Source organism: Xenopus tropicalis, chromosome 4 (genome assembly GCF_000004195.4).
Source record: "Xenopus tropicalis strain Nigerian chromosome 4, UCB_Xtro_10.0, whole genome shotgun sequence".
Classification (NCBI taxonomy): Eukaryota; Metazoa; Chordata; class Amphibia; order Anura; family Pipidae; genus Xenopus; species Xenopus tropicalis.
Window position 1 is genome coordinate 42,094,926 of NC_030680.2, and position 72,089 is coordinate 42,167,014.

The following is a 72,089-nucleotide window of genomic DNA, read 5'->3' on the forward strand; positions in this document are numbered from 1 at the left end:
GGGAACCACTGTGGTCATGTTATGGCTTTGTGTAAGTATACAGAGACATCTTTTCCAAATTAATTTGAGTGGTGGTAAAAGTCATGTAAATTTGTGAAGTGTTTGTGAATACTTTTACAGTGAGCATTACTGTGAAAATTAAATTGCAGCTCTGTAGCACATTTCATTTACTTTAACAAGGCCAGTTTTGCACAATTGGAACATGTATATAAAATAATATATCAAATAAAAAAAATGTAAAATATAACAAAATAAGATAGTAGCAATCGTGACATTTTATTTTAAAAATGTAGATATCAAGATGATTTGCTGACCTGTGTGCTGACATTAAAACAACAACATTGCTTTAAGTTAAACCAACTGAATGTGTTTTTTTTCAGTCATGATTTGTGAATGAAACTGCTGCTTTTGATTCATCAAATAGAGCCACACTCCATCAATCAGATACACAATGATTACTGCTTGCTTTGGTTTGATGAGTGAAGAAGCGGTCAATCTTGATTTCTCCAAACATTCAATGTTTGCACTTAGCAGAGGCCTAAGAAAGCCTTGTCTTATAGCAAGATAAGAAAATGTGACACAAAGGACGCTAAAGAAATTGGCCGTCTGTCAAAACAAGGGGCTACTTCATCTTATAGGGGGCTACTTCATCTTACATTTTACACAGTCAGCCAATGGTGTATTTTTAGTTCTCCCAGGATGATATGCAGAAGGCAGATACAGGATACATTCTCTGAGAACAAAGCATATCTTATGGAGGGAAATTAATCAAAATGGAACAAATTATATCAGGTGGATGAGAATCAATGAATGTCAATGGGAACATACTGCAGCTGATAAAAGGTTCCTACAGGTCCTACTGTCTTCTAGGAATTATTTAATGATATTTTCAGGAATTTGTTGGGGCAGTCAATGGTTATCTACCTGAATGACATTCTAGTACTTTTTACAGACTTGTCTAATCATCTTCATGTCCAAGAAGCACTTACTGTATGCCAAGGTTGCAAAATGTGTCTTTGCAATAACTTAAATTGATTTGCAGGGCTATATAATATCATAAATGAACAAAAGATGCACTCCTTGCATAATACTAAATTACAAATTTTTAATTAAGAAGTTATTCACTTCAGCATGCTTCTCAGCTCACAGAGGGATGAAGGTAAGAAAAGTAACTCTGTTTTATAAAGCAAACATGTTATTACTCAGTTTAGTCATAATTAGCAAAGACAAAATTTGTGTATATATTTACATATACAAATATTTTATATTATGTCCCTTTGCAAAAAAGATACAAAGGACTTCTGTGTGTCTCCTGCAACCCTTGCCTTTTCATCCTTAAACCAACATTGCTATTTCTAATCCACCACATTACCCTGGCAATATTGTTACTATTCACGTCACCAAAATGGCCCCCATTTTTCTAACTATGCAAACTCCAGATACCTATTGAATTTTCCCAGCTGTTCATCCAACTCATTAACTTTCTCCATGCATTACACCTTGATGTTTTCTCTTACAGAAAGAACTAGCTTGTTGATTTAATTTTTTCATAATTTACATTAACATCAAAGGTAAAGTCACGATTTTTTGTTGTTGCAACAATTAAGTGCAACAATTTTTTCTTATATGGCCAACTTTTTTCTTACTTCAAATACATTAAAAGTCAATGGGTGTATTTTTTGTATTCAATTTTATGAAAAAATTCACCAATGGCAAAATACTGAATTTCGCCATTAATCCATGCCTGGCGAAATAATTCATTCATCACTACCCACTGTCATAGGATGCTTTTTATTAATCTGATTATAGTAGACCTTCAAAAGATAATTGCTAATTGGTAGGTAGGATTTAATGCACTGCACAAAATAAAATTATTTTTCCGTTAGATGTTTTATCTAATGCCAATTCTACATTTTAAACATTTTATAGAACAGATGTATACATATTATGAGAAAGTCCTTAATATTTATGATCAAGGGGAGAAACCATTGTTTCATTACTCTTTAGCAATGAAAACGCAAGATAGAATAATCTTCCAATTCTATAACTTTTACAGAATTTTCCAGCATTAAATGGATTTACTCCTTGACACCTCACTTCCTCACTGCACTGAATGAGTGTAAGAGCCAAAGTGAATTTTATCTGTAAATTGCATTAGCGAGACTCACATTTGTCCAACTGCTTTTCAAATTGTTTTAGTTCCTTTGCCCAAGTTCCTTCTGCAGATTAAAAGCAAAGAGACTCTGCTCTCCTGAGCAAAACTAACAGCATTATCATTGATCCTGGAATCAGCTAAGTACTAAATTAGCAGCTACATGTGCAGAAAAGAGGTTGACATGTCAGGAGATATTAAAACTGCTCATTTAATGTAAAAACTCAGATAATACATGAGTTAAAGTGAGAGAATGAGAGAAAGCTTTTAAGCATTCCCCCAAGATTGATGGCAGAATAATATTATTGAACACACAATTGGTTTATTCAGGATGCTGTTAGGTAGCACACTATAAAATCATTATAGTAAAAAGCATATACTAGAGCTGAAGAGAGATAGGAGAAACATATAATGAATTATCAATAGAAATCTAGAGATTCAAATTACATCCCACACGGACAAAATGCTTCCTGGTCTTGGCAGTTTGGCAGATAGATGAATATTTAATGCTATCTTCCGGGACGGGCAATTTCTCATCATTTGATCAGTCTAAAAATGTTTGAGAAGCCTCAGACATGGCTGGTGTTGTGGTTTGTGTTGGAGACAAATTGAAATTAAAACTCTCAGTTTACAAAATGGTTCATGCTATGTTGTTAGATGCAAAGAGAGAGCTTACAGTACAATGATGGTTGCATAGGGAGTGGTCTGACTTTAGTAGGATTTAGAATTTTTCACTTAAATGGTGCAAGTTGGAATCTTTGCTTTATAAAATTAAACAATGTGGTGTTGTAAATTTTGCAACATGTAACTTTTGCAATGCCGTTTGCAAATTGAGAATACTCAACAATGCAGATACTTTCTAATCTATAGCACTAGTTATATGCTAGTTAACTTTCTTTTCTCGTTCTTGCCAAAACAATGACAAGCTAATTACAGAGATAGCATACTGTTAAAGTAATAAGTGTTACAGTATTTTTTAATTTTGTATTTTTTCACTTAGGGGCAAATTTATCAAAATGTGAGTTTAGAGCTCAATACATAAAAACTTGCCCACATTCTATTCATTCCTACAGGATTTTAGAAGCATATTTATCAATTGGTGAAAGTTAAAGTTCACCTATTGATAAAGGTTGTTAAAGGGATACTGACACCTAAAATTAAACTGTTTTTACTTACAAAAGCAAACCTATTCATAAAATACAATCAACATGATCTATAGGTAACTTTTCTGGGAGAAGGAATCTTGAAATGTATATTCCTGGTGGATAACCAAACTTTGTCCTTGAATGTTTACTTAGGGGAAAATGTGCACTTCCTATTGGCATGGCTCTTTTTTAAAAGAACTTTTTTCCAGATTTGCTTTAGTAGAACTCCAGATTTGCCAAATGGCCATGGCTGATGGAACATCAGAACGGAGGAAGTCCTGGGGATGCTGGCCATAAACAAAGAGAAAAGGAAACCTTCCAGAAGAAGCATGAGAAACATTACTATGAGCAAAGGGGACCACAAGGTAAGGAGTGGCTAGGCTTGTAAGAGGCACAGATGGTACAAGAAGCAAAATATCTTTGATGTCTTCCTGCATCAATGCTCACTATACTACATGATTTAACAGATCCATGGCCTTTTTTTACTCCTGGTCAACCACCTTGTTTGGAACTGTGAGTCTGTTGAAGAAAATTACATTGTGAAAAAAGTGCCCAACAAGCCTGCCGAGGATTCAGTCTTTTGAGAGCCTGAATGTATTCCAGTCATTAAAGATGGGGATGGGAAGAGGTCTAACCTCGAGAAGATGTTGCCACTCCTCTAAAGCTTACTTAACAGTTAATAAATGTTGTAGTTCTGCTCAGAAAATGTCTTAGGAAAATGGGGACATGAATGTAGCTTCCCATCAGACGTTTGCATTTAAGACCAAATGGATCAAGCTCCAGTGTTGGACACATCAACTTCAATAAATGAGGGCTGAAGAGGGTCAGAATATCTGATGACCAGAGCTAAAGCAAAAGACTTTTTCAAAGATTTAAAAGTTTCAAAGGCTTTTGAAGATGATAGCCAGGATAGAAACTATGCAGGAAGAGAATCTCCTGATAAACTGCTTGTACATAGTTACAAGTTAGTCACATAGTTACATAGCAGGGGTGGGCAAACTTTTTGGCTCACGGGCCACATTTACTCACCCCCGGGCCGGACCGGGCCAGGGCGGGCCCCCTTCTCTCTTTAATTCCGGCACGCCAATGACACCAAGTCTCGCGTGATGAGACTTGACGTCGTCGGCGGGCCGGATTAAAAAGGCAAAGGGGCCGGATGTGGCCCGCGGGCCGTAGTTTGCCCACCCCTGTTACATAGGGTTGAAAAAAGACCAGAGTCCATCAAGTTCAACCCTTCCAAGTAAGCCCAGCACACACAACCTATACTTACCAATCTATAATATCACATACAGTATTCAACCACTAATACCAACTGTAGATATTAGTATCAATATTATATAAAATATAAAATTAATAGCCTTGGATACTATGCTTGTTCAAGAACTCATCCAGACCCCTCTTAAAGGCATTAAGAGAATCTGCCATTACCACATCACTTGAAAGGGCATTCCACAACCTCACTGCCCTCACTGTAAAAAAACACCTATGCTGCTTCAAATGGAAGCTCCGTTCCTCTAATCCAGTGCTGTCCAACTTCTACGGTGCCGAGGGCCGGAATTTCTCTAGCATACATGGTGGAGGGCCGCTAATGGAAGCCAGTTTTGACCACTCCCCTTTTTGAAACCACACCCACTTCAAACCACACCTATTTTATCACAATGGTGGTAGCACAGCAAAATCCCAAATGCTTGGTCCTTACTGTGAGGATATCAACCATCATTCATATGTGAAAGAATTATGTCATATTAAGATATACCCTTAAATTCCATATGCCTCCTCCTCCCCTGTGGATAGCACAGCAACCCCCAGTACATAATTACACACCTTAGGGACCATTTAATGGCTATTTCCAACTGCTAACAAACTCCCACAACAAACCCCTGCCAGGTTCACCTCCCACAAGCAGCATAGGGCAAGCAGAGTATGGCACACACAGGCAGCACTCTGTCTGTCCTATGCTGTCTGTGTGTGCCATACTCTGCCTGTCCTACCCTGCCTGTGTGTGCCATACTCTGCCTTCCCTATGCTGCCTCTGTTGGCCATACTCTGCCTTCCCTATGCTGCCTCTGTGTGCCATACTCTGCCTGTGTGTGCCATACTCTGCCTGCCCTACCCTGACTGTGTGTGCCATACTCTGCCTGCCCTACCCTTCCTGTGTGTGCCATACCCTCCCTGACCTATGCTGCCTGTGTGTGCCATACTCTGCCTACAGTACCTATGTCTGAGGTGTGAAGAAGTTAACAATGGGAGTGATTACAGTCTGAGCCTGAGGTGTGAACACTGCAGGGGGTGAACAATGCAGGTATTAAAAGGTGTGAAAAACACAGGGGATTACATTTTTAAACAATACAGAGGGATTACAGCCTGAATCTAAGGTGAGAACCATGCAGGGGGCCAGTTAATCTCAGTACTGATACCATTTAAAGCTTACTCAAAGGTAAGCCATCAAAGCAGCCAGACAGGTGGGGGGCCACACAGAGGGGGGTCGCGGGCTGCATGCGGCCCGCGGGCCGCCAGTTGGACAGCACTGCTCTAATCTAAAGGAGTGGCCTCTGGTGTGTTGATTGCTTTTATGGGAAAACACAACACCCCCTATCTGCCTATAATCCCCTCTAATGTACTAGTACAGAGTAATCATGTCCCCTCGCAAGCGCCTTTTCCAGAGAAAACAACCCCAACCTCAACAGTCTCACCTCATAGCTTAAATCTTCCATCCCCTTAACCAGTTTAGTTGCATGTCTCTGCCTCCAGCTCATTAATATCCTTCTTAAGGACTGGAGCCCAAAACTGCACTGCATACTCAAGGTGAGGCCTTACCAGGGACCTATATGTTCTCATCCCTTGAGTCAATGCCCTTTTTTATACAAGACAGCACTTTATTTGCTTTAGTAGCCACAGAATGACACTGCCTGGAATTAGACAACTTGTGATCTACAAAAACCCCTAGATCCTTCTCCATTAAGGATACCACCAACACACTACCATTCAGTAGATAGTTTGCGTTTATATTATTTCTACCAAAGTGCATAACTTTGCACTTGCCCACATTGAACCACATTTTCCAGTTTGCTGCCCAGTTTCCCAATTTTGTCAAATCGCTCTTCAAAGCGGCAGCATCCTGCATTGAACTTATAATTTTGCACAATTTAGTGTCGTCAGAAAAAAATAGAAACAGTACTGTCTATGCCCACCTCCAGGTCATTAATAAACAAGTTAAAAAGCAAAGGACCAAGGACTGGCCCCTGTGGTACTCCACTAAAAACACTGGTCCAATTAGAACACTGGTAACTGGTAGGAAGGGGCCAATCCTGGATTGCAGATATTTTGTCAGGGTCCATTTCATACCCTGCCTATGAGATGATATAGCCAAGGAAAGGTATCTATCACTATCAGAGAGAATTTTTCCTCAGTCAAGAGAGCACTTCCTGCACCTGGGCTCTGTGGCTGATTATGTCCTTGACAAAAACAAGAACATTGTCTAACTAGATTTCCACTGATTGTACTAGAAGATCCCTGAAAATGTTGTTGACAAACTCTTAGAAGACAGCAGGAGTGTTATAGAGCCCAAAGGGCATAATCAGGTACTCATAATGCCCATCTCTGGTGTTATAGGCTGCCTTTCACTCATCCTCCTCTCATATCTAAATTAAGTTGTAGGTCCTACAGAGACATAGTTTAGTGAAAACCTTAACCCCCTTCAGTTGGTCAAAAAGCCCATAAATGATGGCTAAAGGATAACAGTTCTTTATAGTTATCTTGTTGAGGCCCCTGTAATCGATACAAGGACAAAAACCTCAATTTTTCTTTTCTACAAAGAAGAATCCAGCCCCAGCAGGAGAGGTAGATGGCCATATGAACCCATATTAAATATTGTCTTGAATGTACTCCTTCATTGCTTGGGTTTCAGCTGGAGACAGTGGATAAGTATGGCTTCTAAAGGATATGGATTCAGAAGAAGATCGATGGGGAAGTCATCATTCAAATTGTATGAGGCACTGGCTCATAAAGTCCGTACAGGCCTGAGGATCCCCATTGTGGCGTGAAGGTGGTGAAATTCTGGATTCCTTGGCTGTTGTCATGGGAGATGAAGAAACCACTGTGGCAAGGAGACTACCAGAATCCGAAGAAGCTGTTGCCCTGTGTGAGCCTGCTGAGCTTCACGTGAGTCAACAAGTTACAGAAGTTTTTGTCCAGCTCAGAGGTTGCTTTCTTATTGCAGTCCAAGGCTTGAACATACTGTCAGGGCCTGATGGCCTTTACTGGGATTGAAGACAGGACCAATGAGGAAGCTAAGTTCAGAAAATCATGTACATGGTATCCAAGGGGTTAAGCAAGTCTCTTATTTGAATTCAGACAAAAAATCATGGCAGGTGGCAATTAATGTAGTCAGGAACAAAGCAGAAAGTCAGGAACTGGTAGATCAAGCTAAAATAGTAATTTTTGCACAACCAGAAACTTCACAGTGAAAGGCCTATTTTTGAGCGTTGAACCCAGGTGTTTGGCATATATATTTTTTTTTATTTTCTTGCCAAGCACGCCATGATGACGTCAGACATTTACACACTGACAGCACCACGTTGGCTCTGTGTTGGTCATGGGCACTGCCATCTTGGACATTAGTGTAGGCCTGGTGGTAAATATACATGCACAGTAGTGTGTCAAATAGTGCCTAATGGTGTAATTAAGCCGGGGGGGGGGGGCTTAAGCACAGGGGTCCCAGGGTCTTAAAGGAAACAAATGATTTTTTCGCCAGACATGGACTCCAAGCGAAATTCTGCATTTCACCATCAGCATTTTCAAAACTGCTGCACAAATTCGCCAAGACAAAATTGTAATAAAGACAAAAGGACTTTAATGCATTTGAAGTGATAAAAAAATGCCCATTGACTTTAATGCAGTTGGAGTAAGAAAAAAAGTTGCTCGTAAAAAATGTCGCCTGCCTAAGAAAGTCACCTATTGACTTCAATGTGATTGGGAATTTTTCAGCAATTTAATGCATTTTTCAGTGAAGCAAAATGGGACAGATTCTCTCATCACATTTCATAATAAGTGACCTATTAAAGTATGTTACCAAAGTGGAATATATATATATATATTCCACTTTGGTAAATATTGTAATACAGTAAATATTGCCCTTCTACATCTTTTACCTTGAGTTATCATTTAGTGATGGGCTGTGTGTTCCCTCAGAGATCACCTGACCAGAAATAATGCAGCTTTAACTGTAACAGGGAGACCTGAGGGAGTATAAGGCAGAAAAAGGCCAATGTCTATTCATTGGCTAATGTGACCTATCATGTATGTGTACCTTGGTTTGTTTGTGTGCACTGGGAATCATATGATCCCAAAAGATGGCCTTTAATTTTCAAAATGGCAATTTTATATTTAGAATTACCCAATGGCAATTTAATGAAAATGATTTATTTAGATGATGCAGGGTTTTACATATAAGCCTACATTGTTTTCCTTTGATGGGCCCCTGCTTTACCAGGTCTCAAAGAGCCTTACCAGGGTCAGGCCCCAAAATAGCTGTCAGAACTGGAGGGTATATTAAAATATGTGCACAGCAAGCCAAAGCAGTAAAAATAGATAGTTATCTTCCCTCTGTACACGAACCTGTGCCAGTCTCACACATCATAGAAAAGCATTTTGTAGCTCAAGATTAACGTTGCACTTCTGGAAAAAGTCCAGTCACGCTGTGCAGCAAACATTGTACAAATGTACAAAGCGCAAAATTAACCAATGACAACTGCTTCATGTTCCTTCTGCTTCTCATGTTTGTTAGAACACTTTTTTAATTACCCAACGTGCAGAATCGGGTGGATCAGTAAAGATTTAACAGGTCAGATACAACAGCAACTGCAGTTGCACTTTTTGCCCTGCCTCCTCCTCCTCCTCCCAATTGAGTGCAGTGGAACCCTGGGCCTACTGCTATCTGTGAAGTTGGTGGTAACTCCAGGGTTCCCACAGCAAACTGTGTCACTTTCTGCAGTGCATTAGCACCAAAACAATCAGGTGCAAATGTAATTTTGTAGCCAAATGTGACACCAACTGGACTTAGAAAATTGTGCCAAGTGCAGTTTACTTATGTGTCAACAAACTCAGAATACATAAATACTAGTGACAAGTCATAGCCAACCCATAAAAATGTTTTTCTGTACTTTTCACAAAAAAGAACAATTTAGCAGGACAAAAAATCCTCCAACAACGCAATGTCAAAAAGCTTGCAGTCTCTGCACAATGTGCTTTAGAAATCCAATACTCTTTCTACCAGAGGAACAGATCCAGCAAGATTTTATGTGATGAAGTAACCCATTTGATATAAAGTTTCAGTACTGAACATTGCACCAAATAAATAACAGTATATTTATGAAGAAAATTTCATTGGGGTGAGAGAATCATCTTAAGGCTGAGAATGTGGTAAGCTGAGCATTTATTTTTAGACTATTTAAATACAAATACTATTTAAGATACCCACTCATACACACATGCAACTGTTAAGGTTTTCATTTAATTTTTAAATGTTCCCTCATCCCCTTTCAGAACAAGCTCTATTGTTTCCAAGTCTTGACTGTTTAGGAAACATATCTAATTTGTAACAACTGTAGGACTGTCAGGAACATATTATTTGGATTCAGACTTTCACAATGGCAATAGGCTAACTATCCTTGAATTTCAACCCTTTGTGATACATCAATGAGCTTACAATGTGCTGAATTAGAGGCATATTAATGGCCAGATGCATTGCAAGTCCATTCATTCGGGGGTAAATCTTCTTATGCAAATATCCCATGAATCGAGTTCAAAGAGTAGGGTTTTAAATTGAGCTTCAGCATACACTAAGACAAGTCCTCACTGCTTTTCAGCAGAAGCAGCAGGGCTTAGATCGAAAGTGACATGAGAAAACTTTGGAAACTTGTTTTGATAACTGAACATGATCTTGTTATCATAATCTGTTGCTGGTAACTTGAACAGAATTTGAAACCTCAGAGAGAGAGATAATCTTACCCATTGTAGTTGTATGTAGTGAATTCTTGGCTTGGTGAAAGCTATCATTGAGTACAACAGTCTGAGGCTTTTCAAACACATCTTTTCATGCTAAGATCTTTTTATCCAATGGTAATTACTGAAACCATTATTGCAAAGCATGAAGTGTTGTTACATTCTGAAAAATGGTTCTACAAAAAATATCAAGGGAGAACTAGTAAACGGTGTCCTTTTATTAAATAGAAGTGATGATAAAGGAGCAGCTGAAATAATTTGTGGGATCGGATATACAACTTACATTGGGGATGATAGATGCCATGGCTCACTTTGAAAAGACATGCAGATTTTTTGTTTAAAATGTGAGCTGGAATGAGAAAACTGCTTGCACTGGAAGGGATACCATAGTCTTTTAGAAGTCAAATATTTAACTAAACATTTATTTATTTAAGCAGAATTAATTATTTATGGGAATCTAGGAGGAGTCATAAGGAGTAAAATGTTCAAATATGTAAATATTTTATGGGTCAGTCATGAAGAGGCGTATAGCGCAGGCAATTTTATTATATTACGCAAGAAACAGGTACTCAAATTCAAGTGAAGTGTAATAAAACCATATACATTACACTTCTGTATAGATAAAAGGTAACATTATTTACATTACTTATTTTCTCATATTTTCATTACATTAGGACCTGATATAATTAATAATGAATTTGTTACACAAGGGGCCATTTACAGTTTCCTTAGATGCAAGTGCAAGAGCTCTAAGGGGTAAAAGACTGCTGTAGGGCAGGCAGTAAGGGCAGGGTCCTGTTGCAGTCTGTGCCTTGTACCACTCCCTAATTTACACATATGAATGACACGCAAGTCAGGTGAAGTGTAGCATTTTGAAAAGCTATAATATTGTTAGGATGGAATGCTTTACTCATTACCATCCAAGACAGGAACAACTAAAAGGGCTTAATAATGCATAAAGAATCTTTATGTACCTATAGTTTATAAACTAATTTTGTCTTTACCTCAGTACAGGTATAGGACCCATTATCCAGAACGCTTGGGACAAAGGGTATTGCGCATAAGGGGTCTTTCTGTAATTTGGATCTCCAATCTTTAAGTCTACTAAAAAATCAATAAAACATTAAGTAAACCCAATAGGCTTGTTTTGCATCTAATAAGGATTCATTATATCTTAGTAGGGATCAAGTACAAAGTAGTGTTTTATTACTACAGAGAAAAATTCAATCAATTTTAAAATTCGTAATTATTTAATTAAAATGGAGTCTATGGGAGACAGGCTTTCCATAATTTGGAGATTTCTGGATAACCGGTTTCCGGATAACGGATCCCATACCTGTACTGCAAAAAACACAAATATATTGAATCCTGGATTTACGTATTTGGCCATTTGGCAGATTTAGCTGATGGCAGTTTAGGCGAATGATCTTTAACTAGTGATGAGCAAATCTGTTGCATTTGTCTTCAATGAAAAATTTGCAAAACTGTTGAAATTTGTGAGATGGCAAACAATTTGAGAAACATGGCTTTTATGAGGCGAAAGCCTTTTTTTGATGCAACTGTGACTTTTTTTTGACAAAATCATTGCAGCTTATTTGCCACAACTTTTTTTTACATCACTGCAACTTTTTCCTCACTTGCAAATTTTTGTGGCAGTTTTGCTCAAAAAGTTCACCGATTGCAAAATGAAAAATTTAGCTGCAAATCCATGCTTGTCAAAAAAAACAAAAACGCTCATCACTATTTTTAACAAAGTGAAAACTGTTTTTCTCACAGATCAGATTTAGAGATTTAAGCCAGTTACAGTTATTGTGAAATATAATGGGTTAATTCTAAAATTATAAATTCTGTTTGCCCAATTGTCATAAAAGGAATCAATACCTCACATGTAGTACATATGTTCCTAATTTTGTGTACATTAGGCTTAAAGTTTTGTAACAACGTGAATATTTCCAGACATCACCATTGCTGCAAGACAGTGCACAATGAAGGAATACATTGGTACATAGCCAGCCTTTAAAAAAACAATTGTTCTTTGACACCCTGCATTCAAATATTGGTTCCCTTAAAGTGTCTCTTCAGTTATAGTAATTTAGAGAGTGTGTACATGTAATGATATTTCAATCTTAACTATAAATAGTGTGTGTCTAGACTAGACAAAATATTGTTGTAGTGCTCCAGAAACTGGAATCTGAGTTTTGTCTGTTTTATCGTATATTCCAGATCTTTGTTAAAAAATGAGGGGAGATTAAAAACATGCCATCAGTAAATGCTGATTAAGGCGGAATGGCTATGCTGGCTACAGATATTAAACCATTTTTTTTTAGCTTTCACTTTGTATTTATCAGAACATCTAAAAAATGATGGCATTGCAGGGATGCACCTTGTTTTCACACTCATGTCTTTTATTGTTCATATTTAATTTACCCTTTATGTGTTCTCCTAGCGCCATTTGGACAGTCTGGTAACTGGCAGGATAAATTACTATGGGGATGGCCTAGGGGTCAAAGAGCAAAGTCATCACTGGGGCAGGACCAACTGAAAGTGGGTCAGCAATAACAAAGATTTGGGCATAGAAACAAGTAGAGAAAGCAGATGTCTTGGCTTATAAATTCACTGACTTCAGGTTCTGCTTTTTGTAAAATATGGAATCTTTATATGGAATATGGAATCTTTATGCAATATTATCATATTTTATTTAAAAAAAATGTAATTTGTTTAAAATTATTTTGCAACAGCAATACTGCCCTGATAATTGAGAATTAAAAAAAATAATGCATAACATCAGAGCAGCCTTGCAATCATTTCAAAATGCACATCATTTCTAAACTGACACACCCCTCATTGTACCAAAAGCCACTCCTTACTTAGTGCAATGTGCCTGCCAGCAGTGTCCATGCTTGAGAAGTACAGGCTTGAACACTAATTTCATAGGGTAATTACCTGATGATAAGCATGATTATTGGTAATAGAAGGGCAAACAGGTGCAAACTGACACGTTCAATCATTTCCAATAGTGCCATTTTAACACATGAATCCTATTAATCTTATTGAAAGAATAATAATTAAATCATGATTGATCCTGGTGATCCTATTTGAGGCATAATTTAAATGGACAGGGCTCGCCTTTTTTGTCCAGCATTGCCTGGGTGCTAAGGAACAAGCACTTAATAAATTGAATAACACCCATCAGGACTTCAGCAATAGTACAATATGTATTATTGAATAATACAATCGTTAATAATCTGAGTGCTGAAGATGAATAATAGATACATGATAATAATTATATATATATATATATATATATATATATATATATACAAGAAAATGGGAAAGTTGTGCTCAACCACTAAATTGTAAACCATTAGGCGGGGGTGCAATGAGGCTGTGACCACAAAATACGGTTTGCGGTTGTTTATATATTTATATATATATATATATATATTTATATATATAATATGATATAATATATCATATATCTATGATTCTTCCAGCACACAAAAGTCACTCCTTGCTCTTTACTGTGGCGACAAAATGTATTCTGAAAAAGAGCATGTCTCTTCCATGCAGCAGTATATGCTTACATTTGTACTTAATTTTTTAGTTATCATATTAATACTAGATTTATACTGCTAATATACATTTGTAACAGGAATGTCCCATTGCTGTTATAAGATATAGAATGCTGGAAGTTTAAGATACTGATGCAGGAGGCATTTCCTGTTACTTCTCTTGTAAAACCTACCCGACATTGTGATAGAAGCAGCATCCTGCATCAATAACTTAAGTTTCAGCCAGCCAAAACATCAAAGTGCACTCTCGTTACAAATTCATTATAGTAGCAGTGTTTAAATACTAAGATAATAAAAATTAAAGTAAAAAATCAAAATGGAAGAAGTGCTGAGTTATTTTAAGCTATTCTGTTTGGGTAGGTATAGTAAAGTAGTAACTGTAACATCACAACTTGGCACATTAACTAGCATTGAGCAAATCTGTACCCATGGCAAGCAATGGGAGATTTGCTTTCACTTTTCTATCTGCACTAGATTGCTCAATTAATTACTGGTTGCTGTGGTATAAATTTGCCCAGAGCTAGTAAATGGGCCCCAATGTGTCATATGGTACCCATGTTCTAATTCTGACCTGACAAAGTCAAGCAACTGTCAACCGTCTGCTGGGATTTTCCTAGGTACTTGGCCTGTTCTCGGCTGCCTAAGAGGTTTGTCGGGTTAAGACTTAGCTCTATAAACAGCAGGAGAAGAAATCATCAAAAAGGTGTAAATTTCATTTTCCCAGTTTTGATGAAGTCAGGCATGAAATGAAATGTAATTCTCTCAAGTGGTGAGTGTTTATACCATTCACACTATTACTTCTGCTCCAAGGAGCCCAATGGGCTAACAGGCATTTGAGCACGTTAACAGAGTTTTAGGATGGCCAGATGGAGGGCTTTCTTTCTTCTATTTTCCTCTTGTTAAACCTGGTTGAAAAGACAGCTTAGTGCTGGCCCCTTCAAGCCATCCCAGTGCCAACTGTGTGATATTTCAGCTTTGCTGAATTTTCCCCTTTAATCTCTCAGTGCTGGTGGTAAAGCCTACAGAAGCTTGTTGTGGATACAACAAAAGGATACAATACAAACACACAAATGATGTATGTGTGTGTGTGTGGGGGGGGGGGGGAGTAATGTTTGGGTCTGTAAGACTAAGTGAATATTAAAATTGTAACTAAATTTTAACAGCCTGTTAGATTCTTAACAAGTCTTATGTTAATAAGTGTGAACTTTAAAGAAGAGTCCAAAAATAATATTATGCTGTGGTATATAACAAAACAAATTACACAACCAGAATAAAATGTGGAGGACAGAATGAGCAGAAGTAAACATTTATTAGTTTTAATGAGCTTCTTGATAAGATCTTACAGGGTTTTTTTTGCTTCACTTGGCAAACATTTGAAGTTTTTGTTTGCAGAAAAGGGAGAGTTTTGTGATAATTAATCTACCAGAGGGTTTATGTAAGCAACTGTTTTACACCTCAATAGCAAACACACCTCTTGTAACTGCTATTGAAATGTGGAGCAGGTAGATGGCTGGTATATAGCTTGAGCATTGCCAAGCAACAGTTGGCAGTCTGAGGCTTGTACAACAAGATTCAGTATTTAGTTCTGCAGAAAATACAAATATAAAAATACAAATATAAAAGGCCTGCATTGTACGTTGAGGTTGGGCGTAACCCTGCATTGAAAATTCGACCCTCTATATCTGAATAGAAATAATCACAGTTTCTATGTCATGTGTATTATTTTTGATTCCAGTTTTTTTTTCAGATGAAGTTATATGTAATATCAGAAACATCAGAAAAGATTCAGAAATCTATATGTAATAACATTTATAAACACTTTCCTGACTTCTATGGGGTATTAAAGCTCTGCACTGAATTCATCCAGCGGGAATGCAAGTGTTTGTTAAATCTGCCCCTTTGTATTGACATCACACAAGAATGCACCATGGCAAAGCATGTCACTGCATTCATTTTAATTTAATAAAGATCTGTTTAAGGGGAGTGACCTGGTGGGACACATTTAGATTATTACATCGGAATTTTCCTAATTATTTAAAGCAAAATCTAAGTTCTCCAGAAACTAATTTATTTTAAATGTAATACATTTTACTTTAACTTATTTTATTATTTATTATACTTTAACTATGTATTATATTATATATATTGTTATTATGAAAAGTGATTTTCATCATTTGCAAGCGCGGACATCCTGGGATCATACACTTAACCCTGGGTCATACATGTACAGGTTCTATTTAATTACTTTTATCAATGTCCCCATAGTTTAAATTAATATTAATATGGGGTACAATGGACACTCTGAGCTACTGAGCTATTTTGTATTCTAAAGAGAGACTGCTATTTGGCATAGGAGTTACTGTGGTAGTAGACTTGTGATCTGGTAAACAGGCCAAAGCCTGAAGCATATATCAGGCAGAAGGAAACGTCCATGTCAGAAGGAGGGAACAATCAGACTATGGGGGAAATAAATTATCTTGATTTTGCTACTTAGTTCTGCCTAAATATTTCGAAAGCATTTTTTTACAATGAGAGCTGTGAAGTTGTACTGTTGTACTGGCTGATACATTAGATAGCTTCAAGAAAGGGTTGGATGGCTTTTTAGCAAGTTAGGGAATACAGGGTTATGGGAGATAGCTCTTAGTACAAGTTGATCTAGGGACTGGTCCGATTGCCATCTTGGAGTCAGGAAGGAATTCTTCCCCTCTAAGTTAAAGAGGCTTCAAAAAGCGCCTTCATCTGGATCAACTAGCAGTTAGGCAGGTTATATCTTGCACGTGTGTCTAGTAACCCATAGCAACTAAATCAGCAGGCAGCATTTACTGATTGGTTACTATGGGGTTACTAGATTTGAACAAACTTAAGCCTTTCGCATTTCGCCATTGACAAATTGTTTCGAGAAACTTCAGTGAAAATTGCGGAAAAAATTTGTCGAACAGATTTTTTTTTTGTCACGCGTCAAAAAGGACGCAGTTGCTGCAACATTGGGCGCAGTCGTGTCAAAAAGCGCAGGTGACAAAAATAGACACGGGCGACAAAAAAGACGCGGGCGACAAAAAAGACGCGGGCGACAAAAAAAATCACACAACAAATGTGTTTCGTTTATGCCGTTTCGTGAATTTTCTTTCTGTTTCATGAATTTTATGGCGAAGCGATATGGGACAGTTTCGCTCATCACTAGTCAATAAGGTACATTCACTAACTAAAAGACAATGGATAAAGAATGTATACAGGGGCTACACATAGTTTAATTGTTTGTACACTATTGTTTAAATTGTTTGTGGGTAGTGATGTGCAAATTTTTTCACCAGGCATGGGTTCGCAGCAAATTTCTGCATTTCTCCACTGGCAATTTTTTTTGCAGAACTTCAGTGGAAAAATTTGTCGCATGTAAAAAAAAGTTATGGTCACGTCGAATTAGTTAGGATCGCATCAAAATAGGCGCGGTCGCATAAAAAAACCAAAAACGTTGCGTGACAAATTCGTTTTGCATATTTTTCACCGTTTTGCCAATTTTCTTTTCATTTTGCAAATTTAATGGTGAAACAGGACAGATTTTCTCATCACTATTTGAGGGAAGAGCTCGAAGGAGAGTGAACAGCAGAAAGTGAAGAGGAGTCATGACTTCTCAAGAAAGTATCTCAGGAAACAGATACTCAATAAATAAATGCATATTCAAATTTTTCAACATCATAGACTGACTAGTTTCAGGTAAAATATGTCCCTGCCCTGGTTTTTAACATCACTCCAGGAAACTTATGTGTGTTCTTGTTTATTTTTCAAGGACAACTATAAAGGCGTAATCCCAATTTTACAAAATTCAAATTCATAACTGCTGTTTTTTTCCTCTAAAATGAGTGGTGACAAAGTTTAGATAAAGCTCCATAAATATATTAACCTTAATTTCTAACCCTAAGGGCTCTGGCACACGGGGAGATTAGTCACCCGCGACAAAACTCCCTGTTCGCGGGTGACTAATCTCCCCGAGTTGCCATCCCACCGGCGACAATGTAAGTCGCCGGTGGGATGGCACACGCGGCGGCGCGATTTCAGGAAATCGCCGAAGTTGCCTTGCGAGGCTTTTTCGGCGATTTCCCAAAATCGCGCCGCCGCGTGTGCCATCCCACCGGCGACTTACATTGTCGCCAGTGGGATGCCAACTGGCGGCAACTCGGGGAGATTAGTCGCCCGCAAACAGGGAGTTTTGTCGCGGGTGACTAATCTCCCCGTGTGCCAGAGCCCTTTGTCTGATGCAGGAACTTTGATTATCTTGCCCAGTCTACAAGAAACTGGAACAGAAAGCTAACTCAGTCCATCATAATTACTTAACTCTTGAGCTACAAATTTTTTCTACAAAAAGGAAAAGCCAAGCACAAGTGTAAGGCTGTAATATTTAACCCAAGATAATATAAAGGTTTTATATTCATTTCAAATTATTTATTCATTTTTAACTCCACTTTTACTGTGTATTCTCTTGCTCCCACTTGTATTTTTGGACTTGCAACTTTATGTTAAAAATGTGAATTAACTGTCTGCAGAGGTTAATATAACTGTTGTTTCACAGCATTCCTCTCTTGCTATATTTTTGTCTTTTGCATAATGGTTTGTTAAAAAGAAAACATAAAATAACTGTCTAAAAGTTGTGCCAAGGGTTCAAAAACTGATGTTCCCATACAGACAACAGTTGCAGTAGTTGCTTCACACAACATTCCTCTCCTTCCACAGTAAGAATAGAAACATTTTGGTAAAGACTTAATAGTATCATTAATGCCTCTCACAATCCAGTTTCATTGAAGTGCATTAAGTAGATATTATAGTAAGACAAAGACTTTGACAGCATTAACATCAAACTAATTTGGCATGCGTGCTGGTCTAGGAACATTTTATGGAACCCTATTGTTTGCTGGCACACCAGGTGAGCTTTAACTTGCAAATTCTTTCTTCAAAAGGGGAGAAAACTTCACAAAGAATCAGAAACAAGAGTGCTTTAGTGTAAGCCAAAAAAAGAAAAAAAGATTTTAGCAAGTTTCCTCTAAGGAATACAAAGTAGCACAAGAAAATCGTTTACAGCATTTGTTCCTCATACTATGGAGGTCTATATATTGCAACTAACATGGGATTAGATATAAATTAATGACGCTTTTCATTTTTATTTGTATAATACTTGTATGTAAAAACAGCTGCTTGAGAATCTATTATACAAGGCAAATCATGCATACATGGATAAAACTGAAAACTTACATTTTAAATTAATTTTCCACTCCACATATGCAAAATAATTTGCAGTCTCTGCAAACACTAAAATCCATCACATTTTCGAAACTTGTTTTAATTGTTTTTTTTTTTTTATCTCTAATCACAGCATCTTTTTGTCAATTTTATGCTTACTTTTTATTTTTTGCGATATAGGCAACACACTTCAATAAATAGCTGTAATAGAGAGTTACATACATAGGGTATTGGTGTACATTTATTTGCTTTGCTTTCTACACTTTTTACATTAAAAAAGTACATTAAAATGCCAACACAGGACATAGTACATTATATGATATGTTTATTAGAGGCATAAAAGTATCCACTAGTGATGAGTGAATCTGTCCCATTTTGCTTTACCGCAAAATTCACGAAACTATGAAAAAAATTGTGAAACGGCAAAAAATTCATGAAAATTGGTGTTGTGCACAACTTTTTTTTTTGACATGACTGCTCCATTCTGACCACTCCATTTTGACACACCCGCGCCTATTTCGATGTGACGATGTGTTTTTTTTCATGGCTAATTTTCACAAAAGTTTTGCGAAACAATTCACCAATGGCGAAATGCGGAAATTTGCTACGTATCCATGTCTGTCAAAATAAAAACACACAGAAAGAAACATTAAGAAATCAGAAGAAATCTGTAAAAATAAATGGTGTTGTATAGTTTTGACTTTACATTTGTTTCATTATGAATTATGAAAAAATATTATTCTCCTTTATGTTTAATAACTGGTAAATGTTTCATTTTCCACCTTACATTTTATACAGTTTTGTTGCGCTGCAAATTTTTGCCTGAAAAATTCCATTCATCACTGTTGTGTAAATTCTATCAAACTTTGTTGCAAATTATAATCATATAGATACTGCATTTGTTAGAACTACTGATGCTGGATGGAAGTTTAGATGATCAATCTCCATTTAGCTAAAATCATTTTCCCAACAGTGCATTTTGATTGTAACCTGTGTAATGCATAATTGTTATTGCAAAAACTAAAGTTTTGCAAGTGTAAAGCAGTTATTGTCCTTCTACTGTATGAGAGGACAGTCCCTGAGTACTGGTGGGCTTCTGGTTATCTCTATGGTGCACACTTTAAAACCAGACACAGGACTGGCCAAATCTTTTCATTTTTTTTCCTGTCAATTATGATCAGTCAGGGTCCTGAGAAGCAGTTGCTAGTAAAAGACCTGTGAAGAATGGGGCTGCCAATTGGCCAGAATTACCTCACTAGCAACCAATCAATGAAAAGCTTCTCCAGTCAATCAAAACACAACTCCCATTCCTAGAACTCAGTGGAATCCTGAGTCAAAGAGTGAGTGCAAAACAGCAAACTATAACAACAAAACTAATATCAAAACTTTTAATAAATCATATTTGCAGAGTTGATTATTGTCATTAGCTCTATCTTATATCAAAATATTGTTTTCATGATAGTTCCTAACTTATCTGCACAACCACCTTCCCCACACCTAGTACTTCCTTCATTCTGGGCAGAGAGTACACCCCCAGCCACTCCCTATTCCCAAGCGGTAACCAGGCCTGGATTTGTAGAGAGGCCATAAAGGCCCGGGCCTAGGGCGGCATAAATTTATGGGCGGAACGCATTAAAATTTGCCCACATACGGAGCACTAGGGATGGGACGTGCAAACCCCTTAAGGGGGATGAGGAGGTGAGTGGGGCAGCCTCTGGGCAGCGCAAACTCAAATCCGGCACTGGCAGTGACTCATCAATTCCCACCTACCCTTTACAGTGTTCCCAGTCACTGTGCTACAATAAATACATATTTTTTTCAATAAGTTAATCTCCAAGAAAAAGTAACTGTGAAAAAAAGTAAAAAAGCTACTGGTTTGGGAGAGTTGAGTGTAGTAGACTGATATAATTTTTAGAAATTTGTGAGGTGGTTGAAGGAGGGGTATATCAATCACACCATGTGGTAAGGAATAACAGCTTCTCAGACAGATAATGCCATGTATACTGTCAAAGGTTGTAGGTCTATTGTTAAGTAGTTGAACTTTGAAACAAAACTTGCCATACATGACCAGATGTACAATACCTGGGGGCCAAACAACTGTATCATCCCAGTATGTTGTGGTCAAATTGGGCAAAGGTCCACTCATTTTACAACCTAGAAGATTTGTATGGCAATATATATGGCCTGCTTTAGGCTCAAAAAATCTTGGTGGAGAAAGCTTTGACCTTTATCAAACTATAACAGAGTGCTTGTCCCTGATTCTTCACCCTTTCTGTCCAACTCCTGCCTGTCATTGATTCTGATCCCACTCCTGCCTATCCCAGTCCCTATCCCTGTTATATTAAATATAAATATGGATATGAATAGAATGGCAATGGAAACTGTGCCATGGAGTAGTAGTTGTTACAGCACCTGGTTCCAATATCATAGCGCCATTATTACCTCTCCTCATCTTGTTCCATGTCAGAGCACATTGATGATATTTAAAGATATGTAAGGTCAATGTGTTATTGCATTTGACAAAAGGCATTATCATATTAGTGTGTGTTGGAAACTGAAAGGTAAATAATGGGAAAGTAGCAGAATGACAATGAACTACAGGGTATGGATATTTATATCCATAAGCTGCCCACATGCTGGCCGTTACATGGAGGCCACCAAGTTTGTCTGTCAGTGTCGGGCACAAATCTTTGTGCCACCTTCCATGAAGAACAAAAAAGAGCAAGCAGTTGAACAGTAGACAAAAAACAAGGTCCTTTTCATCTTAACCCTTTAGAAACTTAGCCAGTGATCCTCCCAATCTCCCTAAGAGTTGTTATTTACTTGCCAGATGTGCCAGCCTGTGCAAATATGGACCATCTAATATGTATCCAATTGGTTTTCTGTAGGTTCTGTTTTTTTTTATTTATGAGCAATCAACCAAATAAATCCTTTAGAGTGACACATGGCAAAACTGTTTATAATGTTTGATCTGAAAGTGATCAATATAGGTGTGCTGTCCCTTTAAATCTCCAGTAACATCTTCTATGTTTTGTATAAATCATTTAGGGGCACATCTATCACTGGCTAAAAATGCACCACTGTTCACCAGAGCTTTATATTCACTTCTATAAGATTTTTTAGGACCATGTTTTTCAAGGGGTTTTCACCCTTAAATATGCCCCTTAATCTCTATCTCTTAATATGGCACCAAATTTAGATTGTGAACTACTGAGGACAGGGAATGCCTGAACACAAATACACCAGTGCAGGGTAGTGTATATATATTAACTAGAAACGCTCTATTACAATAAACAGAATAATAATAGTTTAACTTAATATGCTGAACTGCAGGGTAGCAATAAATAAATAAACAAATCAATGAAAAGTTTATATCTCCCTGCACCAAATCACGACCCCGTTGTGCCTCTCATGAAATCAATGAACGCAGTTAGTACAAGCAGCTGACTTATCAGTCCTTCGATCAGAATATTCACAAATGCTAAGAAATGGGTCTCTGAAGAATTGTTTATAACTGCAAAGTGATGCTGCGGCTGACATTAAGATGCCAAGAGGCTGGAAGCCAGGCCTCCTGTGTCACCTTAGCAGTGAATAATTGGGCCTCTGCATATTCCTTGTCATAAGTGGCAGGAGTGAAGGGGCCCTGAGGATTTTCCTGGCAGGGCCGATGCAGCACAAGCAAAATAAATTAAAACACGGGCTCTAGGCAGCTTGATAGTGGATGACAGGTCAGAGCATTTGTAGTTGTATCATTCGTCCTGATGCCCATATGATCTTCACCAAGTGGCACACTATGCAGACATTACAGATTAACATCTTGTTTCCCATGCAGCAGTTCAATACCTCTGGTTTAGCATTCCTTTTGCTGGAGACTCCACTGCACAACACTTTTTTACACAAGATAATAAGTTTTTTATTCATCTGGATTATTAATTTGAAATTTTAAACCCTACAAAAATTTTACAACAACAGTAATGACATTAGTGAAGTATTCCTTCCATTACCTCCAGATTTATATTGCAAATACCTGTAGCAATGTTCTTTTTATATGGGGGTTTTCTTTCTCTATGTAAATATACAGTATTTGGTGATCTCAGGCAGTGGGTTACTCATAGGGCGCACTACCATAGACAATGTGAAGCATCCTTGGGTAATTTACTTTTTACTGGTTATTTTAATGGTAAAAGTACAAAGTTTTCTTTGTGTCCTTAGGCTAATGGAACATGAGGCACAGCTTCAGCTTCTGGAGATTAGAAAGTGGTACTTGTTCCTGACCACAACCAGCTTTCAATGTTTTTTGTATGGATGATTTAATATTGATCTCTAAATATTAAGGTCTTCTAAAAATGAAAATAAAAACCTGTTGTTAAGATCAAGGGAAAATGTCAAATTTAAAGGGTAAAAAGACTTAATAGACAGAACATGGATAGGTAAATAAAACATAGTGTGGTTACTGATATGTATATGTTAACAGAGAGGGCATGATATAACAAGAAGGGAGTATGTTAAAATTTTGGAAGAGTTTGTAAAGGCTTGTACTTTGTGATGGAGACAATTAAAAGGGAGAAATTATTGGCAACCAATCATTTACTAATACTAACAAAAACATATAGGAGATATCCTAAGGAGACCAAGACTAAGCAAAAAAACCACAAATATAAGTGAAGATATATAACTGGACGTTAGAAGCAAGGTTCAAATCCCAACAAGAAAACCCCTCTTGGGAGAAATTCATTACCTCCACCAGTTATTTTTTACGTATAGAGAAGTTTTTCCAGAAAAAGAAGAAACTAAGGGGCACATTTACTAATCCACTAACGTCCGAAAAGCGTCCGAATGCGTTTTTTTCGTAATGATCGGTATTTTGCGATTTTTCCATAAATTGTCGCGACTTTTTCGTAGCCGTTACGACTTTTTCATAAATTGTCGCGACTTTTTCGTAGCGTTACGACTTGCGCGAATTGTTGCAACTTTTTCGTAGCCATCGTACGAGTACGAAAGTTTTGGATTCATTCGAGCTTCAGTATCGTGACTTTCCTTGGGCCAGGTTGGAGCTGCAGAGTGCCATTGAGTCCTATGGGAGGCTTCCAAAATCATGCAAAGTCTGAAAGTTTTGCCCGCCGTTTACGAGCCCTCAATACGAAAAAGTTGCGACAATATACGAGCAAATCATAACGGCTACGAAAAAGTGGTGGCAATTCACGCAAGTCGTAATGGCTACGAAAAAGTCGCGTCAATTTATGAAAAAGTCGTAACGGCGACGAAAAAATCACAAAAAATATGAAAAAGTCGCAAAATGTTCGTTTCCAATCCGAATTTTTCCCATTCGGATTCGTGGATTAGTAAATCAGACCCTAAGTGTAGACAACAGGTACAATAGAAACAGTAATAATGAAGTAACTAAGGAGTGTGGCATATTCAGTCTTTCTAGTATGACCTTTATTAAAGTAGACAAGAGGTTTTAAGTTATGGTCTTAAATTCTGCCCTTCTAGAGGTCCTAATTCTTTTGAAAAGTTTATTGATTTAAATTAATTTGTAACCTAACTTTATAAATACACTTAGGATATATTATCTAAGGTTGTATCTACTGTAGGTGAACTGTGATCAGTTTTAAACCTAAATCTATATTTTATCTATATGCATCATGTGGTCCTTATTTGGAAACTTTTTTAAAATTGTGGAGGGACAATTTAGTAATTAATGGAATCAGTCTTCAGTTAAAGTAAATAATTTGAGAAGGAGTTTTAAAGAAAATGAAGGCTTTTAAAAGCATTGTAATTTCACCATCAGACAATGGGCAGGTCTAGTAATTCAGGAACAAGAGCAATATTTCTCAGAATTACTAAAACTTCTCTTTGATAAAGATACATATTTTATTTTAGCATTGGACCCTACAGAGAGTTAAAGGAGCTAGTTCTAGTAGCTAGAGACAGAACTGATTAAAAAATGTCTGACATCTTTACTGCTACAAATTCTGTTTATGTATCAATTGCCAAATATACATACATTTTTGAGTAACCTGCCTGGGGGACCAATCATCACATCTCTCAGTGTTTGTAGATAGTTATCTCCAACCCTTGTTGGTAGCACCTTCATTTCTCAAAGATAGTACATCTATTATCAATGCCTTACAAGGAATAGTCTGGGAATCAGATATGCCTTTGGTGTCCTTAGATGTACAATTATTATATACATGCATACAACACCTTAGGAAGGCAGACAAGCCATGCCTTTTTTATTCGAGGCTACTCAGTGGTACACTTCAGAACTACAGTGGTTCAGTTTTACCTGGTAGTGGAAGGCACTTATTATAACCAGGAAGAATGCAAGAAAATGGGTAAGGCAGCAAAGTGGAATTGGAGAAATTCCTTTTGAAATTGAAAAAAATTTGTTCAATGTAAAATTACTTTCACAATTTCTACTACTTCAATAGCGGTTTATAGATTTTGAGATTTATGAAGAAAATTAATGTTTAATGACCAAAACTAATTTTAAAGCAGTAAATGTTGACTCATATTTGCACCTGAAAAGTATGCCCCCAAGACACTTTATTAATAATGTACCTATAGGACAATTCTTGTGTATTTAGTAATAATGGGTGAATTATCAAAAAAAATGAGAGGGGGAGATTTCTGGAAAAGGGGTATATTAAAAAAGACCTTAATGAAGCATATGAGGATATGATGAAAAGAGAGAGAGTTTCTTTATTAAGACAAAAACAAAAGCCAAAATGTAAATGCCTAATTTTATTTGTAACCAGATTTAATACAAGAATAAAAAGATTAAGGGTGTTTTGGAGAAAGGTTGACATCATTTGTCAGTTGATCCAGTTTTAGGCCAACTTTTGCCTACAAAACCTTTCACTAGACACCCACTTTGAAAAATATGGTTGTTCCTAGTTTTAGACAAAACTAAGGGCTTAGGAGAGAAAGGGGACTAGATGTCCCCAACTGCAAAGTGTGCAAATATTTGCAAGAGGGAGTAAGCACTAAATGAGGTGGTTAAGGTTCAAAGTTTTGTGACTTATATATATATATTACAAGGGATGTAATCCCAGTGGGCCCCTTCTCTAGTGGGCCCCGGTGGCCCAGACCCGACTCTTGCAGCGCTCCCCCTGCCCGACCGCTCCTCCCCTGACGCGTTAAATTTATGCACTCGGGGTAGGACATCAGGTAGGGGGCCCTGCAAGGGGGGTTAGCGGGGCCCCTGTAGGGGGGGTTAGGGGACACCTGCAGGGCCCCTTGGGCAGGAGCCCCGGTGGGCCCTTCACCCACAGTCCGACCCTGGATGTAATCTATGTGTTGAGTTGCAATTGTAGTTACCAATATGTGGAGAAAACCTGCAGCCTTTTAAATTAAAGAGTTTGGAACAAGTATATGAGAATGATTGGAACACGTAAATAATATTATAACATCCCATCTTTCATTAAGAGAGGACAACCAGTTACTCGTGCAATATATTTTCCTTCATAATTATGGATGTGACCTAAAACATTTATTATTTCAGGAGATGGAGATATCAGTGTTGAAAAGGGATGGTACTATACAGATGTTACAAAAAAGAAATTTTGGGTTTATAAGTTCCTAAGGTATTTAATAACTTTAAAATTATGTTTTTTTTTAAATAAATTATTTATAATGAAGTAATTTTTAGGCGTTTACCTGGAATTGGTTTATTGTAAAATGTGTTTTTCCCTTTTTACTCTCTATGTACCATTCTTTATAGTATAATGAATTGGTGTCCTTTAAATAGGAACTGAAGAAGGAGAAGCTTACGCCTCCTGACAAAGCGTGTTGAAACGTGTTGAAGAATTATGTTTAGGAAAAGTGAGCTGTGAAATGAGTTGTCTTTTGCATTTAGGTTTCTAAAAGTCTTGTAAGTGTATTTACATTTCCAATATATTGAAAATAAGTTATAGCTCTTGGAGAGTGCCTCCTTTGTTTCTTTGTTTTTTTTGTTAGACGAGTAGTCTGTTATGCTGCCACTGGAAACAAGGAAACCTATTTCCACTTAGTTACATGTGTGACATTAGCCTAAGGCAGGGATCCATAACCTTCTTTTACTTGTGAACCACATGAAATGTAAAAAGAGTTGGGGAGCAACACAAGCATTAAAAATGTTCCTGGGGTTACAAATAGGGGCTCTGATTGGCAATTTGGCTGCCCCTATGTGGACTGGTAGATAGAGATGTAGCGAACTGTTCGCCAGAGAACTAATTCGCACGAAAATAGGGTGTTCGCAAGTTCGCAAGTTCGCGAACTTTTAGCGATGTTCGCAATTTTGGGTTCGCCTTAGCTGGAGCCAAATTTTGACCTCTCACCCCAGAGCCAGCAGATACATGGCAGCCAATCAGGCAGCTCTCCCTCCTGGACCACCCCCGGACCACTCCCTTCCATATATAAACCGAAGCCCAGCAGCCATTTTACATTCTGCCTGTGTGTGCTTGTTGAGTTAGCATAGGGAGAGAGCTGTGCAGGGGTTTGAGGGACAGTTTAGGTAGCTTTGCTGACTAGTAATCTACTTTCTACTGCTCTGTATGTAGCTGCTGGGGACAGCTGTCCTGCTGATCTCATCTGCTGTAACCCGATAGTCCTTGTAAAAGCAGTTTATTACACAAGTTTAGAAATGTAGTGTGATTTCTGCCCTTTACAGCACAAAACGCAACGCTGTGTCAACAACGTATTTTTCAGAGACATTTTTGCCCTTGATCCCCCTCCTGCATGCCACTGTCCAGGTCGTGGCACCCTTTAAACAACTTTAAAATCAGTTTTCTGGCCATAAATGGCTTTTCTAGGTTTCAAAGTTCGCCTTCTCATTGAAGTCTATGGGGTTCGCAAAGTTCGCAAAAGTTCGCACTTTTTGGCAGAAGTTCGCAAACGGGTTCGCGAACTTTTTTTGTGAGGTTCGCTACATCCCTACTGGTAGACTACAGGAGGCTCTGTTTGGCAGTACCCCTGGTTGTATGGCTGGGTGCTGCTATTCACCAAATGCACCCATTGAGTGTAGGTAGGGGGGATTTGGACTTTAAGTTGTTGGCAATTATTTTCTTAACATAGGTTATAGGTTATAGCAATTGATATCAGGATTTGATCAGCACAGGATGGGGAGAAATCTTTAAATCAATTCAGTAATAGAATGTGGGGTTCTGGAGGAATGAGGAGGGCAAGTGCAAGTGCAAGAGCTTGAGAAATGGTTTTGGTAACTTTCAGCCAATATGTTGGAATCTGAGGTCAGGGCCAATGGATATGCAGAAATGTTGCAGGCATCTGAGACATTACTCTAAAACTGTAGGGTTCATCTTGTAAATCCTACGGGGGGGGGGGGGGAGGGTCAAGTAGGTTCTATGTAAATATCAGAATTGGAGCACCTAGTCTCTCACACATATGATGGAGGCAGATTCAAGCATGTCTGACCAAATTGTGAGGCTATCTATAGCCTATTTTGTGTAGAGGTTAGGAAGGAGAGGTACAGAGATTGTAGAATTGGGGCAGTGGTTTTTGAATGTTTTTTTTTGTGCATATCATATTTTCCAATACCCTAGGATTATTTTCAATGGGCACACATTTAAAAAGAGAAGTGAGGACACGTTGGTTTTGTAGGTAGGGAAAGAGCATTTTTTTGAGCAGGGAAAAGGAGTAACCTCATCATCTGTAAACATTTAACATCTTAAACATTAAATAAACCTTTTAGGATTGTTTTGCCTTCAATAATGATTAATTTTATCTTAGTTTGGATCAAGTAGAAGGTAATGCCTTTTTGTTACAGAGAAAAAGCAAAGCAATCCCATTTAGATTATAAGCTCTACGGGGCAGGGACCTCCATCCTCTTGTGTTTTTGACTCTTTTCGCAACTGTATCTTTTATTTATTTGTCTTTATTGTAATACTTTGTATTTATCTATTATCTTAATACCCCCTGTCTGTATTAATGTATTCTACTGTACAGCGCTGCGTACATAAGTAGCGATTTATAAATAAAGATATACATACATACATACAAATCATTTTTAAAAATGTTAATTGTTTGATTACAATGAAGTCTATAAGGGATAGTCTTCCTGTAATATAGGGCTTTCTGGATAACAGGTTTCCGGATAATGGATCCCATACCTGTAATTCATTTTATGTTTGGCCCATTCTTGGGGGTTTCAAGTAGCAACTTGAAGTAGCAACTGTGTGCGTCTTAGAAAAAGAATTGTTGAGCTAAGGATCATTAGTGAATTGTAGACCTCCTAAGGGCGCTAGTCCCTTAGCATCAGTGGGAAGTCGTTAAGTTATTAACAGGGGCCTGCTGCAATAAGTATATTTGAGGAGCTTCATCACTGTAAATATATTTATACAGATGAGTACTGTCAGTGGAAGGATCTAACTTTCGTGAAGAACTAGTAAATATTTATATCAATGGAGCAGCCTGGGATAAACCCCTTTTAGTCATGTGAAATAATATGGGCTATTAGGTAATTCAGGTCTTTCAGAGATTAGGTAATTTGCTTGTGTCTGATGGGATCTTCAATTTTTCCTATTCCATTTGATTATACTATCATCTGCTTTATGGCACGTGCCTGTCCACAGATTTTTGAACTTTGGCCGGCTAAGAGCTCTGACATCCACTAACTGTCCTGACCGTTGGCCTTGATTCCGACTAGCCCATTTTGTTAAGTCATTATCTATTAATCCATTTATTTTTTTTAAAGCTATTTGACTAATATTAAAGCTTGGTGTGCAATCTGTATTTAATATATTTTTAATTTGAATTTTCTTTTTAGCAATTATACTGATACATTCAGAAATAAACAAAGAATAAATGCATACAACTGGGTAAAATGGGGAAAATGTTCACCATAGTGGACTCAACACAAATAAATGGTATCTGCTATGCAGCAATGCTGATGAGTTAGTCACAGCTGATACACTTACTGGTGTACAATGCTAATTTCCTCTGCTAACATTTTTCTGACATGCAAAACATTTATATGATTAAATAATTAAATAATAATTAAAATAGTCTTTTGTTTTTAATTTTTAAGATATTTACCTTTCTAGACAAGAATATAAAAATACTCACAGATGAAGGGACATGATCCCGTCTGGCACAAAAATTAAGAGTGCAATAAAGCCCTTGTTAATCTAGGTGAGGACCATTAGTGCACTTTGGTCTATATAGGATTTGACCCCTTAATCTTGTCATAGCCATTAGTGTACATTGGTCTCAGGAGGGGGCTAAACGCTTGAAGAACATTACATTCTTAAAGTAACTGACAACACAGAAAGCCCTGCCAGCTATTATTTTGCTGTCAGAGTAGCATTGCAACTCCAGTCCTTTTGATCACATACTATTAACAGTTTAGTAAAATTATTATTTCTAGTTGTCAGTTAGACACTCACCCACTTTAATTATTTATATGACTACAACTTAATCTTCTATATGTTAAACCATGTTTTAAAAAAATAATATTCTGCTGCTGGAACTTGAAGTGTATGGTTTATTGGATCAGATACTTTTTCTTATTTAATTGAATCTGGCCTATTATGTGGAAAACATACACACATGCACACAGCAAGTATTCAATTTTTTAATGTCTCCCTTACTTGGAGCAAAAGTTTCTGCTACAGGCCTAGTCACCAAAAAGCCCATCAGTTGGAATTATTTAAATAGTAATAGTAATAGGCTGAAAAATGACCATTGAGTTCAACCTTTTATGTCTAAATTAAAACTGCCTTACTGCTATTTGATCCAGAGGAAAGCAAAGCCAACTAAAGCTTCTACATTTTGCCTCAGAGGGGAAAAAGTCTTTCTAACTCCTAGAAACAAGGTCAGGCTGGGCTAAAGAGAAACTGGGGAAAAAACCTGGCAAGCCCTGACCCGATCTTTCCCCTGCTGTCTTCCCTTCCTCAATCATAGCCAAGTATACACGTGCATATGCATATGGAGGTGGTGATGGGTGGGCAGTTGGGTGTGGGGGCCAAGAAAGCATTTATACCAGTCCCTGAAATAATTTTGTGCTAATTACAGTAACCTTGTATCCTATCCATTGCTAAAACCATCCAACCCTCTTGAAACTGTTTAAAATATCTGCCAGCACAACCATTTCAGGAGAAGACTTCTGCAACTTCAGCTCTAACTATAAAAGATGCCCTTTCCCATAGAACATATTTTGGATGCCCTTGTGTGTGCTAAAAGTATCTACTATAAAACATCAGAGAGTTTATTGCATGGTCCTCCTCTATATATATATATATATATATATATATATATATATTATTTACGAATGGTCCGCACTCCCATATCACTCATATTTCACATAGTTTCTCTGGGTGCTGCAAAACGGTTGTTCCATGTATACAATATTCCAAGGATTGTGCGCACTCCAATTCCAAATGTTAAACTTTATTCACAGATAATCGCATATCAGTTACATCAACGTTTCGGTCATGGTCTAAGACCTTGTTCACGATGTTATACCCTTAATATAAATTACATACAATAAAACTTTATATACAAGATTAATCCCACCCACTGGTCACGTGTCAGCCAACCGGCCCCACCCCCCTCCTCAGGCATTAACCATGTCATCAAAGGGGTGCGGGAAATCCCTATTCACACAGGTATGAGGCACAATGACAACTAAACTTCCCTGCATGATACTACCTCAAGTCGCTTAAAGTCACCTAACTGGCAAAAAACAATGTAGAGAACAATACTCATTTAGCCCCCTTGGTGAAAGCGTATCAAGTTTTCTAATCCAAAAAGATTCACGTTGGAGTAGCAACCTGGATCTGTCACCCCCCCGTCTTGGCATAGGTACATGGTCAATAGCCTTATAACTGAAGGTGGGTAACCTATGCCCCACCTCTAAAAAATGCTTAGCCACAGGTTTCGTAGTTGCATTATCCCTAAAGGCTATGTTAATCGCCGATCTGTGGGCGTCCATACGCTGGCGCAATGTAAGATCAGTTTTGCCAACGTACGAAAGCCCACACGGGCATGTGACGAGGTAAATTACATGGGTTGTGGTACATGTAATCCGATGCCGTATTTTAAATCTCTGTCCCGTGTGTGGGTGTGTAAAAGTCTCACCAGGTGTCATATAACGGCAGGATATGCATGTCGGGCACCTAAAGCACCCTAATTTAATATCATTTAACCAAGTCACAGCACCCCTAGCCGGCGAATAACTCCTAACAGGATCGCTCACAACTAGCATATCTCTCAAGCTTTTACCTCTACGGTAGCCAATCAGGGGGGGGTCCGGACAAAGCTTACCCAATGTCGTATCAGCCTTAATGATCGCCCAGTTGGCACGCAAAAGTTTGCCCAAGTTTTGTGTTACATTATTATACTGGGTAGATAGAATCAAACCCCTTTCTTTTCTCTTAGCACTTTCACCCCTAACAATATTTCTTGCCTTCTCCAGGGCAACTTGTAGTGCTTCACTGCCATACCCTCGTTGTAAAAATCTGTCTCTCATCTCCACCAATTGTTGATCACAAATAACTGGATTAGAATTGTTGCGCAACACTCTACAAAATTGTGAGATAGGTAACGATCTTTTCAGGGCAGGTGCATGTGCACTAGTGGCGTGCAGCAGGGAATTGCGATCCGTGGCTTTCCTGAAAAGAGAGTAATCAATATTACCAATACCTACTCTTAATTGTAAATCTAGGAAATGTACCTCACGGTCGCATGTCGCAGTGAACTTAATTGCCTCTGTGCACATATTAAGTTCACTAACCATTAGTTGGAAGTCCGCTCCCTTCCCCAACCAAACAATACAAATATCGTCGATGAATCTCTTGTATAAAAGGAATCTATGCCCATATTTCGGTAAGATGTAAGTACTCTCAAATTGGTGCATAAATAAATTAGCATATGCAGGTGCCATCGATGCCCCCATCGCCGTGCCTGTTAATTGCTGGTAAAAGTGCGATTCAAACCGAAAATAATTAAGTTTCAGACATACCTCCAGCAAATCTATAACAAACTGCACTGGAGGGCCCACATAGTCACTAAAACATTCAAGCGACTTACGAACAGCAGCTAATCCTTCACCATGGGGTATGCTAGTATACAGACTTACCACATCTATGGTTGCCAGACATACCTCTTGATCATTTGGTATTGCCAGATCACGAATAATATTTAGAAAATGAGGTGTATCACGAATGTACGAAAAAGTAGACTGCACCACTGGCTGAAGAATCTTATCTATAAATACACCCAAGGGTTGTAATAAACTGTCTCTCGCAGACACAATTGGTCTACCCGGTGGTGCAGTCAGACTCTTGTGCACCTTCGGCAATGTATAAAGCACAGGGCACTTAGGATGCATAATAGTCATGTAATCAAACACAGATTGGGAAATCCAGTTATTATTGAGAGCCCCCAGCAATAACTTATCAATACAGGTCTTAAAGCCCCATACTGGATCGCCATCAAGTCTCTTATACACCTTCTTATCCGAAAGTTGACTCAAAACCTCCATCTTGTAGTCATCATAATTAAGCAATACTATACCCCCTCCTTTGTCCGCAGGGCGTATAACCACTGCGGGATCATTTCGTAAGGAGTCAATAGCCTGTCTCTCAGCCCGGGTCACATTACTCCTTGTCCTAGTCACTTAGCGTGTCAAGATGTCAATATCCTTTTCTACAGCAGTTCTAAATAACTAAATAAAGTTTTATTGTATGTAATTTATATTAAGGGTATAACATCGTGAACAAGGTCTTAGACCATGACCGAAACGTTGATGTAACTGATATGCGATTATCTGTGAATAAAGTTTAACATTTGGAATTGGAGTGCGCACAATCCTTGGAATATTGTATACATGGAACAACCGTTTTGCAGCACCCAGAGAAACTATGTGAAATATGAGTGATATGGGAGTGCGGACCATTCGTAAATAATATCTACATGAGGTTGGTGTGTATCGTCCGGCACCCCTGACTATTGACTATTGATTATTGGCGATTATTGAGATTGATATACCCATTATGGAAGACTTCGCTGAGCGTTCCGGGGTATTGTCCGAGTGTGCTGAGACCTGGCATGTATCTGAGGCAGATGCCGACCGTGTATTGTGGACCGGCACACAATCAGATTTACCTACGAGCACAAATGCTAAAGAGGTCTGTTCAGAACTCACGCGACTAAAACAGCGCGTGGTTGACTTGGACTTACATGGTCTGTTCTTGTCCGACTACTATCGGGCTAAAAAGATACCCAGAGGCTTCCGTATACGTAATATACCCACCATAGGAAGATCGAGTCCTGAGTTTTGCAAGAAATGGACGGGGGTGTTGAATCGTTGCTCCCTGGATCTCATGGTGTTGGTAATAGAGGAAGTGGCGGCTGAGCTCACTAAGACCCGGAAGAGCTTGTCGGCATTTGAACAGGAGCACCAGGAACTACTAATGTCGGAGTCTTCGATAGATTCTGTTTCAGCTAGCACCGCACAGGTGGAGAAATATAAGAGTGATTTGCTATGCTTTAAGAGAGAAAAGATGCGTCGAGTTAATGATGACTACTCTTTGCATAATGTCTATCGCTGGTTAAGCGGAGAAAAATCTTACTTCACAAGGGCACCACGGAGGCGCCTGAGAGAACGTCGGCCATATGTAAGACCGGTAAACTCAATTGATATTAGCTCTGGGGATTCGGACCCAGATGAGGGTACTTCAGGTTTGCCAGCATCCTCCCAGGGGGTAAGTAGTAATGAATCTGAAGTTGTGGCTACACGGGCCGATTTTTTAGAAAGCGATCAAATGACTGCGAGACCACCATTACCCCCCATAGACAGAGGCGGAAAAGGTACCCCACGAGGCGGGGGAAGAAGGGGCAGACCGCGCCGCCGATGATTACCCCCATTTTTAATCTATCGGCTCACACGCTATCTAAGGCCGAGTTATCTGTATTACAAAAGGGATTAACCTTTGTGCCTACATGTGAGTTTAATAAGTTTCAGTGGGACATTGACTTTTTTAGATTCATCCGAACATTGAATTTGAGAGATTATTTTGGAACTGAAAGGTCTGATACCGTTGTGGGAGAGGCGACTTTAAGACTAAAGAGCCAATTTTGTCCCCCCACACAGAACACTGCGGTAAAGTTATTTAGAACTGCTGTAGAAAAGGATATTGACATCTTGACACGCCAAGTGACTAGGACAAGGAGTAATGTGACCCGGGCTGAGAGACAGGCTATTGACTCCTTACGAAATGATCCCGCAGTGGTTATACGCCCTGCGGACAAAGGAGGGGGTATAGTATTGCTTAATTATGATGACTACAAGATGGAGGTTTTGAGTCAACTTTCGGATAAGAAGGTGTATAAGAGACTTGATGGCGATCCAGTATGGGGCTTTAAGACCTGTATTGATAAGTTATTGCTGGGGGCTCTCAATAATAACTGGATTTCCCAATCTGTGTTTGATTACATGACTATTATGCATCCTAAGTGCCCTGTGCTTTATACATTGCCGAAGGTGCACAAGAGTCTGACTGCACCACCGGGTAGACCAATTGTGTCTGCGAGAGACAGTTTATTACAACCCTTGGGTGTATTTATAGATAAGATTCTTCAGCCAGTGGTGCAGTCTACTTTTTCGTACATTCGTGATACACCTCATTTTCTAAATATTATTCGTGATCTGGCAATACCAAATGATCAAGAGGTATGTCTGGCAACCATAGATGTGGTAAGTCTGTATACTAGCATACCCCATGGTGAAGGATTAGCTGCTGTTCGTAAGTCGCTTGAATGTTTTAGTGACTATGTGGGCCCTCCAGTGCAGTTTGTTATAGATTTGCTGGAGGTATGTCTGAAACTTAATTATTTTCGGTTTGAATCGCACTTTTACCAGCAATTAACAGGCACGGCGATGGGGGCATCGATGGCACCTGCATATGCTAATTTATTTATGCACCAATTTGAGAGTACTTACATCTTACCGAAATATGGGCATAGATTCCTTTTATACAAGAGATTCATCGACGATATTTGTATTGTTTGGTTGGGGAAGGGAGCGGACTTCCAACTAATGGTTAGTGAACTTAATATGTGCACAGAGGCAATTAAGTTCACTGCGACATGCGACCGTGAGGTACATTTCCTAGATTTACAATTAAGAGTAGGTATTGGTAATATTGATTACTCTCTTTTCAGGAAAGCCACGGATCGCAATTCCCTGCTGCACGCCACTAGTGCACATGCACCTGCCCTGAAAAGATCGTTACCTATCTCACAATTTTGTAGAGTGTTGCGCAACAATTCTAATCCAGTTATTTGTGATCAACAATTGGTGGAGATGAGAGACAGATTTTTACAACGAGGGTATGGCAGTGAAGCACTACAAGTTGCCCTGGAGAAGGCAAGAAATATTGTTAGGGGTGAAAGTGCTAAGAGAAAAGAAAGGGGTTTGATTCTATCTACCCAGTATAATAATGTAACACAAAACTTGGGCAAACTTTTGCGTGCCAACTGGGCGATCATTAAGGCTGATACGACATTGGGTAAGCTTTGTCCGGACCCCCCCCTGATTGGCTACCGTAGAGGTAAAAGCTTGAGAGATATGCTAGTTGTGAGCGATCCTGTTAGGAGTTATTCGCCGGCTAGGGGTGCTGTGACTTGGTTAAATGATATTAAATTAGGGTGCTTTAGGTGCCCGACATGCATATCCTGCCGTTATATGACACCTGGTGAGACTTTTACACACCCACACACGGGACAGAGATTTAAAATACGGCATCGGATTACATGTACCACAACCCATGTAATTTACCTCGTCACATGCCCGTGTGGGCTTTCGTACGTTGGCAAAACTGATCTTACATTGCGCCAGCGTATGGACGCCCACAGATCGGCGATTAACATAGCCTTTAGGGATAATGCAACTACGAAACCTGTGGCTAAGCATTTTTTAGAGGTGGGGCATAGGTTACCCACCTTCAGTTATAAGGCTATTGACCATGTACCTATGCCAAGACGGGGGGGTGACAGATCCAGGTTGCTACTCCAACGTGAATCTTTTTGGATTAGAAAACTTGATACGCTTTCACCAAGGGGGCTAAATGAGTATTGTTCTCTACATTGTTTTTTGCCAGTTAGGTGACTTTAAGCGACTTGAGGTAGTATCATGCAGGGAAGTTTAGTTGTCATTGTGCCTCATACCTGTGTGAATAGGGATTTCCCGCACCCCTTTGATGACATGGTTAATGCCTGAGGAGGGGGGTGGGGCCGGTTGGCTGACACGTGACCAGTGGGTGGGATTAATCTTGTATATAAAGTTTTATTGTATGTAATTTATATTAAGGGTATAACATCGTGAACAAGGTCTTAGACCATGACCGAAACGTTGATGTAACTGATATGCGATTATCTGTGAATAAAGTTTAACATTTGGAATTGGAGTGCGCACAATCCTTGGAATATTGTATATATATATATATATATATATATATATACATATACATAGTGATCATGTTCAACCTGTCTTAGTTCCAGGTAAAGTTTTTCATAAAATTAGTTAGTTCCAAATAGTTCTTAAGCCCCTCTAATGTGCCACAGAGGCAAATCCTTCCTCATTCCCAGATGGCAAACAGACCAGTCCCTGGATCAAATTGTACTAAGGGCTATCTCCCTTAATCGTGTATTCCCTCACTTGCTAAAAAGTCATCCAACCGTTTTTGAAGCTATCTAATATATTAGCCAGAGAGCCAATTGATTTGCTATGCGAGGTGGCTGCACCCTCTACTGACTATGCACCTGGAAAGCTGTATATATTTTCTGTGAACTATGTTTATTCGGACTGAATAACACCCTCCTCCTGCCAATCTATATCTCTTTTAATTCAGCTGAAATGTGAAAAAGTCACCCTCGGCTTATACTCGAGTCGGGTGCCATGGGTCCCTCTAGACTAGCACCCTCTCTCCTTTGTGTGCAAATTAGGCCACCTGCAACCAGACCCTCCAGTGCCCTCGCCTAGGCTCCCCCTAGCAATACTTATTTCCCCTTACATCTCCTCCGGGACTGGGTCTGCTGCCAGTTTGCCAATGTGCAATGAGCGTGGGGTAGTACTCATATTGTTTTTGTTGACCCTCTTCTCCGCTTACAGAGCTAGTGTACTGTTTTTCTTTTAAATAAATATTGAAAAACATATACCCCACTGATGCCTCAATTAATGTAATTTTATTGGTATTTATTTTGATGTTAAAACTTAGCAGTAGCTGCTGCATTTCCCACCCTAGGCTTATACTCGTGTCAATAAGTTTTTCCAGTTTTCTTATGTAAAATTAGGTACCTCGGCTTATATTCGGATCGGTTATACTCGGTATCTACTGTATCCCCACTGTCCAGCTTCTTACTAACCTCATCATAAAGAGCAATTCAATTTGTCTGGCATGACCTGTCCTTCATAAAGCCATGCTGATTACTGCTCATAATGCCATTCTCCAGAACATAATTTTGAATGTGATCCCTTACCAAGCCTTCAAATGACTTGCCCACCCGAGATGTCAAACTTACTGGCCTATAATTGCCAGGCTGAGATCATAATCCCTTTTTAAATATAGGGATGACATTAGCTTTCCTCCAATCAATAGGTACCATACCAGATGAAAGCGTGTCTTAGAACATCAGGCTTAGCTTTCTCAGTACCCTAGGGTGAATCCCATCTTCCCCTCGTGACTTTTTCACATTAATTTTGAGTAACTCTTTATTTACTATAGTGCATCAGCCACTGACTATAGTGAACTGAGCCAACAGTACAGCTATTGAGTGGACCTTGGAAATCTGGCTCCTCTATTGTACACACTGAGGAAAATAACTTATTTAGCACATTTGCCTTTTCTCTATCAGTTTTAACCATATTGTTACCATAATTCAATGGAGCCACACTTTTAACCAAAGTCTGATGAAGAGGCTTGCCCCGAAATGTTACATGGCTTGCACTTAAACAACATGCAGGGTTTATCCCGCTTATTATCACCTTGCTGTGCCAGTGGTTTTGTGTCATTTACTCCAGATTGGAGGGTGCCGATCCCTCAGTGGACACTGTGCACCAGGTGGAATACACTTTGGAGGGGCCAGGGAGTGCTGGTGAGTCTTGCATTAGCCACACTTTTAACTCACATCTTTACTATTAATATACTTTAAAAAAAAAACTTTATGGGGTGAGTCTCATCCTCTGCTGCAATGCCCTCCTCATTTTCTATCTTTGACTTCTAGATTGCTGTTTTACAACACTTAGGGGCCCATTTATGAAACAATTTTGAGATATAGTCGCATTTTTTATAAATTATAGAACATTTCAGAATGTATGCGAAAAGTTTGTTAAAACTCTACAAGTTTTGCGTGGTTTTCGGTAAATTTCCACCAAAAAAAACGTAGTTTGCGCGAAGAATACAAACATTTTGGAATTTGTTGACACTTTGGTTACACTTTCATTGGGACTATCTTTTTGCCAGGTTTGATCTGTTGAGTGCCATTGAGTCCTATGGAAGGCTTCCAAAGTCAGACATGGAAGGCAATCAAAGCCAGAAAGGTTTTGTGGAGTTAACAAACTTTTCGACACGAGCATTTCATGACTTTCGGAACGCAATTGCGATATTTTCGTATGAACGATAAAAGCATTGTCAAGACATTTTAGAACTACAGAAATTATCATGGTTACTTCGAAATTATACCATATTGTGTTTCAAGCCCAGAAAAAAAATGCATCTTAATAAATGTGCCCCTTATTATAATGTTTATATTCATGAAATTCTATTTCTTTCCCCTTTGTATTGCAAAATGTTTTGTTATTTGCAAAACATTTTTCAAATTTAGAAAATGGAAAAGGAACACTTGGCTTTGGAGAAAAGAGGATATGAGCTTGGGTCACACCGGTGACTAGATCAATAAATGAATATCAAACTGATTTTCACTGAGTTTATTATACACTCTGGCTTTTAATGCAGTACTGATGTCATAAAACATTGTTATGCAACACAAACCAGCAAGATACATTTAATGAAACATTTCCTTAAGTGCCATATAGCCTCTAAATTAGCTACAATAAGAAATTCTTGATATTAGCATATTAAGCTATTTTTTGTTATAGGCCTTTGTAATAGCACAAAGGTTTAATGAACTGTTCATCAATGTGCTTTCAAATAATTCATCATGTCCGTTAGATATGATCACCGTGCAATCTCCTTTCAACCATTAGTGATTATTGATCTGCCACTTTCCAATGCTAGATTGTACTATGGCTTAAACATCACACCACAACCTTAACATAACAGGTGTAAAAGTATATCTGAGCACCCAAATAATTCCAAAGATGAAGATGTTACAGTGGGGGGTAATAAATGTAGATGACATTGCCAGATGTTAGATGACTAGCCTACATGATATATTGAGTCCCACTGGATACAAAATCAAATACAAAACAAATAAATATATATAAGTGAAAAAAAAATGAAAATTAAATTAAAAAATAACTAAAAAAATAAACTAGAAAATACAAAATAAGCAAGTACAAAATCAAACAGAAAGGGTGTGACCTCTTTGCAAAATATGTATAATTAGGATAATACAATTAGATATGCTAACTTCAATAGCAGAGCTTAAAATAAAGAAATATTTAATATGAAGGCAAACGCTTTAATATGATGATACAAAGTAACCCTACAAAGTGTTCAAAATGGAAAAAATGGAAAAAAGTCATCCTTCATGCTGACCATGCAACCAGGTTTGCTTTCTTTCTTTCTTTCTTTCTTTCTTTCTTTCTTTCTTTCTTTCTTTCTTTCTTTCTTTCTTTCTTTCTTTCTTTCTTTCTTTCTTTCTTTCTTTCCTGCCTTTCCTGTCATAGTGCTTACCATAGCTATATCATAGACTAAACCTAAAGCATTTATGCAATGAACAGTGGTGTAATGTAGAGGCATTTCTATGAAATGTTAAACAAACTGTGTATAAGATTTCTGTTTTTCAGCTTTATGTCTTTGTTTTTACCATAAGCACTTTTCTCAGCTGTGATCACATTTATTATTTGCAATTAATTGCCAACTAATCCACTATTTTAACTAGAGTCTGTCAATCAGGCCAAAGGTTGAACACAGTAGATTGACAGACACATATTTTGGATGTAATTCAGACTCAGTTTCTTCCCTCCTCAATTGTCTTGAATTTGCCGAATGTCGGGGCTTGTTGTCGAACCAGACTTTTTAATCAATCACTTAGATAATCAAGTGTCAGCGGCTATCTGCTCTGTGTAATTACTTTTGCAATTAAAAATCAACCTCAAGTCGACTGGTCTAATTAGAGGGATGGGCAGATTTTCACCAAGATTGATTTTTTAATAAATATTGACTTAGGATGCCATAATCCCATCACATTCCTTCATTTTCTTTGTACCAAAATCAAACAAATGGCAGAATTAACAAGATGAAAAGGATTTTGATCACTTCAAAGGGGTTTCTTTTCATTCTTTTTACATACAGCAACTGAGCTGTGCTGAATCCTGGCTTATCTCATGCTAATTTCAAGAACTACTGACCAATTCTAGACTACAATAATGAATATATTAGATGACCTAAGACCCTTTAAAGGTGAAGTCACAATGTAAGACATGGAGTGAAAATCTTCACTGATTTAAAACCTTCCTTCTTATCTAGAATGTAGTTTGGGGTCCTTTAAATATCTTCTTGGGGGGGAAGGTGGAGATGGGATGTGGGGGCTTTGGATTACTCTCCTCACACACAAACTGTATTTTAAAGAAGCATATATATTTAATTTCACTCTGTGTATATTTTTTGAAAATTGGTTCAACCATGTAGCATATAAAATGTAGTTAGATCTATCTGGTCTTTTCCCATAGATTCCTTTGCTTTTATTTATAAAAGCTGAAACACCTAAGGCAAGTGTCACATATGGCATTTTCTCCACAGCACTGAACTGCCATTTTAGTATGCATTGACAAGCACAACATCAACCTGTGAGTAAACATGCAGGGCAGATTTCAGCTTGAAAACATATGAATTTTTGCACTGTTATATGCCCTTTGTGTTCTCTGACAGGTGAATGTTGTGTCTGTCAGTAAATACTAAAGAAGGGGGAAGGCTGCAAATTGGAAAATGACGTGTACGCTAGCCTTACACTTAACTAAAGATAATCTTCAAGGTTGGCATTATTTATCTGAATATATCTTCCCATGAATTCTGTATGCCAGTAATATAATATACAAACCGGATTCCAAAAAAGTTGGGACACTAAACAAATTGTGAATAAAAACTGAATGCAATGATGGAGGTGCCAACTTCTAATATTTTATTCAGAATAGAACATAAATCACGGAACAAAAGTTTAAACTGAGAAAATGTACCATTTTAAGGGAAAAATATGTTGATTCAGAATTTCATGGTGTCAACAAATCCCAAAAAAGTTGGGACAAGGCCATTTTCACCACTGTGTGGCATCTCCCCTTCTTCTTACCACACTCAACAGACGTCTGGGGACCGAGGAGACCAGTTTCTCAAGTTTAGGAATAGGAATGCTCTCCCATTCTTGTCTAATACAGGCCTCTAACTGTTTAATCGTCTTGGGCCTTCTTTGTCGCACCTTCCTCTTTATGATGCGCCAAATGTTCTCTATAGGTGAAAGATCTGGACTGCAGACTGGCCATTTCAGTACCCGGATCCTTCTCCTACGCAGCCATGATGTTGTGATTGATGCAGAATGTGGTCTGGCATTATCTTGTTGAAAAATGCAGGGTCTTCCCTGAAAGAGATGACGTCTGGATGGGAGCATATGTTGTTCTAGAACCTGAATATATTTTTCTGCATTGATGCTGCCTTTCCAGACATGCAAGCTGCCCATGCCACACGCACTCATGCAACCCCATACCATCAGAGATGCAGGCTTCTGAACTGAGCGTTGATAACAACTTGGGTTGTCCTTGTCCTCTTTGGTCCGGATGACATGGCGTCCCAGATTTCCAAAAAGAACTTCGAATCGTGACTCGTCTGACCACAGAACAGTCTTCCATTTTGCCACACTCCATTTTAAATGATCCCTGGCCCAGTGAAAACGCCTGAGCTTGTGGATCTTGCTTATAAATAGGTTCTTCTTTGCACTGTAGAGTTTCAGCTGGCAACGGCGGATGGCACGGTGGATTGTGTTCACTGACAATGGTTTCTGGAAGTATTCCTGAGCCCATTCTGTGATTTCCTTTACAGTAGCATTCCTGTTTGTGGTGCAGTGTCGTTTAAGGGCCCGGAGATCATGGGCATCCAGTATGGTTTTACGGCCTTGACCCTTACGCACAGAGATTGTTCCAGATTCTCTGAATCTTCGGATGATGTTATGCACAGTTGATGATGATAGATGCAAAATCTTTGCAATTTTTCGCTGGGTAACACCTTTCTGATATTGCTCCACTATCTTTCTGCGCAACATTGTGGGAATTGGTGATCCTCTACCCATCTTGGCTTCTGAGAGACACTGTAACTCTGAGAAGCTCTTTTTATACCCAATCATGTTGCCAATTGATCTAATTAGTGTTATTTGGTCTTCCAGCTCTTCGTTATGCTCAAATTTACTTTTTCCAGCCTCTTATTGCTACTTGTCCCAACTTTTTTGGGATTTGTTGACACCATGAAATTCTGAATCAACATATTTTTCCCTTAAAATGGTACATTTTCTCAGTTTAAACTTTTGCTTTATGTTCTATTCTGAATAAAATATTAGATGTTGGCACCTCCACATCATTGTGTTCAGTTTTTATTCACAATTTGTTTAGTGTCCCAACTTTTTTGGAATCCGGTTTGTATAATATTAATATATCTGCACAAATTAATATTCCTCTGTGCACTGATAAAGCTTTTTTTTCTGTTTGACTTACTGGAAAATCTTATCCAAAATTCCATATGTATTTACTTTGAACCCAATGGGCCAAATTCAAATTTTGTTTAAACTGTCTGAATGCATTTTAAGCCTTTTTTGCATAGTTGTTTGAGCATGTTCTTTTTGCTTTTATCTAAATTTTTCAGATTTTTTTCTTTTTCTATTTGTTTATAAATACAGGGGTTCAGGACAAGCAAAAAGACATTTTCAGTAAAAATGTTCATCAAAAAAGGATCTGCAAACATTAAAATTGAAAACTCGATTAAAACTAAAATTTGGATCTCAAAGCAAATTCTGGATTATGTGACCTAAAAGAATCTAAACATTATTAATTATGACTACTTCACACTGAATACTTTTGGAGTGCTTGATACGCCTTATTGTTTTAGGGCAGGGGTCCTCAAACTTTTTAAACAGGGGGCCAGTTCATGGTCCCTCAGATTGGGGGCCGGCCTATAATTTTGAAACACAAATATCAACGAATTCCCATGCACACCGCACATATCTCATTTGTAGTGAAAAAGAGCAGGGAGAAACACGGATGTGGCATACAGTCGACATTCTGCTCTGCCCCAGTGCATCAGCGTGTAACGTGGCCACGCTGGGGTAGAGCAGAACACCGACACGGGTACTAGTTATAACGGGTAACTATCCTATTTCCATTAAAAAATACAAAATCTGTTGCAAATATCCTGTTTATGACTTTATACTTCATCTGCCACTCACAATACTAAAAATACAAAATGGATAACTATGTGAAGTCATTTGAAACATCTCAAGGTAACTTTCATTTTGCTTTTCCCAACTGCAACTTCATGAAAATTAATATTTCAGTACAGATTCACAGCAGATATAATGACATATTCTTAACTGCCAAAGTTATTGTTCTGCCATGAATTTCTCTCTGCGAGGCTGATGGCACACAGGCTTACTGTAGCTGCTCAGTATATTAGCCAACGATTGCTTCAGCGAACAAGTCACAGCATTGGCGCATAACGCGTTGACTCGCAAGGGAAGAACACCAACACAGGTACTAATTAGGGAGTGGAGACAGGGGGGGCGGTATATGACCGCGGAGGGCCGTAGTTTGAGGACCGCTGTTTTAGGGTCACATTGGGCATTTATAGACAAAATACTGTTCTAGGAGAGTCACAAATGAAAAAGAAAAAAGTATAACACAGTAGACAAACTGGAGGGGCTTCAGGTTTTTTTTTTTTTACCTTCCTATGGATCAGCTAGAATAATGATATATTGGCAGTGGCCAATATATGTGCAAATTTCAAAAAACAGGCACCAGTGCACCCACTGACACACCAGCACAATTGCACCAGCACAATTGTTGTCTCAACAACAAAAATTTGCATTGCCTCCTATTTGTATCAAAGTCAGAGCTCACTTGCATGTTTTTTTCTAATACCTTGCCCATAACTGTGTCAGGTGCATCTCACCTTAGCAATCACAGTTATGAAGGAATGATTTGTAAACTGCAGCATTGTTGCTAAAAACATGGTGCTTGAAATTAAGCTTGCCAAACCAGTAGTAAAATATATACTCATGAGTGCTCCACCCTTTCCTAATACTAGCTGGTAGTTATTGTATCTGTGTTTCTGCCTATACACTTTGGATAAATAAACTGAAAAGATCTATTAGGTAGCTTATGACTGTCAAAAAAACGTTTAATATGTACAAAATGGTGTTTGCCCAGCGCATATTAATACCTAACCCTACCTCATCCAATTATATGCAAAATATCACAAGATTAGATTTATAGAAAATACTGATTTATACTGGCATGAAAATGGAAGCATATTAAATCTCCCGGAAGAAGATTTAATACAGAAGAGAGGCAGCACTTCACCCCATGGGAGCTCCTTTCTTTTACATGCCAGAGCAAACAGATCATTAAAGCTTGATATTTAATACTTACAATGCTGGGGCAAAGAGAGAGCCAAGTGTTTCTATTAGTATTATTAGTTTCCTATTGATTAGTGATTGCAAAACTCACATGATGCATAGTGTGGATCAGACACAGATCAGACCCTATGAACTTAGGAAACACTGACAGTGGTTGAGTTGGCCTTGTTATTTTGTCAAGTTATAGTGCAAAATCAAGCTAAAGAAGTACAACACTGGTGAGTAGTAGAGAGATTAGCAGTTGTGAGAAGTGTATGAATGCAGTTGACGTACAATATGCAGGGGTGGTTCTAGGCCCCTGGCAACCTTGTGGCAATCTCTCCTTGCCACCACCTGTACCTTCATGAGCTTTAGTGTAGGTTGAGGGACTCTGCATTGCTATTGCAGAGAGTGCAGATGTGCCGAAGAGATAAAAGCTAACATTTCTATTTTTTTGCTGCCCCTGGTAACTACCCTTACCATTAATTAGCTTTTCCATATATTTTTACATATAGTTCAAATTAGTATAATGTGTAGACCCAGGAGGGCACCAATGCAAATAAGAGATTATTTATGCCAATACCTTTACAAAAATGGCTTAGTATAAAAGTAAGAGACTGATGAATCGTTGATGACTTTAACAATTTCTATCAACTAAATTTAGGATATATGTAATTTTATGTGAAAAAGTGCTAAAGTGCTGTGATTATTTTAGAATATTTTATCAAATTTAAAATTTCACATTTGACCTAGTGAACCCATAATTGTGAACATTTTCCAGGTATCCGCACTGCAGCAATAATTGATCAGTGATCTGCTCAGCTGGAGCACCATAGTTTAAATAAACCACACTCTGCACTCTGGAAATTGAAGGTATATAAGGGAATATTTAAGAGAGATTTGAATAAATTAGACAGGTAATGGAAATGGTTGGCCAATGTAACGTCCTTTACATATGCTTTGTAATTCTGGAACTGTGAAAAAAATTAAACAGAAATGGAAATTAAAAATATAAATGGAAATAAAAGATACCAGTTTAAATGTGACTACACACAGGGGAGGAGAAAGAAAAAAGAAAATGTATTAATCACCCAAACTGAAAACCAGCTTTGCTAAACATGCATATTTACTAAGTATAAGTATCATTATTTTGTACATATAGAAAGAGCAGCCAAGCAAATACTTCAAGAATGCAATGGGGAAAATGAAAGGCAAACCTCTCCTGTTCTCTGGCCAAAAGAAAAAAATGGGAAAAAATGCAAACCCTTATCTTTTCTTTAATCCTTTGTTAGTTTGAGAAATCACAAGTGCTATGCTTTGGCGGCAAAGTTCAAAGGCATTTTCTCTTCTATAGATAACCCAGAGAAAAGTCTGTGTATCTGTTCAAAATATTCTGAAGAACAAGATATCATCGTGACCTGCATACACCTGTTGGCTTTCTGAAATACTTTAAGAAGTGGCTCTTATTTGTTTATATTTCTTATCTCTAATAAGCTCCTGCAATACTCCAAGATTAGCAAGTTCAGAGGGCCTTTTAAGAACTGAACACTCCTATGTTACATTTAATCATTCTTTAGGAAAAGGGCATGTCGGCATTCTTTTATTAAGAGTTGGCATGACATTTCAATTAAAAATAATGTCTAAAACTCCTTTACTGTTAAAATGGTTCCTACTTAAGCATAAGCAATGAAAACTAGTATGGAACCTAGATTACTCTATCAGACACATAATGCCGTCAGAGTATTTCTGATTAAGTAGAATAGAGAGAGAGAGAATAAAGACAGACATTGAAGTGAACACAAAAAACAAACAATAAATAAGTAAATAAAATAAATGAAGTTAGTGAAAATGGGGAAGGCTCTAGAGAAAGAAAAAGCACCATAGTTAATTGTAACTGAAACAAAGATTTGTATTTTTACAAAGTTTTCACACATAAAAGTAGTTAATGGCCTAAATTATGTATAGCTGAAATTGCAAGCTGAAATTGCAGATTTTTGTCTTTGAAGTTGGAAATGACAATCAATGAATCAAAAGATGAATTACAACGGCCACACTATATATGCGGCCATAGACATGTATGGCCATCTACCATTATTTTGTTCATTTAGGACATGTGTAAACTTGCCGACATCATGCTAGATGACTTTTATAAACAACAAATAATCAGATCAAACATGGTCTGTTGAAGGGGCCCCCTGTCCTGTTATAAATGCCCAAATGGCATTATGCTTAAAATTGGTCCTGCCTGACCAAATCTGGAAATCCAAACTTTTTGCAAAGCATTGTGTTTGTGTGCTTTGTATGGTATGTTGTACCCTGAGGTAAGCAACACTGCATGGGGGGGGCATTGTGTTGGTGATCCCCAAAATGCCCTAAACTTCTCCATCATTTAGATATGCAAGCTAGGGAACACCTGAAGATAGAAGGTACCAGGAACTGCTATACTTACTGGCTGTCTATGGCAGTGTTGTGCTATTAATGATAGAGTTTTTAATTCTGTTGCTCTTTTGTCTAAATATAGCAATATCCCTTGTGCATTCTTATCAGCTCAGCATACTTGTTTACACTTATCTCACTCATAAACTAAAACCCCAACATGGCTGAATTAACTCCACTCACAACTTTAGATTATGCACTAAATCAGTCAGTTGCCAGTGGAGGAACTGATCCTGACAATTTACGCTTCATGTTCACATCTGTTACAGCAGACATATTTTAGTGTCTTAAAGGGATTCTGTCATGATTTGCACTTTGGAACTGCTTTCAGATAACCTATTTTTTGTCCTACTTGATGTAACTGGAGGAGTCAGAAGCCAGACTTGGATTTCTTACTGTTGAGTGCTATCTACTGGGAGCTTACTAGCTTCCTATTGTTCTGCTGATGGCTGCTGGGTAGGTAAGGGAGGTGGTGATATCACCCCAACTTGCAGCACAACAGTATAGGCCTATGATTAAGTACCCAATAAGGTACGAAACACGTAAAGCTTCATAGCATAGTGTAGAGATTCTACACTGGCTTCTACTAACAATCCTTCCCAAGGCTCAAGGTCTCTATGTCATACTTCTGGAGCTCTAAGCAGTCTCTTACACACTCCTAGATATATTATAATCTGTTCACAGCTGAAATATATGTATATATTTGAAATAATACATCCTCGTGGTATAAGTGAAAATAATAATACACGTATAGGATATATTTTCCTAAATGATTGGGATGAATGTAAAGGGATGAACGTGTTAATCAGAAAACCTCAGTGAAATGGATTCAATCCAGTGGAAGCCTCTTAGGGTTGAAAACTATTCTGACTCCCTTAAAAGCTGTGCTCTCTACACTAAACAAATGTTGCCTGGAAAGTACTAACTCCATACTACTTCATGGAGTGAAATACTGTCCTGACTATCTCACAACTTTTTTTTACAAACTTACAACCTTGATCACAAGGTCCATGCTTTACAACTTCATTAAGGGTTTTGGGTCACCTTAGAGCACACAGTTCAAAAGATAGTGAGCCTTGAGCTCCTTCTCAGGAATGGGTCACACAACCTCTTGGCAAGTTGGGAAACCTCAGGTACTTTCTGAGCAGCAGGGAATGTTGGGTCCCCTACACTATATGCTTTTCTAGTTATATTTATAAGCCCACTTCATGTATGGTTTATGTATGGTACTTTGTGTGCATCTTGTGTACATTCCCTGTGCTAGTGTGCAGTTATATGTATTATGTGTTTATATTTAGATGTTCTTGTTCAAATGTGCATGTCTGGCTCATGCTTTTTTACTTTACTAAGCTTTTATTTTTCTTTTGTTCTGCCAGCTACTATTTTCTTTTGAAAAACAGTATTACAAAAGGTCAAACTTGGAACAGATGTAACATATAAAATACAAGCTGATCAAAGCTCAGGTTTAGGAGACAGATATGCTCACAAATGATGATAAATCAGACCCCGCAGAACAGCACTAAGCAACAGACTAATGCTAGTCTCCCAGGCCTGTAAGGGGAATTCTTGTCAACAAATAAATAACTTTTTTTTAATCTGAGCCTTGTCCTTTTACAGTTCCCACTTGTCTTTATGAATCATTTCTTCCCTCTGTCTTTTTAAAGTTTTCACTGTTTTAGATTATTTCAACAATATCATATTCCCCCATGAAGCAGCACTGTTTTTACATAGTAAGTATCTCAGTTCTGAGAAGGTATTTCTTCAGAAGCAAAAGAGTTAATTTAAAATGTGCTGGCAGACTACTGAAAAGTAGCAGGAGGGGAGGCTGAGGAAAAAACAACAGTTTCCTCCTCTAACTGTGCTAAAAGTATTTTGTCATTTTAAATACTTCCTGTGCTCTGATACCTTATCTCACTTGGGCACTCATCTTGATCTCTGTAAACCTTCAAGAGGATAAAAAAAAGTTAGGTCAGATTCCCCTGCAAATTTTACTTGGGACCCGGCAAATTTTAGTAAGGTATTTTTCAACCTTTATCTAGTTCATTTTTTATTAAATGACACTTTGAGCTATAGCTAAGCCAGAGGTTTACATGTTTCACTGAAGTAGGTTTGAATTATTAAGTCATTAAATCATACTTATTGAATATTTGATTTCAGAGTTCATCTAACAGTGGTGTTACAGCAGATATGGTCTGTATACAGTACATTTTGTTGAATTTTTTTATACAATTCCTATTTTTAAATTTACTTTTTAAATTAAGAAAAAACAAAGTGTAGGTTTAGAAGTAGAAGAAGAAAGAGAAAAAAAAGAAGGAAATAAGTATATAATAAGAGACAGTGTAACAGTGTAGCCATAGGCCTATGATTAAGTGCCTTATAGCCCAAAATGTGTAAGGTATGTAAACGTTAATAAAGATACATGTTTGATTAAAACTGAATCCATCAACGTTGGATTTTTGATAGTGATGAGTGAATTTTTTCATCAGGCATGGATTTGCAGTGCAATTCCGCATTTCTCCTGTGAGGAATTGTTTTGCAAAACTTCTGCAAAATTTTGCTGTTGCATCAAAAAGGCATGGTAGCATCAAAATGGGCGCAGTCATGTAAAAAAAGGCGCAGCCACATTAAAAAAAAGTAGCGCACATCAAAAAATTGTGTGGTACCCACGTTTTGAATTTTTTGCCAAAGCCAAATGGGAGATTCGCTTATTTCTTGTGTATTTGGTGTTATCTTCTATTTTTTTTGTCTGTAGGTTTGGGGCCTACTTTTCCTCAGTTCTTTTTAGTTATTGGCTATGCCCAAATCATGTCCCAGAAGACCAGTGTGTTTTATTACATGTATGACACACTAGATTTTGATTTTTTTTCTATTGGTGCAAACAGTTTTGGGTCAGGTGTCCATGAATGAAACCATGAATTCTGTAAAACTTGATTGGGATGAATGAATTCTGTTAAACTTGAAGGGATTGCTTAGTAAGGGCAACAGAGCTAGGCTAAAAAAAAAAATTTCTCTAGCATTTTTCTTGAATACATTTTATTTGCTATTCAACTTTTCACTTTTCTATGTTAACATAGAACATAGTAGTTCACTTTGTGTAGTGTGTTACTGGCACTGTTCTGTTAATAGACCTATTCTAAAATAGTAGTTCCCTTCGTGAAGTTTGTCACTGAAACTTTTCTGTACTTTGTAATAACTATGAAGAGGTTCCAGTGTTATAAACCTAGTGTTGCCGACCTAAAAAAAAGACATTAATGGTTATGGGAAAAGAGAGGTAATTATAGATTCTGTCAGCATGAGGCCAATAATTTGATTTAACAAAATACCCTCACAGCCCCACCTTTTCACATTTGCAGACTTTATGTTTAGTATCTGTTTATGTTTCAACAAATTGAAACCCCACTTGCTGGGGACTGGAGAACAATGCAGGGCGCTATAACACAACAGCCATCCGATTAGTTCAAGGTGTGGAAGGATTAGCTACCCAGGACTATGCCCCTCCCAATTCCTTATATTTTTTTACTTTTGCTGACATGTGCAAATAATAAAAGTAAGGGATTGGGGGGGCTGGAGGGAGAAAAGGCATGAGCAAAGAATGCAGATCAGACCCATAAAGGAGTCAAAGACATACTGGCTAATGAGGAATGAAGGGAAACATTAACCACTCATACATCTGCAGCAGAAGCTCATTTCTGAGCATGCAGTTCTGTAAACCTATTAGGAAAATGGGGTAAAGACAACTGGTCATATGGTTTTTGTACAATATATTGAAATATCTTTAAAAATTATATTAAAATCATTACTTATTTAAATGTATTCAAATACTTGAAGCAGATCACTACATTGTTTTCCTTTCATGTAGTAATTCTACCATATCATCAGCAACTAATATATTCCAGACACATTCAAACATATAATGATGCTATTAAGACAAAAGTATTGTGGGTTTAACATGTCTAAATAGCATAGTCTAGATAACACACGGACCTATCAGGAGTTCTCCAAAACGGTAAAAAGAACAAAAGGAAAATATCAGATAGACAGCAGCAGGTAGACAACAGAATGTTAAGAAGCAATTATCTTTACATTTGACATGCTGGTCTGATAAAATGTTAAAGTTTCACAGAACCTCACTCAGTTAACCAAAGCTGGATACATATGGTCAATCCAGTTTGGATAGAAATATTCTAATTTTAGATACTTGTTCTAAGAAAATGTATTTTGGCAAGAAAATACATTTGGGAGCCTATTCAGAAGCTATATACTTACAGAATGCTGAATACTTAACACAGTGTTGGTTATAAGCATTTATATCCTTTCAGAGTTGGGGGACACTTTTAGTAAGAAAATGCAAAAATGCTTTAAATAAGTAGTAAGAAAAGAAAAATTGCACTTAATAAATATATAAATAACATAAATTTATTATGCAACAGAGAATGTAATGCAAAAAATACTCTTCCTCAGTGTGCATCTAATAACTAGTTATCTTACAGTACCTAAAGCTAAAGGGTTAAGAACCCTGACAATAGATCAAAAGCCTGATAAATTAAAGAAAAAAAACAGTTTGACCTGTGAAACTATAACCTACAAGAATTCAAGGCCTTTAAAGTAATAATAAAAATCATACATAACTTACTCCCTTGACACATCCTTCATTTCAGCCAAACTGATGTTTCATGAAATGAAGTTAATACATGGCATGGAAACATGTTCATATATATATATATATATAAATCCTCTGCACTTACCAATTATGAATATATATAGGACATTAAGACATTCTGTGCATTAAGATACCAAGAAATATCCTCCCCCTTAAGCAAAACAGGGATTGTTTGTCCATATATTGCAATATACTTGAAGCTGGCCAACTATGTCAAAGTCATCACTTCTGGCCAGTCCTACACTGACTTATGTGATTCATTAAGAATTCTACTGCGACTGAGTTTTACCTGCAACCTACTTGCTTTTAAGGTTAAAACTCCCAAATGGTTGCTCTTTTATTGGCTCCACTGGGATCACCTGACTATAGCTGGGAAGGGTGGGAGCTACAACATGGAGCTGACCACACAACCTCATTGCACCCCCCACAATGGCATAACTTCCCCTATCATATATATATATAGATATATTTTTTTTTTAGTACCTGTAGTAAATTATGTAAAATTCTAGCTGTAGTTGTAGTTTTTACAACTAAAAGTTACCCTTGTTAAGCTATCTGCTAAAGACAGACCATTACTAATTGCTTTTCTTCATAAAATTATTAGTTACTTATATTCATTTATGTATATTTTATCCCAATACATTTAATTGATGTATGATTTTGGATAACATGAACACCACATTTAATGTTTCTTGATGGATGGAAGCCCCTTTAAGTGGGGAACAGTGTGTGTGACACTTTTGCAGCTACAACTGCTGCAATAGCAATCTAGTAAAATCAGACTTGAATTACTATGCACAAAGATATTTGCCAGTGCAATGGCTCTCTCATTACTTTGATGGACTGTAGAGTCATAATATAATGCATCATTATGCAAGAGTATAAAGGTTTTACCCAAACATGGCTTTAATTACTACCATAAAGGGTTAATTATTTTGTGCCAGTTCATAGTTAGGGGGGGGTTCCTTTTCCATATTAGAGTTTTTCTAGTAATTCCTTTTGGTCATGGATGCCAGAGAGCCTGAGGCCTCCTGAATAGCTATGTCAGGTTAGATCCCATATAGCTCGCTCTAGGAGTAAGATTTAGGATAAAAGAAGTTAGCAGAGCAGTGATAGACTCCAACAAGAAAAGCAGGACTGTTAGAACCGACCAGCATAGGGACTAAAGTGGTCAGGCTCAGGAATAGAGATTTTTGGAAGAACACCACTATGAGGGCCTTGTACTCTGGCTAGCAAGTACAACTTCCGACTGTTACTAATGCCCCAACTGTGGCTAATTTTATCAAGAGTAGTTCTAGTAACTACTGAAGTAATTATATATTGCACATATACACATGAAGATTTGTAGATTACAGGTCAGCATTCAACACCATCGTTCAATCGAAGCTGGTCAGGAAACTAACAGGATCTAGGATTGAGCAGCTCTCTCTGCAGCTGGATCCTTAACTTTCTGTCAGACAGACGCCAGATGGTCAGACTGGGCAGCACCACCTCATCCTCCATCATTATGAACACTGGTGCTCCACAAGGGTGTGTACTGAGTCCTATCCTGTACTCACTCTACACCTTACGACTGCACAGCCACTAGCAGCTCCAACATCATTGTGAAGTTTGCGGATGACACAACAGTGGTACGTCTTATAGGGAGGAGGTCAGTGCCCTGTCACATTGGTGCCAGGAAAACCATCTCACCCTCAATTTTACAAAGACCAAAGAGATGATAGTGGACTTCCGGAGGTGTGGAGGAGTACATACCCCCATCACCATCAGGGGAGCTGCTGTGGAGAGAGTGAGTAGCTTCCATTTCCTGGGTGTGCATTTAGCAGAGGATCTCACATAGTTCACACGAACAAAACAGTGAAGAAAACGCAACCACACCTCTTCTTTCTCAGTAGGCTAAAGAGATTCGGCATGAGCCCCTGCATCCTCAGGACCTTCTACCGCTGTGCCATTGAGAGTGTACTCACTGGATGCATCGCTACCTGTTACAGCAACAGCACTGCCTACAACCGCAAAGCTCTGCAGAGAGTGGTGCAGTGTTCCGAAAGGATAATTGGAGGTGAGCTTCCCTCCCTCCAGGACATCTATATCAAGCGGTGCCTGAGGATAGCGGACAGGATCATTAAAGACTCCAGTCACCCTAGCCACGGACTGTTCAAACTACTTCCATCGGGCAGGAGATATAGTATCATCCGGTCCCGAATCAGCAGGCTGAGGGACAGCTTTTTCCATCAGGCTATCAGACTGCTGAACACTGACCACTAACACTTCATAGACACTTCAGCAACACTGCAACACTATTCATGTGCACTCATACTTAAATTCTTATACATGCCTACTCATGTGCAAATTTATTCTATATTTTGTACTCCACTGCTGCTTGTGAAGCTTGCACACAAGAATTTCACTCACATGTACTGTACCAGTGTACCAGTAATATGATGTGACAATAAAAGTGATTTGATCTGAAGTGATTATATATTGTACACATGTATAGTAACATTAAAGATTGGGAGGAAAACTGTTCCTCCACCCAACATTGAGCGCCAAACTGCAAGAAGTTCAATGCAATGCACGCTTTGCTGGAAGTTAAAAGGAGTTGTAAATTGCTAGGCCAGTTTGGAAAACGACTACTGAGTGGAACAGCTTCTTAATAGCCTTATAGTTAGTATATTTTTCCTGGGGTTTGCACTGCTTATGAAGAAAGCATATATTTTGTTATTTCACAGAAGACATGTTGCATCTTGCACCTACAACAAAAGCACAGAGACTTGTGGATATTACATCTACCTGTGAAAACAGGCTCCTTCTACAAATATCAAGGGGCTCCAATTTTAATCCTGTATTAGGCAATGCTGTTGAAAACTAGTGTTCGCTAAGAAATCAAAATATGACAGCCTTCTGTATTTTAACTTTATTTTTCTTGCTGTGTGAGTTAAAAAAAACTTTTATTTGAGAAAGATATCACTAAAATCATCTATCACATTTTTAGTACAAAAATTGGGAAAAAAAAACAAACAATTGACAAGGCAATTCCCACTTTATCCATGTAAATATATTTACACGTGAGGCATGAAAATGATCATATCCCTAAGTGTATATAATTATACAAAATTATAATAATGTAATCATATTAATTTACAATATCATAACACTATTGTACATGTTGTGTTCCAAAGTGTTAGAGCTACTCTTTCTTTTTATGTGAAGCAATTCTGAAATTCTCGTATACTTGCTTTATGGGCTGCCCAAAGCATAGCACTCACCACTTCTTGCTTGTGCTATCTCTTGTTTATTGAGACAGTTTTACCTCAATGAACAATGTTTCAGGGTCTGGACCTGCCATCGTCAGGGAGGTAGACCCCCTTGAAACATTGTTCATTGTAGAAAAACTGTCTGAATGGTCAAAGTGCCACTTGCCTGTATAACAAATAAAAAAAAGAAAGAACGCATAGTAGAAAACAGTAACTGGGGAATATAAAAAAAAGTTTAAAAAGTACAATACGGTCTCAGATTGCCTGGGAAGAATGCCACAGACGAATCATATGAAGCTAATTAGATAAATATAGACAAAAAGAACATGATCCATAATAGGATTGGAGAAGGCCATATCATAAAATTAGGTAAACTAGAAGCCATCATGGCTTGTCACAGTAAAAGTGTATCAAGGTAAAGAGGCATACTGTCCCGGAACCTTTGTTAAAAATAGGAGAAAACCAGCATAATCATGGTGGATTTGCACTATGGAGAAGGAGAAAAGACCTGGCCGTTTTAATAGATGGTTCATGTTACTTTAGTAGCCTTGGAATGTTCTTCTTGAGGTGAGTTGTTGCTCTGCCTTTACTTGCCTGATTTTTCTCCCAAATGGTCTTAGAAGGTGACCTCAGCCAACTGAGGTGGAGATGCGGTTCTTCCCAAACAAGATATTAACATCGAGCCATCAACTGGGTCAGTGCGAGAATAGGTGACTCCATCTTTGTGATGTAGAGTCTAAATGGGAAACTCCAACTATATTTGTGACCAGCTTGCTGAAGTATGGAAGTTACCAGAAGTAAATCTCTGCATTTTCGTAAAGTGGTATGAGTGTAGGAAGAGCAGGAGTTCACCATTCAGCTATATTGTGTTGTGGATACTAGCAGAACATAGAAGCTCTTTTTTAGTTTCAAAGCAATGGAGTTGTGCAATAATGTCATAAGGTGGTTCACCTGGATGCAATTTAACATGGAGTGCCCTGTTGACCCTGTCCACCATAAGCATTTCAGGACTGTATTGTAGCACAAGGTTTTGTGCTCTAGGAGCTCTAGAAGTTGTTGTGTATCCCTATATATGTTTCAGGCACATTAGGAATGCAAATATTATTATTCAATGCTTTTCAGATCTTCTGTGTGCATTGTTAGGCTGTAACTGCAAGCTGTAGCAATTCCATTTGAAGCTGTAGGGTATGAGCAGAAAGAAGGTCATCATGTTTCATCTCTATGGTATCTACTCAAGTGCAGAAGAAGTTAAACAAATACTGTCCTTTGTTAAATCAGATACTGCAGATTTCAATTCTCTCTGGAAAGAAGCTGTAGTTTTATGTTAAAGGACGATGAGGCCAGTGTCCAAACCAGCTTTAGTCAGGTAAGTGCAAGTTACTAGAGTCTGTTCTGATGCTGCAAGTAAGGGAGACATCACCATCTTATGATTTACTGGGCTCAGGTGGGTCTCTGCTTGAAGTAGTTACCCACCTACTTTTCAAAACATCACAGGAGCCTCTATTTCTTGCTATCGTCTCTCATAGCGCAAAGCTCTGACCCTCGGGTTTGGGGATTTCATAGAACTAGGCTGATTTTTAATCACTTGACATTTTGCAAGGGATGATAATGAATGATGATGATGATGATGATGATGATGCAGGTGTTTTGCGGCAGAGAACGACTATAAGGTTGTAGGACATTTTGAACAGGCACAGGAGGAAAGGAAGCAAGGAGAAATTCTGCAGGTTGCATGTAGACCTGTTGATCTAAGTAAGCACATCAGGGCTTTGGTTGTTTAAAATAGTTACATACTCTAAGTGGATTGCTGCTTTAGACAATGATGCAAGTTTGTAGACAAATGTAAATGCTTTTTATCATGAAGTCAGTATGTTTTTATGAAATTATTAGTTTGTCAGCATATATACATGCTCATGTATCCATGAACTAACATTTATAGAATTTAAACAATGAGTAATTGTATAAAAAGGAATTAAACTGCATCTAAACAATAACAGAATACATAAATTGCAGTACATTTAAATAAACTGTTTCTGTAGTCTAATATTTATTCCTTTAATTGTGTAATCCATTAAGACCAATGATGTCAGTGGGTGCATTGGCAGTGATATATTGAGCTGTATGTGCAGCCCTTTAGTTGCAGAAGAGTCAAGTCATTCTTACTCATGTGTGAAAACTGTTGTGAAACAGGAATTGGAGAACTGAAAAAGACCTATAACTCACCTTAAGTTCTGATAAGTTTCCCTTACATTGCTTGTGTGGAGCTTGTTGTGAAGAATAAGAGAGGTTAATTTCATCTAATCCTCTTTGCTATGATAGTTTTATTTACAGTAGCAGTGAAGCGTATGGTGTAACATTTTTTGTTTGATGAGATTCTTGTAACCTGTCAATGTTCACAGCGAGCCACAAGTGTCTGCTTGTAGTTCTTTGTATACACAATGTCAAATTTAGTTCATGGTAAAACGGCCTTTCTCGTCACCACCCTCTGGGTAACTGCAGTTCAGCATGTTGCATTGTACTGAGGCACATTTATTTTAATTCACTTAGTACCCTTGTTTCATACTGTGTTTTAGCAGCAAAAAAATGGCCTTTTCCAGAATAGTTGTGATCTGTTTAATGAATATAAGGAATAAAAACAATAAACTGGTATAAAAAATCTATTCTATAAAAATGAAGGGAATACAAACAGACACACAGAATACATGATTTTTTTTATCTAGCTTAGTAGTTTTAGAATAAAATGTTAAATACGAATTCTGTAAGGGAGAAAAAAAATATATATACATATATACAGTATATATGTTCTAAGGCAGATATAGATGAGCGAACCACTTAAATCAAATGGGGGTTCTAAATTGAACTAATGCCAATCAGCAATTAACTTTAATCAGTATAAAACAAACCTGACTGGTTTCTATGGACCACTGGACTGATAATGTTTGGCTTTTATTGTAGCAAATTAGTAACATGGTCTATAAAATATACCTGCTTTACATAGTAGAATAGAAAGTTAGGTTGAAAAAAGACACATGTCCAAAAAGATCGGATTCATTCAAGCTTCAGTATGGTGACTTTTCTTGGGCCAGGTTGGAGCTGCAGGGTGCCATTGAGTCCTATGGGAGGCTTCCAAAATCATGCTAAGTCTGAAAGTTTCGCCCGCCGCTTACGGGCGCTCAATACGAAAAAGTTGCGACAAGATACGAGCGCATTGTAATGGCTACGCAAAAGTCGCGACTTTTCGCGCAAGTCGTAATGGTTACGAAAAAGTCGCGACAATTTCCGAAAAGTCGTAGAGGCAACGAAAAAATCACCAAAAATACGAAAAAGTCGCAAAATGTTCATTTTCCAATCGGAATTTTTCCAATTCGGATTCGAATTCGTGTCTTAGTAAATCAGCCCCTAAGACTACACAACATATTCTAGATGAGACCTTACCAGTGCTCTGTAAAGGGGAAGAACAACCCCCTCCTCCCGTGAATGCATGCCCCTTTTAATACAGCTCAAAACCTTGTTTACCCTTGCAGCTGCTGCCTGGCATTGCTTGCTACAGCCAAGTTTATTATCTACAAGGACTCCAAAGTCATTTTCCATTATGGATTTGCCTAGTGCAGTCCCATTCGGTCTAAGTCGGCCCGAGTCGGTCTAAGGGACCAATATCGGCAGCTAGAATCATATTTTTACATTCCAGGTCAGGGTCGGACTGGGGGCTGCAGGGCCCACCAGAGCTATTTCAGGGGCCCCTGCACCCCCCCAATGGGCCCCTGCAGTGACCTTCACACCACCCCCCACCACCCGTCCGACCCCCTCGCCCCGATCACATGTAAGTGAAATTTACCTTACCAGCATGTTCAGGGGAGGGTGACAGGTGGATGGGGGGGGGGCTGTGGGGATCAGGTCTGATACATTACTTACAATACCTCCCCCTAAGTCCCATAAGAGTCCCCTAAGTCTTCTTCCAATATCAGGCTACATCAGGCTAATTCCATTAGGCAGGCCCGTTGTTAGTGCCCATACTCGGGCCGATAAGCTGCCGAGTCGGTCTAAGGGACCAATATCGGCAGCTAGAATCAGCCCGTGTATGGCCACCTTAAGGATATTATTCTCCAAGCTGGTCTCCACAGTGGTGCACTTTTTAAAGATTGATTCATTCTCATGTTACTTGAATGCCTGCCATACAATCAAGGATTTGTGGGTATTATTTCCCAGATGCCATTTGTCATGGAAAAATAAATTGTTTGCCTACTATTTTTCATCCCTACTTTATACCTGGCAGTGGAGCGGTGTAGTTTAATAACACCACTCACATACACTCTTCTACATAACAAAGGCCCATTTTAAGAAAGAGAATCCAATGTACCCAATGTTCTACTTCATCTAGCTGGATATTGCCTGTTTACTGCCAAAAAGAGTTACAATAATAATTCAAATTATAAAATAAAGCAAAGGTCATTTGCAAATGTTCTCGCAATATCACTATCTGAAACTTGGTTGAATGAGTCTCATGACTGGGCTGTTAATATTGGGGGGTATACATTGTTTCGGAGGGACAGGGGCAATAGAAAAGGAGGAGGAGTGTGTCTGTTCATTAAGCAGGAATTAAAAGCAAATATTAGGGAGGAAGTGATGGGGGTAACAGAGGGAGCTGAATCCTTATGGGTTGAGCTTCTCACAGATAGTAAAGAATCTACCAAACTAATTGTAGGGGTATGCTATAGACCCCCTAATGTAAGCGAAGAGGAGGAGGCCCAGCTCCTGTTGCAAATAGAAAAGGCTGCTAGTTTGGGGCAAGTGATAATAATGGGGGATTTTAATTACCCTGATATTGACTGGGGCAATAGTACTGCCAGGACAGTAAATGGGAACAAGTTTATAAACTTGCTGCATGACAACTTTATGTCACAAGTTGTTGAGGAGCCAACCAGGAACCATGCTATACTAGATCTCGTGATCTCTAATGACCCAGAACGTATAGCAAATGTGCAAGTGGTTGAACCCCTGGGTAATAGTGACCATAATGTTATTTCATTTGATGTTTGGTGCAGGAAACAAATTTACACGGGGGCAACAAAGACAATGAATTTTAGGAAGGCAAATTTTAGCTCCTTAAGGGCAGCGCTTCAGGGCATAGATTGGGGCATTATGTTTTCTGATAAAAACACAGAGCAGAAATGGTTGCAATTTAAAATGATATTTAATCATTACTGTTCTCAATTTATTCCATTAATAAGAAAAAGTAGAAGTGTTAAGAATCAACCTATGTGGCTTAACTCTGAGGTAAAGAAGTTAATAGGGAAAAAAAGGAAAGCTTTTAAGAAATATAAGTCAGAGGGGACAGTAGATGCGTTTAATGATTATAAACACTATAACAAGTGTTGTAAAACAGCAATCCGGGAGGCAAAGATAGAAAATGAGGAGCGCATCGCGGCCGAGGCCAAGACTAACCCCAAAAAGTTTTTTAAGTATATTAATAGTAAAAAGATGCAGGTTGAGGGTGTGGCCCCATTGAGTTATAATAACAATATGGTTACAGCGGATACAGAAAAGGCAGATGTGCTTAACCAGTTCTTTTCTTCTGTGTATACAGTAGAGGAGCCAGTGGGCCAAGTCCCACCCAATAGCTGCACTGTTGCCTCAGCTCCAACTACACAGTGGTTGGCACAGGATATGGGAAAGGGTTACACACGATAAATGTAAACAAGGCACCTGGGCCAGATGGAACACACCCTCGGGTACTGAGAGAGCTAGGGGCAGAATTGCAGTGGCCCTTGTTTCTGATATTCTCAGACTCTCTTTCATCAGGTATGGTACCTAGGGATTGGAAGAAGGCGAATGTCATTCCCATATTTAAAAAGGGAGTAAGATCTCAGCCTGGCAATTATAGGCCTGTAAGTTTGACATCCGTGGTGGGCAAGTTATTTGAAGGCTTGTTAAGGGATCACATTCAAAATTATGTAGTGGAGAATGCCATTATGAGCAGTAATCAGCATGGCGTTATGAAGGACAGGTCATGTCAGACCAATTTAATTGCTTTTTATGATGAGGTAAGTAAGAAGCTGGACAGTGGGGATGCAGTAGATATAATCTATTTGGATTTTGCCAAAGCATTTGATACCGTTCCCCACAAACGACTGCTTTCTAAGCTAAGGTCTATTGGTCTTAGTGAAGTCGTTTGCACATGGATAGAAAACTGGCTACAGGATCGGGTACAGAGGGTGGTTGTTAATGGTACATTCTCTACTTGGAGTAAGGTTCTCAGTGGGGTCCCTCAGGGTTCTGTACTGGGTCCACTTTTGTTTAATTTGTTCATAAATGACTTAGGGGAGGGTATTATGAGTAATGTATCAGTGTTTGCAGATGACACAAAACTCTGCAGACCAGTCAATTCTATCCAGGATGTGACATCCCTGCAGCAGGATCTTGACCAACTGGCAATCTTGGCAGTTAAGTGGCAGATGAGATTTAATGTGGATAAATGTAAGGTCATGCACCTGGGATGTAAAAATATGCAAGCCCCGTATACCCTTAATGGGACTGCACTAGGCAAATCCCTAATGGAGAAGGACCTTGGAGTCCTTGTAGATAATAAACTTGGCTGTAGCAAGCTGCAAGGGCAAACAAGGTTTTGAGCTGTATTAAAAGGGGTATAGATTCACGGGAGGAGGGGGTTATTCTTCCCCTTTACAAAGCGCTGGTAAGGCCCCCATCTAGAATATGCTGTTCAGTTTTGGTCTCCAGTGCTCAAACGAGACATTATTGAGTTAGAGAGGGTCCAGAGAAGGGCAACTAAGCAAGTAAAGGGTATGGAAAGTCTCAGTTATGAAGAAAGACTGGCCAAGTTGGATCTGTTTACACTGGAGAAGAGGCGCTTAAGAGGTGACATGATAACTATGTATAAATATATAAAGGGATCATATAATAACCTTTCTAATGTTTTATTTACCAGTAGGTCCTTCCAACGGACACGAGGGCACCCACTTCGTTTAGAAGAAGGGAGGTTCCATTTAAACATTCGGAAAGGATTTTTTACTGTGAGAGCTGTGAAGTTGTGGAATTCCCTCCCCGAATCAGTCGTACTGGCTGATACATTATATAGCTTTAAGAAGGGGCTGGATGGATTCTTAGCAAGTGAGGGAATACAGGGTTATGGGAGATAGCTCTTAGTACTAGTTGATCCAGGGACTGGTCCGATTGCCATCTTGGAGTCAGGAAGGAATTTTTTCCCCTCTGCGGCAAATTAGAGAGGCTTCAGATGGGGTTTTTTGCCTTCCTCTGGATCAACTAGTAGTTAGGCAGGTTATATATAGGCATTATGGTTGAACTTGATGGAGGTATGTCTTTTTTCAACCCAACTTACTATGTTACTATCTGCAGCACCAAAAGGTAATTTAAATGTACCCCTTCGACTGACCTTTTTTTTAACCTCGGCTGCTATGTGACTACAAGTATATTGCAGTATTTTCAGTATACCATAAGTTTAAGCACTTTTTCGACATAAAAGCTTCCATTTTTTTCAGTACAGGCAGGTCAAAATTTCGGTCACTTTCCAAGACCTTTATTAGGACCTGTTATTGACATGTTATTGATGTGTTATGTTAAAGTTATTAATTGACAATTTAATTAGTTATGGATCAATACAAAATCATTACTAAGGCCAGAGTGCCTCTTAAAGTGAAAGTATAAGTATTTCTACATAAAGATTTTCATTGAACAATCTAGGATATGAATAAAGTGCGTTTTTATATTCTGCTGTGCCTGACCTTTCAAACCTGGCTAACCAGTAGTTGGAATAATAATCACTTCTCCTCTGGAATCATTTCTTAAGTCCCTGTGTAAGCACATCATATACATACATGTATAGTAATATATAAAATTAATGCATGTACTGAGTATTCTTTCTCTGACTTTAATAAACCTGCCAATGTATTCATTGTATGCAATGCAGGTCAGCATTTCTCTATCACTTAGTAAGGACTTTGTAAGAAATTCTTATTTTAATGCATTGTTACATCAATCAAAGCTCTGATAAGGTAAAAGCACACACCCACAGTCAAAATATAAGCTAAAATGTCTGAATCATTGCTCAGCTTTACTTGACAGTTATTTTATCAAAAAGTCTCTTAAATGTGAGAAAGAGAACCAGCTTTCAGAGGTGTTTTGTTTATTTCAATACTTTTGTTCATTGTGTAACACCTGGTCCTAATGCAAAGCATCTAAAATCAAAAGGAGGATGTGAACATAGGGCAATAGAAGTGGATGAGCGAGTCCATAAAGTGCACTGGTCCTGCAGTGTGACAGTGCTGCCAGTCTCTCCATTCACTGTGGTTAGCCCTTGGAGATACACTTACCCAGAGTGTTCTGGACTACATATGCTGGGTATCATATGGTTATGCTTGTGAGTAGGAAATTGGCTATTTTATGTAATTTTATGGTATTTAATAAAGGTAATGCACCATGATCTATTTCTTGCTATGTTGCTTTTATTGATTCTTGGGTGGATATCCGCTGGACAGTCAATGTTGCTAGAGGCATCTATATTTTGACATCTTGTGAGTATATTCCCAAAAGGGTAAAATGCTTGACACATGGGTGAAATTGAAAAACTTCTGGACACCTTTAAAATGATTGCAGTGTTGGTTGTTTCCTGTTTTACACCTTTCAAACTATACTTATGTTTGTTACTAAAACTTGGGAGCCTGACTTTACACTTATTTATACTGAGCCTCAAATTCATTTCTTTATGCAGAAAACACTTCTGTCTCTGCACCTTGTGCCAGTAAAAAATGCCAATACATGGTATAGAATGCTTTATGAATATGAAGAACCAACCCCATCAAAATTTGTGTTGGCTGAATATTTTTTTCTGAGAGTGTTAAGTGTAAATATTACATTCATTTTTGCAGATCCTTTGAGCGAGCCCTCTGAGCTGCTTTAATGTTCCAGCCCCATTTATGAAGGATAAGTAAGGGGCAAGGTATAGCTTTTTAGATATTGTGCGGGTTTCGTCTTAGAAATGTTTGCTCAGGTTTTGGCAAGGCTGCTATATATAGAAAGGTCAACTTCAGATGTGGATTTTAAAAGTGTCAAGGCAAATCAGGAGAACTAAAACTGCTGCTAATGAAGAAATGCTGTAAATCAAAATGTCTTCTTTAAAAGCATCACCTATAAGCTATGCAATATGGGTGTAATTAGTGAAATCTATGCCCTTGCGGTCTTATTTTTCCTAAGTCTATATTTTACTAAATGTTGCAACACCAGTAACTCATTCATGCTTTGCTGCCTGACATATCTATTTCACATTGCACATATAGAATATGTTATTACTACAAATTATAAAATGTGTGATACAGGATAAAGATATTATTTTTCCTCTGGTAGGCAACATTTCTTGTGATCACTTCTTGCAGGGGCTGCACAATCCAGTATGCGGTACGTATACAAATAAAGGTGTTTTGTTTTGTTTTTTCTTTTTAATGAAGGTTGGATACTGGGTAATGATTTAGAAGATACCCCATTTTATTTGTGCACTCAGAGGATTACTTTGTCTGTGAATTAATTAGCACAATTGTTATTCCATTGAAAAATAAAAACAGGCACCTTTATGAATAATTCATCAGCATGATGTCGATGAATACAGCTTCGAATACTATTAGCATGTGAAATGATTATTTGGATTTCTGACTTTCTCTTGTCTCTCGTACAGTCTTTCTTGTGTATGCAACATAACTATTTCAAGTCCATATCACCTTGCTAAACATTACACTTAGGAGTATGACATAAAGGATGGCAAATGTGCATAGCATAATGTGTGTAAAACTGTCAAATACATAGAAATGTTTTAATCAGTAAGAAAAATATCATTTGTTTCTGCTCAATAGCTTTGTTTCTTAAAATATGCAGAATAAAGCATCAAAAATAAAAAGCTTAATTTTTTGATTGCCATATCTAACAATAGTCACTGCCTTGTAAATGAAACACTGAATTTTGTAAATTTGCCTTACTATCTGCCCCTTTTAAAATATGTGACCTAGCATACATCAGATCTATTGGACCTTTGTGAAGGCAAGTTAGGCATCAGTCTGGCTAAGTGTAAAGAATTTCTAGAGAAATAGATACGCAGCAGAAGCCTAATTGGCAAATTTGCACAGATCTGCTGTTAAAGGAGCAGTTCAGTGTAAAAATTAAACTGGGTAAAATAGATAGACTGTGCAAAATATAAAATATTTCTAATATAGCTAGTTAGTAGTGATAAGCAATTTTTTTTGGGCAGGCATGGATTTGCAGCGAATTTTCCCATTTTGCCATGGGTGAATTGTTTCACTAAACTTTGGTGAAAATTTGGTGCGTCAAAATTCGGTGTACATGAAAAAAAAATCGTGGTCACCTCAAACTGGGCCTGGTCACGTAAAAACGGCACGGTCGTGGCAAAATGGGCACGGTCGTTGCAAAATGGGCTCAGTCGCACCAAAAAAACCCACGGGCAACAAAAAAAGACGCGGGTGACACAAAAGTCATGCAACAAATGCAGATTTTTGCAGATTTTTTGCCGTTTTGCAAATTTTCTTGTCCTTTTGCGAATTTTAATGGCGAAGTGAAACGGGACAGATTCGCTCATTACTATTAGTTAGGCAAAATGTAAGCTATAAAAGCTGGAGTGAGCAGATGCATAATAGTCAGAACATTACTTCCTGCTTTACAGCTCTATAAGCTGTTAGCAGTCAGTAACCAATCAGTGACTTGAGGGGAGGCCATATGGGACATAACTGTTCAAATAGTTTGCTTTTAAATCTGACCTGTGTGCTCACAAACTAACTGAACAGTTATGTCCCATATGCCACCCCCCCCCCCCCCCCCCCCCCCCAAAGTCTCTGGCTAAGAGGTTAGAGAGCTGAAAGCAGGAAGTAGTGTTCTGGCTAGTGATGAGCGAATCTGTCCTGTTTCGCTTCGCAGAAAAATTTGCGAATCGCGAAATGACAAAAAATCTGTGAAACAGCGCAAATGTTGCCTGACCAAAAAAAATGTTGTGGGCACCATTTTTTTGACATGTGCGTCAAAAACTGACATGCACAACATTTTTTTTGACGTGCGTCATTTTTCTACACTCGCGACATTTTTTTTTTTGCCCGTCTCACAGAATAATCCACCAATGGTGAAACATGGAAATTCGCCTCGAATCCATGCCTGCCAAATTATTTCGCCCATCACTAGTTCTGGCTATTATGTTAGACATCTGCTCACTCCAGCTTTTATAGATTACATTTTTACATTATACTAATTATATTAAAAATATTTTTTATTTTGCACAGTCTATCCATTTTACCTACTTTCATTTTTACACTGAACTGTTCCTTTAATTTTGTCTAAGAAGTAACAATAGGAGAGTTGTTATGCAGGTCATGCGTGATGTTAAGTTTTGCAATCATTTTGATTGGTCGGTGGCGTAAATTATTAGATTTGCTATGCAGCAGATGTGTGTGTTAATGGACCATAGCAAGGTGGAAGCTCAGCACTGGAAGGACTATATCCCAGGCCAGTGCAATATTCAGTAAAGAGAAATACAGGCCAGAGGTTGAAGGTTAGGCATTGTTATCACTGGAGTTGCCTAACATATAAGTTAGAAATTTGTTTCCATTTGTTGGAAATATGTTTAGTCTGGAGTCATAAAGTATCATAAAATTCTATATTGTTCACTCACAATGGGTTCTTTAGGGCACCATACATGGTGTTTACTTAGTCAGTGCTGCTAAAAGTAACTGTGCTTGCTTAGCTTAAACAGCCAATATGCACCTACAGTATACTCTACCTTTCAGTATGAGCTTAATATGACTTAAAAATGTATACTTGGTTTCACTAGACCTGGTATGACCCAAATTGTTGGAAATATTCCAAGCATCATGGGACAATTGGTCTTTTCACCAGCATTCACTGACGCCTTACTAATTTTTATCCCCAAACTTGCAAGGATACTACCCTGTGTGTATGTATCATATAGACCCTTATTGCTGATGTAGTTTGCTTAACAAAATACACACCAGTTGGTGTTCACAGCTGCCACTAACTGTTTATGAGAAGATCAACATTAATCTTTGTCAGCTCTTCCCTAATCTACAGATCCCTCATAAACAGACAGAACCCTGGATACTGACAAAAACATTGGTCTCTATAAAAACTTTAGGTGGTTTGGTCGCAGAGTTTGTGTAATAAAACTGGTTAAGCTACTCTACCATGAGCCACATGCAAGGGTTAGAATATAAGGCATATTGGGCCTGATTCACTAAAGGGCGATAAAAATTATTGCACGCTTTTTCGCGTTAAAAAACGCAAAATAACTTGCGCGCGATTCACCATAGTATTATCGCGTGCGAAAAATCGCCATTTTCGCATGGGGTATTTCTCGCACTAGTTTTACCGTTTTGCGTTAATTTCCGCGCTGAAAAGAATACGATCGCATGATTCACTATAACTTTTGCGCGCTAAATATCGCATTCGGCTATACGAAAATTAACACCTACTACAGGCAGGCGAAAAATTATACAAAAGTACAGTAAATGATTTTTTGCAATAAAATATGGACTTACAGTGTTATTTATTCAAGTTTGTGTTTCCCCCAGAGTGACGCAGCCGCCAGTTTGCAACGAAATGTTCATTTTTAATACAGTAATTTTCCGCAAGTATTGGCGTGTATGGCTAACATGGCGTGCGTTCATTTGCGCAACTATTTCTATTTGGCTACAAGTGATGAAATATTTCGCCAGGCATGGATTCGCAGCGAATTTTTGGACGTGCGTTGAATTTTTTCGCGGTGTATTTTTTCATGCGTTTCGCAAAACAATCCGCCAATGGCAAAATGCATGAAAAAATTCGCCACGCAAAAATTCACCGCACATCCAAAAATTGATACAAGTGTCAAAAAATAATAGTCACGGGCAACAATTTTTTTGCCCGCACAACATTTTTGCCGTTTCGGGGATCTTTCGAAAGATTTGCTAATTTTTCACTAAAGAAACCAGAACACATTTGCTCATCACTAGTGGCTACTATTTATAAGCATCTACTATTTATATGTGGCTAATATTTATATACACCATTTATATGCTTCGACAATTTTTATACACTATTTCTATGCTACCATTCATATATAATATATATTTAGCGCATGTACAGGCAAATACCGCATTGAAATAGTCTTTCGCGAGTTAAATAACGCTTGCAATATCGCGCGTAAAAAAGCGCGAGTATGCTTATAGTGAATCGTGCGGAAAATCGCCAAAATTAAGCGGCGGTAAAAATTTTAGTGCACAATAAGAATAGCGCACGTTTTATCGCCCTTTAGTGAATCAGGCCCAATATCTGCAATATTAACCCTACTCAGAGGTACCAGCCAGAACTGGCATCCTAGTTCTCACCTTTTTACCCTCACTATAAAGCCCTTAGACATTATAATAAACAATAGCCCTACTACTAAAGGGCTTACAGATAAACTGGGATTGATTGTAGCAGTTACTAAAATACCTGACTCCTCCATACATACACCTTAGTACATACATATACCTAAGTGGATAACATCATTTACATATATCCACATTTACCACATTCTCCAGCATGTTATAAAACTCAGTCTAGACCCTATAATTACCTCACTAAGCCATGTCTTGGTTCCTGGGCAAGACCTCCCCTTCCACTTTGGGAGCCAGACTGACAGATAAATCTAATTCATGGCACAGTGGGTCCAAGGATGAGAGGGAATAGACAAAAGTTGCCACACACAGAAATTAGTGGGAAGCTTTGTATGAAGAAGAGATGAGAAGACTCGTTTACTAAAGGGGCAGTACTGAGGAAAGAGGTAAAAATGAATACTTGGTCCCTCATATTCTGTTCTGTCTTCTGAAGAGCATGATGACCAAAATTGTAAATATCGGATCTCTCACCTAATCTCTCTTCTGGGGAAACTAATATCGCGACTATACAAAGATCTAGTGAAGGGGCCCCTTTATGGAAAAATCCCTTATCTGTGAAATCCCAGATCCCAAGTATTTTACATAACAGATTGCATACTTGTATTACAACTTTCTACTTTGGGAAACTGTTTTTTTTTTACAGTACTAGAACTCCTTCATAAGACCCTGTTGAGGTGATACACCCTGCACTCTTTTTTCTATTCTAAATACAGAACCAAATCATTTAGTCATATGTGCTTTCCTGTTGAACAATATCAGTGTACTGGTTTTTATTTTGTACCCTTTTCTTCAAATATTTCAACATGTTGATCACATTCCCACTATGAAACCTTTTTTCTAAGGAAAACAGCCTCAGTATCCTCTGGAAATACAGTTGATTTGAAGCTTTAACTCAAATAAAAGGCTAAAGGTTACCAATCCCAGTTTATTAGGCCCCTCCAGGGACAGAATCTGTCTGAAGGACTAGCATAGCTCATACTAAATCAGAAAACAGCAGCAGAAACCCAAGGTATTTTGAAAAACTGCATTGTTATTTGAACATTTTCTAACTGGTGTTCCTGGCATTATTTCCCTGTAAAATGACCAGTAGTGATAAGCGTATATTTTTGTCAGGCATGGATTCGCAGCGAATTTCCACATCAATTGGCGATTTTTTTTTTGTGGGAAAAAAAAGCACATTTTTATTTCTGCTACTTATTATGCGTCAAAACTTTACAAAATAAACTGCTTTATGAGCTATATAAGGGCTGGTACAGACAGGCATTCCCCTGTGGTGGCATTCTCCTGTGTTCCACTGCAGTAGAATGCAGGTCAAAATGCAGCTCTTTGTTCCCTATCATCCTCTACTCCCTGTACTCACTGTGCTGTAAGCTCCAAACATAGGTGGAACACAGCATGCTTTGTTACACCTGCATTGCGTTCCACCTTCATTCAATGGGTACATGCATCTGTGTGGGTACAGCAGGATAGGGAAGAATGGGCTGCATCTGTTTCTGTGTTCCCCTGTGGTGGAACACAGGAAGGATCCACCACAGGGGAATGCAGGAACAGTCACACGTGAGTAGGGTTAAATGATTTATGTAGGAAGTGTTTTCTTCCTCTCCCTGGCTTTGAAATCTAAATAAGAGTGACAGAGTAGCACCTTGAGAAACTGTGTGCACCAATAACTGACCCTTTGGAGGTTAGCTAAAATTTCAGTCAATAACTGCTATGGAAAAAGCATACTGACGGTGTAAAAGTGAAAACATGTTGAAAGCAGAACAGAAAATTAAAAGACAAAGAAACCCTTAGGATGAGTGGTAGGACCTAAGAGTTGGGTGGTGTCGTACCCTGTTTCAGTCAGACTTAGGGGCACCTTTATGAAGGCTCGAGCCTAAAAGCTGACCTAGAAGCTGCCAAGCTCTTATCTTTTGGTCGGGGAAAAGAAAATTCCAATTCGCACGAATCTGGCTATTCAGATGAAGAAACCGTGCAAGAGTTTGGGAACTCCCACATGGTTTTGGCATACGAATGCTCGAGCCCTAAGGCTTGAGCCTTCATAAATTCTCCCCATGGACTTAGAACATGTGCATTTAGCTAGCTGGAAATCCACAAGGATGCGACCATCACATAAATATTACAGTGCACAAAAACTATGCGCACACACAATGGCCTGCAGGATGATGGAAGCAAACAACAGTAAATAAGCAAGATTCTAAAAGTGAGCTGCATGAAAATAAAGGAGTTTTTTGTGTGCAAAAAAAGTATATTTGTTCACAAAGGGCTATGGTGGCCAATAGCAAGAGCTTAGCAGGGTACTGTAATTCATTTCACATAAATTAATTTTTTGAGGGGGTTTGGTCCCCATCAATATGTAACCCTACATGTTTATTGCAGTGTAGGGACCCATAGGCCCCTATGGCTTTAAATCCCT